The 72,089-nt window shown below is 38.5% G+C and overlaps 2 protein-coding genes across 2 annotated transcripts in view; both read left to right on the forward strand.

Annotated features, from left to right (window-relative positions):
* The first annotated feature begins 28,155 nt into the window (after window positions 1–28,155).
* LOC145008317 (E3 ubiquitin-protein ligase UPL3-like) lies at window positions 28,156–36,026 on the forward strand. The gene is made up of 18 exons (XM_078966936.1): window positions 28,156–29,396; window positions 29,485–29,595; window positions 29,687–29,803; window positions 29,888–30,058; window positions 30,134–30,295; window positions 30,413–30,640; window positions 30,730–30,851; window positions 30,931–32,347; window positions 32,428–32,517; window positions 32,665–34,089; window positions 34,176–34,400; window positions 34,497–34,601; window positions 34,824–34,904; window positions 34,983–35,051; window positions 35,130–35,258; window positions 35,339–35,461; window positions 35,569–35,766; window positions 35,890–36,026. Exons 1-17 carry the CDS (start codon window positions 28,494–28,496, stop codon window positions 35,632–35,634), a joined length of 5,544 nt encoding a protein of 1,847 aa, XP_078823062.1. The 5' UTR covers window positions 28,156–28,493; the 3' UTR covers window positions 35,635–35,766; window positions 35,890–36,026.
* A 29,116-nt stretch (window positions 36,027–65,142) lies between these two features.
* The window catches only part of LOC145008399 (E3 ubiquitin-protein ligase UPL3-like), a 7,833-nt gene continuing 886 nt past the window's right edge, over window positions 65,143–72,089 (forward strand). The window contains exons 1-15 of the mRNA XM_078967024.1: window positions 65,143–66,345; window positions 66,434–66,544; window positions 66,636–66,752; window positions 66,837–67,007; window positions 67,083–67,244; window positions 67,362–67,589; window positions 67,679–67,800; window positions 67,880–69,296; window positions 69,377–69,466; window positions 69,614–71,038; window positions 71,125–71,349; window positions 71,446–71,550; window positions 71,773–71,853; window positions 71,932–72,000; window positions 72,079–72,089. The exon at window positions 72,079–72,089 is cut by the window's right edge and continues 118 nt beyond it. Of these exons, the coding sequence (XP_078823150.1) occupies window positions 65,443–66,345; window positions 66,434–66,544; window positions 66,636–66,752; window positions 66,837–67,007; window positions 67,083–67,244; window positions 67,362–67,589; window positions 67,679–67,800; window positions 67,880–69,296; window positions 69,377–69,466; window positions 69,614–71,038; window positions 71,125–71,349; window positions 71,446–71,550; window positions 71,773–71,853; window positions 71,932–72,000; window positions 72,079–72,089 (5,237 nt within the window). The 5' untranslated portion in view covers window positions 65,143–65,442. The remainder of the gene's footprint in view (window positions 66,346–66,433; window positions 66,545–66,635; window positions 66,753–66,836; window positions 67,008–67,082; window positions 67,245–67,361; window positions 67,590–67,678; window positions 67,801–67,879; window positions 69,297–69,376; window positions 69,467–69,613; window positions 71,039–71,124; window positions 71,350–71,445; window positions 71,551–71,772; window positions 71,854–71,931; window positions 72,001–72,078) is intronic.

Genomic DNA, 72,089 nt, shown 5'->3' on the forward strand with positions numbered 1-72,089 from the left:
TCTTTAAGGAGTTTGAGAGGATTCTTGGGAGTTTACTGATGAGAAAGTGGAAAGTGGGATGAGGGAGGAAAAAAGATTCACGTATCTGAAGGGGAAGGATAAGGAATGACTTGACATTTGCATGGAAATCTGGTGGGTAGGGCTTATTTCCTAAGGGTAATGTGTGTTTAACCGGGATTTGCATGGGAAAATGGAGGATTTGAGCATCGCATCACAAGGTTAAACCCCTTTATCTTCTTTGGATCCTCTTAAAATATTGGGTTTTTATTTCATATAAATATATTTAAAATATTAAATTTTGGCATAAAATAGGAGTTTCAGGGGTTTAGGGCATGAAAATTACGAGTTTGGTGTGATTTTCAGCATCAAAATGCCTTAAAATGGTGAAAAAGTCCGAAAATGATGAAAATCCAATGTGGAATGATGCTCCTGCGAGAGTCTGGAGGCTCTCTTCAAGGTTCTGGAGTCAGATGTGAGGTTCCGAAGCTGCCTGCTCCCTTCCGGAGCATCTCTCTCGGATGCAAAGTTGCCAGCAGGTCCGGACGGAGGCTTCCGAAGTAGGTGTAGGCGTTTCCGGAGCAGCCCTATGCGAGATTTTCCGGAGTCATGCGAGAAGGTCCGAAGCTAGGGGAAATTCTGAACTAGGGATTCCTCTTTGTTCCTTAGAAGGTATTCCGGACCAAGAGGGTTGCGGACTAAGAGGTTCAGGACCAAGAGGGTTCTAAACCAAGAGGAGTCCGGACCAAGAGGGTTCAGGACTAAGAGGAGTCCGGACCAAGAGGGTTCCGGACTAAGAGGAGTCCGGACCAAGAGGGTCCTTTTGGGTTCTCTCCTTCGATTTTGGGCTGTTTTCGACTAAGGAAGACATTTAGGGAGATTTGGGAGAGATTTCACATACTGGGAGAGATTTGGGAGAGATTCCATATTCTTGGAGAGATTTGGGAGAGATTCGATATTCTTGGAGAGATTTCAGAAAAGACTTCATTTTCTTGGAGAGATTTGAGAAAAGACTTCATTTTTTTTGAGAGATTTGGGAGAGGCTTTGTCGGGAGCCTTTATTAGTGTTTTTCTTCGTAGTGCAAGGTCCTTAGACTTAGATACATTCTATTTTGAGTGTTATACACCCCCGAAGGGCACTCAATAGTGCTTTAAAGAGCTGTTATTTCCCTAAATCAAATTAGGGTTTTAAATTTTGAACTTTTGAGATTTTCGAGTGTTACTTTTCGTTAGGAATTATAGTTGAACATTAGGAAACATAAAGAATATCCTAACATATAAGCACTAGTTGAGTTGACCAGATGGTCCGTTGACCTTGACTTGACTTTGACTTTGACCAGAAGTTTGCCGGTTGTCACATAAACCCTTATTTCAGTTCTTATATGATAGATATAAGGTTTATAGCTTTGGATATTCAAGTGCATGTTCATTAGACAAACTAGATACAAAAGCTATTAGGGTTTGCATGTACACCATAAGAATGAAGTATTGCTCGAAACCCATCAGTAGGAAGGTCTTAATGGATTAAGACCATGTGTTAAAAACTTTATGGACATCCAAAGTGATAAAGTTTGAAACTTTATGGTTCAATGGCACATTTGGTCGATGGATTTGGAATTTGGGCTTAAGTGCTTAAGCCATCAAGCACTTATTAGGGTTTTAGTGAAACCCCGCGTACGCCCGATGTAATTCCTGTACGCCCAACGTACTGGGTCAACCACCTCGATGACGGTCAACATAGGATAGGCGTGCGCCCAACGTACCGGAGGAGTACGCCTCGCGTACGTCCTCATATTGGACTTTTGACTTGTGGGCTTCGGGTTGGGCTGCTGTTAGACTATTTGGACTTGGGCCTTGTTGGGCCCTGAATATTAGAAGTAGGGCCAGTTCTGATAAAGGGTCATGTGGTAAGGCTCAATTAGGAGGTTAGGCCCAATTAGGAAAATTGGGTCATTGTTGGGCTTGTGCATATGGACTTGGGTTAGTGTATTGATATTGGGCCTTAGGCCCAAATTGAGAAATGGTCAATATAGACCCTTTGGCAATATTGGAGATCCCACTTATTAATTTAGTATTCATCATTTTAGGCGATCAAGGTGGTCGGTGAAATTACGGCGGGAGACTCCCAATTCAGTTATGCATTACTTGCTAGGTGAGTTATCCTCACTATATCAAAATGATCTAAGGCACCAAGGTCGACCCTTTATGGATTGTATTCAGATTATTATATGATATGCCTACTGATTTACATCCTGGTAGTTAGGATGTTATGTTAGTGACCTGTTATGTCGGTGTCCTAGTTATAGGATCATTGTTATGCTTGTGATCTGTTAGATCGGTTTGACTGTTATATGCATGCTCTTGTTTGTATATTATTCATGTACACATGATTGTTTGTTTGGGGGTTGGGTTGAGGCGGTCATGCTTCGTGCTATAGGCCAACATACTCAGGGTGGTTCGGATAGGCTGTAGGCCCTAAGGAGACGGTCCAGTCAGGCCAAAGGTCCAGCAAGCAGTCTGGATATGTTGTAGGCCCTGCGAAATGGTCCAGTCATATCGAAGGCTCGGGAGCGGTCCAGATAGGTTGTAGGCCCTGAGGTGGCGGTCCAGTCATGCTGAAGGCTCATTATACACGCTGTTTGTTATATTTTGATGGGTGGTATATGTTAGTATTTTGGTGGTAACTCACTAAGCCTTTGAGCTTACATTTATTGATTTTTGTTTCGGGTACTTCAGGTGACCATGGCAAGGTGAAGGCGTGATGTACACATCCTTACATTTTATGATTTGGGATTTCTAGGAACTCTGATATGAAATCATTTTGAAATCAATCTGTTAACTATGTTGATGTTTGAATAATTTTATTTACCTGAATTAGTTTTGAAAATTTTAAATTTTTAGTAAAATTTTGGGTTGTGACAAGTTGGTATTAGAGCTTTGGTTTGAGTGAATTGGAGGAACACTCATGTGAATCCAATCTCAAATCAAGGAAAAGATTCTCAAAATGATTTTCAAAATAAATAAAGGGGATGTGATGTGTACGTCAGCCAAAGCCAGCAAGTAGACCCTAAAGTACCATACAGTTATTTGATTATGTGATATGTTATAACATAATGCTAGTAATAGGCTAGAGATCTTCAGGAGATTGCATGATATAATTGTCTGATTATGTGATACCTGTTAGCCTAGGGTTTCCTTTATATGATATTGATATCATTACTGTTGTTATATTTTGTTGGGTGGTATATGGTAGTATCTTGGGGTAACTCACTAAGCCTTTGAGCTTACATGTACTGATTTTTGTTTTGGGTACTTCAGGTGACCATGGCAAGGCGAAGGCATGACGTACACATCCTTACATTTTATGATTTGGGATTTCTGGGAACTCTGATATGAAATCATTTTGAAAACAATTTGTTAGCTATGTTGATGTTTGAATAATTTTATTTACCTGAATTAGTTTTAAAAAGTTTAAATTTTTAGTAAAAGTTTGGGTTGTTACAAGTTGGTGTTAGAGCTTTGGCTTGAGTGAATTGGAGGAACACTCATGTAAATCCAGTCTCAAATCAAGGAAAAGATTTTCAAAATGAATTTCAAATGAATTTCAAAATAAATAAAGGGGATGTGATGTGTACATCAGCCAGAGCCAACAAGTAGACCCTAAAATACCATACAGTTATTTGATTATGTGATATGTTAGAACATAATGCTAGTAATAGGCTAAAGATCTTCAGGAAATTACATGATATAATAGTCTGATTATGTGATACCTGTTAGCTTAGGATTTCCTTTATATGAGATTTACATCATTATTGTAGTTGATTAGTGTATGCATCACGGTTATACATAACTAAGATCTTATAGCCTGAGAATGTTTGATTTGGTCTTACGTTATGTTCTTGTTTGATTGGGGGCTTAGGGTAGGATCGGATATTCGAAAGTCTATAGGGTCCAACGTTATGTATGGCTAGCATACACTAGTGTTGCAGGGTTGGTGGAAGTTTCATGGGTGAGTTGTGTGAGGCCGGTAGGCCAGTTATGAAACAATTAGCCCTTCACTAGAAGCGAGGGGTTGAGTGGACACCATGCATGTGTATACTAGGGCATTATGATGATACTTAAGATAAATATGGGTAGGTGTGGAAGTTAGTATGGGCCCGTACTACTAAAAGCACATGACCCATACACATGTCAAGGAAGTCATAATCCCTAGGGTTAATTGGGAGTTGGTTTCCAGTTATTATGCAGATTATCTGATATCTTTCTTGGTATATTTTCAGTATGGTGGTTACGAGACGCTTTGGGGATGGATCTGGATCGGGATCGGGGTCAGGAGTCGGTGGTCAGGAATGATCGGTACCGCCCGAGGTCGTCGGTCAGATGGGGACAGATGAGTTGGATGCCGAGATTTGCAAGATCATGCATGATGAGGTTGCTACTCTATTCAGGGCGCAGTTACCAAAAATGTTTAGGTCTATTAAGACCGCCATGGTTGAGTACTTTGACGAGCGTTACGCAGCCCTAGATGAGACGGCTGCCGCTGCAGCGACATCGGTTGTAACGGTGGCAGGGGGAGGAGTTGCACGAACATTTTAGTACCGGGACTTCGAAAACATGAAGCCCTCTACTTTCGATAGGGTTAAGGATCCGATCGTCGCTACAATATGGTTGTCTGATGTGGAGGGATTTTCTTTACGTGTTCATGCCGTGCTGATCAGAGGGTGAGGTGTGCTTTGAACCTGTTACGGTATGGGGCGAAGGATTGGTGGAGATTGGTTACCGGATCATACATTGAGGAGCATCAAGTTGCAATTTGTTGGGATCAGTTCAGAGACATGTTCAATACCCGTTATGTTCCACGGGTGGAGAGGGAGAGACTAGCACAAGAGTTCTTAGATCTGTGTCAGGGCATGGAGTCGGTGACAGAGATCACCAGGTTATTTACTGAGAGGGGGATGTTTTGCCTGAAGTTTGCTTCTGAGCACGCTCAGATGACTTGATATTTGAGCATGCTCAAGACTGATATAAGACAGTTTGTTGCGACACAGAGATGTGATACCTTGTTGGAGCTTCAGGAGGTCACGAGGCGGCATGAGTTGGAGATTGAGTTATAGTTACGAGAGTTGAGACATGCCCCAGGGCAGGCACAACCGGCGCCGAAGCGGTTCAAGGCTGCTGACTCCAGGTTGGGAGGGCAGCGTGCCCGTACTTGTGGGAAGTGTGGGAAGGTTCATACCGGAGCATGTCGATTGAGTACTGGATGCCACAAATGTGGCAAGGAGGGGCACTACACGCGAGAGTGTCACCAACCCGTTCCTACCCCGGATATAAGGATTTGTTTTCACTGTCATCAGGTTGGTCATGTGAAGACCAACTTTCCGCAGTTGCTGTCAGTCCGGTGCAGGCTCCAACACCGGCTACATTGAGGATCACTGATGGGAGGCAGGGTGGAGCAGAGCCCCTGAAGGCTCGTGTGACATCCCCAAAATCACGGCCAGAAAAGACCGATTTTGTTTATGCTTTGTTTAAAAATCAGAGTAGCATTTTAAATAAAAGTGTTGCGGAATTTGTCCCAAAACAAAATATGATAAAGATTTATCAAAAGCATTTCCATAGAAACGTATTTCATTAAAAGACTTGGGATGTCATGTTCGTACAGATCAAAAGCATAAATAGTACAATATAAGCTTTACTACATTATTTCATATCTACAGGCCTATATCCGTAATCCCTCGTCCAAACATCATATCTATGCTCAAGCGCCACTACCTGTAATACATAAAACTGAGTGGGTCAGGCTTGGGAGCCTGGTGAGCACATAGGGTTTTCAACCCACAATAAATAAGTTTATTAATTCCATCAATTAACAATAACCCGATTACCCGTTCCCGTTATCCTCACATTACGTCCCTAAACACCTATCATAAGGGACCTATCCTAAGGAACATCATCGGGATGGACACTACTGCTAAGGGAGTTCCTCAGCAATAAATGTCCTAAAGGAAACCATGTGGGGGATGGAGTACACCGGTGAACACGTCATTCACAACACCTACAGGTTGCGAGCCTGCCAGCGTTCCACTAGACTGTCTAGAAGAATCCGTGGTCGTCATCTATACTCCGCTAGATGACTGGATCAACAACAACAACAACATTGAGGCCTCTCATCATTTTATCACACATCATCTTATTACATCTACCCATGTTTTACCCCAACATTTTTGTAGATATAAAATACATATACAATTTAAATCATTTAAAGCTCGTATAAAAACATTCATCCAACATAGATAACAAGTATACAGATAATATGCACACATAGCACGTAATATATAAAATACTTCATATCTATGTGTAAGATGAAAGTAACTATGCACTCACCTGAAAAGGTGGTGATTCCGAAATCAGACAGCGCTTCGCTTCTTAAAATATTTTCCTTCGACGAAACCTAGTATTATTACCACTAGAGTTTAGTCTATTATTCGCTAAGACTAATTAATAGTCTAGCTATTATTACTATTATATAAGCGTTAAAAAAATACTTATATAACCCATAATAATAGCCCAAGTATTTATTATAAGTTCCTAATAACGTTACTATAATTAAATAAAAGCTATATTAAAATTAGTGTAGGCGTAGCTCACTTACAATGGGTTTTATAGAAAACCAGGATTTGCTTGGAGCAGCGTTACCGAGCCGAAAAGCTCTTCTTCTCGGAACCGTGAGCACTCCGGGGCTTCCGCCTCGTGCTAGGGAGGTTCCATAGGCTTTTCGGGGGATTTCGGGGATAGAGAGAGAGAGAGAGAGAGAGAGAGAGAGTAAAGAGAAGAAAGAATGAGAAATGTGTGAAGAAAATAAGGGTGGGAGAGGTGGTATTTATAGGGTGAAATGTGGCTGAACTTGGTGTCACATGTCACCATCTGGTGGCAGGCCTTGGGGAGAAAGCAATGGCCAAGATTGTGCCACATCACCCATTTTCGCACAACACACTTCCGACTTCTAAAATCCGTAACTTTCACATACGACCTCCGTTTTTGATGTTCTTTATATCCACGCGTATGTAATAATAAGATCTACAACTTTCTTTTTGACTCCGTTGGCTAATTCTCGACCGATCTTAAATTTAACAGTACAAGGAGACTATACTGTTAAACGTCCGCGTAAAATTCATAACTTCTACATACGGACTTTGTTTTTGTCTGTCTTTTTGCCGTTGATTTCCTACTAATGAGATCTTCAACTCTCATTTAGGCTGCGTAAGCTAAAAACCGCTCGAACTAAAATTCGAGTTTCGGACCGTGCACTGCTAAGCCGAATCTTAGAAAAATCATAACTTCCTCATACGAAGTCAAATTTGGGCGTTCTTTTTATGGATGTTCTCGTTTTAACATATACTACAACTTTGGTTTAGATCACTAAGGCTAAAAATCCCTTCATCGTAAATTCACTATTTACATCTCCCGGTGTCGTGCCGGTTTTGCCGTAAAACTTCGGCGAGCCATAACTTCTTCGTTATAAATCGGATTTTGGCATTCTCTATATCCCCGGAATCCTTGTTTTGACCACTACAACTTTATATAAAGATATCGGGCTTATCCCATACTTTAATTTTGACGCTTATTTTTATTCTTTATTAATTATATATTTATAATTAAATAATAAGCACATAAATACACACAATTCACATAATACTCAAATATTTCATCTTTATTACTTTAAAAAGAGTTACAAGAGTTGACCTAGACTATTACATTGACTAATATGCTTAGCCCTGAAACCCGGGCGTTACAATTCTCTTCCCCTTAGGATGATTCCGTCCTGGAATCATGCATCAGCAAACATATGTGGATAGCGACTCATCATGTCATCCTCTGTTTCCCAAGTGAGATTTGGCCCATTCGAATGTTTCCATCGGACTAGCACTAAGTCGACCATATTGCATCGTAACTTTTTCATCTTACGGTCAACAATTACCTCGGGCTCTTCGATCAACCTTTTATTCTCATGCATCCTTACTTCTGAGATTGGAATTATGTCAGGAACATCTCCCGTGAATTTCCTCAAATAACACACATGGAAGGTGTTATGAATACCATTGAGTTCTTCGGGTAATTCGAGCTTGTAAGCTTGGTTCCCTATCTTCTGAAGAACTTTAAACGGTCCAATAAACCTTGGACTCAACTTTCCTCGTTTCCGAATCTTATAAGTCCCTTCCACGGTGAGACTTTAAGCAAAACGGAATCCCTAACTTCAAAAGTCATTGTGTTGGATTAGTGTCTAAGTCCATAACTATTTTAGTATGTACTTGACCCGATGGTGCATGGTCCTTTTGGGTTGCCTTCACCAAAGCAACTTGATTGGAGAAATAAATAGAGAGAGAGATTATTATGATTTATTAATATGTTATAAGAATAATATATTAAAGGAGAAATCATATTTGTTTAATTAATATTGGTCAATAATTAATTAGGAATTAATTTTGTGATCTAGTGTAATTAATTAAACTATAGGGGCTGAATTGTAATTATGTGATAGTTACAAAATATGGTAATGGTTATCCTAAATATGGGTTGAACGAATTCAGGGAGATAAGGATCCTTGAAATCGTCCAAAGGATAAAGGATAAGGGATTTCTAAGACTTATCTTATGGGTTGCTTTGTGGATAAGCAACTAGATAAGGATAATGACTGAAACCCTATCTCTACACCTATATAAAGACCCTAAGGCCTTAGAATTCGTGTACTTGTTCCCAAGGAGTCCTAAGGACGAATCCTAACCTCTCTCCTCTCTCTTTATACCTTCTCCATTTGCTCTTGGTGTTTGTAAGCCATTAGAGGAGTGACACTTGTGACTCTAAGCATTCCAAAGTCAATTCAAGGTGGAATTGGGATTGTTATTGCTATATAACAATCAAGGTATGTTCTTAAACCTTATTATATGTTAATATCGATTTCCATATGCTAGTATTAGGGTTTATAGTCTTGGATTCAAAGCATGTACAATAAAGAAACCTAGATCCAAGCATTAGGGTTTGTATGAGCACATAGGATGTCTTATGACCAAAACCCATCAGTGGTATCAGAGCCATTGGTTTGGTTTCAATTGTATGAACTTGATATATTAGGGTTTATTGCCAATAAACCCTAGAAGGTTAGGGTCTCTTTGAGATTAGGGTTTGCAAACCCTAATTTGCAAGAGTTTGAATAAGATCTTCAAATCCTTTCCTTAAACCCTTAAATTTCGAAATATAAGGTTTGTATAATCCCTTGATTTTCGAAATTTGCCTCCTCCCCAAGATAAGATCCTAATTTTTAGGGATTTGGATTATCCCATGTCTTGTAATTATCCTTTAATTGTTATATATGGTAATTCAAGATCTTGCATTATCCATCCATATTTTCAAAATCTATATAGATTTTTAAGGGATTAGGATAACTTAAATGTATAAATGGTAATTATCCTCATTATTTAGATAATCCATTATGATTTAATAATTAAATTAATAGTCTAATTCAAGATAATTATTAAATCAATAGTTTTAATATTTAAAATTTTAATTTAAATGTCATAAATTCGAAATTTTAAGATAGATTAAAACTAAATTGTTTTGAAATGTTTCAAAACTTGCCCTCAAGTTTTGGAATTTAAAAGTTGATTAAAAAGGTTTAATTAGGAGTGTTAAATTCTAAAACCCTAGTATTGTTTTGAAAAGTTCAAATCACACCCTTTTGGTTTTATTAATTAATTAAGGTGTATAATTATAAGAGATTTAATAAATCCATAAAAGTTTTGGTTTGCAATTTAATTGAATTAAAGGTATAATTATTAAATTTGACCACATAGTATTTTAAAAGTATGAAATGCACCCTATACTATATATATAACATTAAAAGTCTAACATTATATATATATATATATATATATATATATATATATATATATATATATGTATGAGTAAAAGTCAGTCTTACCGTTAGTAGGCCTCATTCACGAAGCTGGTCTATAAGGGGTGTTTAAGGAAATTGCCTATAAAATGGCGATTGAATGGGTATCCACTCTTACCCACCGCACTCTTGACTAGTGGAGGGTCGTTAGCCGAACGGGTAGGATAGGACGAAACCTTCCATTATAAGTATAATGAAATACAAAGTAACTAAATGTTTTTCTAATTCCCAATCTTAGTTACTTAGTCAAAAGTGAATTGATGCAATTCCATGAAATTACACTTTGTGCCATTGCGAAGACGTTAGTGGAGCGTGTGTGGTTCACCAGCACACTAAATGGTTCTAAGCAAAGGTTTCAAAGGGTGACTCAATGTTTGTCATAGTTCGGTGGAGCGTGTGTAGTTTACCGGCACGTCGAATGGGTGATTGTAACATGTGAGGGCACCATGTAAGTTTGCATGGTTATTCACACCCGCTTTGTGATCCTCGGCATCCCAGTCACAAACAAGAGGGGCATATCGAGATTTAAACATGCCATTGAAAGTTCAATTAATCTTAAAGGATCTAGGAGTTTTCATAGATTTAAAACTTAAATTTCTTTTTCGTTTTTCATGGTGGAAATTAGTGAATCGTCATTCGCTTACCTTCAAATATTCTGCAACTAGATTACCACATCCCTTTTCTAGGTTGTAGCGTATTGTGTTGGGTCCTAGCCTTAGTATCTCGTTTGGGTGATTTACTAAGGACTCAATCGATCAACTAACTTGAATTTGTTTTCTCCCGTTTTGTAGATGTCAAAGTTCGACAATCATGGTCTTCCCAAATCCCGTGGAACAAGCATTCCACATGAAGATGATATTCCACGATTCGATCGAGGAACAAGAAATCATGCTTCACTTCCTCCTCCTCCTCCAATTGTTCTCCCTAACCCACAAGATCAAAGAATTGAAAGGTTCAATATCACTAAGGCCCTATTGGAATTGAAACATGAAGATGGTAAATCCGTGTGTGCCCACATTCTAGGAATGAAATCACACATCGATAGGTTGATTATGTTGGGGTGTCATTCCCGAATGAGTTGGCTGTAAATTGGGTTTTGCAGTCACTTCCTTAATCATATAATGAGTTCAAAAGAAAGTATTATATGATGGATCATGACGACAATCTCATTGACGTAACCTACATGCTCAGTGCTGCTAAATCAGAAATGATTTGGCGAAGCAATGGAGCGTATTTGTTGGGAGAGTCAACCGAACATGCTTCCGAGGACGTTCTAGGAGAACCGACCTGCGTTTGCTGCCAAGAGAAAGGGCATTGGATAGAAGTCTGCCCCAAGAACCTGAAAATTCCAAAGATGGGAGAGTCAAAGAGTATGACTGCACTCCAGGTAAAATCCACTATCTAACTTCGTTAAGTTCCTATTCATTGATTCAAATACATGATGTGATAAGATTGCATTTGAATGTTTTGCAAGATCGGTGAAAAGAAAGGAAGCTTGATAAGAGAGCAAGATGAATCTAATCACAAGAGATGGATCTCGATCGCATGGACTTGAAGATTGGATTTTGAGCTTAGATAGTTATGATAGAGTTGTTAGAAATTTTCCTCTTACGTAGTTTTCAATAGATTTTGCATTGTAAGGACAAATGTTTTTCCGCTGCTTTTATAAATAAGATAAATTTTGTTTGACTTATTTATTTATTTGTTTACTTCCTTGCAATGAAATCGTTATGAAAATTGATGTTTGCATATTTCTACAACGAATGGATATGATTCTTAGTTATGTTATTTATGGAAATGTCGAGAATTTACCAAATAGGGAGAGTTTCTCATCGCCCAAAGTTTCAATTGGACTGAAATTTGGAATCACGCAACTTGGTTGCATGGTGAATGAGAAATTTCATATTTGGAAATTAGACAAATTCGTTGACAAAGTGTCAAGTGAAGGACTAGGAGATCGAGTACACAAAGTTGTGTGTTGATCAAGTTCACCATAACAGTAACAAAGATATTTGTCATGATGTATTAATGGCTTAGTAAATATGATTACACTTACAAGATTAAGTGTAATTCTGAATTGATTAAAGGGTTTAGATCAATAGTAGAACGAACAAGAAGAATCAAGTAGGCAGAAAGATAAAAGTTTCTCCATTCTAAGAAGAAGGGAGAGTAGCTTTTATGCTTTATAATGGGTCTTAATGATTAAGAACCATGTCTCAATTGATCCTCTAAGTAAGTCTTAGTACAATTGTATGTTTAAGAAGAGGAATCAAGGATTGAAGAAATGGTTAAATCAAGAAGTCTATCATACTTCGTTCCAATAACAAGTCTTAAACTTAAGATTGTGGCAATGAGTGAAAAGTATTAAAGGTTTATAACATTCATAAAATGTGGAAAGTTGTGATGTCTTGAATAAGACAAAGACCAACTTGGACCAATTTATTAAGTGTTTTGATAAAAGCTACACTAACTCTTGAATATTTGGTTGTCAACAAGTGTTTATTGACAAGAGAATCTTATATGTCAAGGAGTCAGTGGGAGTCTTAATGGTCTTGAAAAGTTTCAAGAACAAATCAAATAAACCTTATCGATCATCACCAGCACACGAGTTGAGTTTTACAACCTATCGTGTTGACGATATTTTGATTATGTGTTGTTCCAATTGAGTTAATTATGCATGTGAGTCCTATGAGTACTCATTTTGAACGCATAAAAGGCAAAGCACCTTGATCAATGAAAGGTACATTGATAGGAAAAGGGTGAGATGCTTAACTACTTGGAAGACGTGGTGGGCAGTTGTGCTACCATAAGGCAAGAAATCAAGATTAAAAAAGGCTCGGTCCATATGAGTTTGAATTTGTCGTAAACTTTGGTTTTAACAAATTCACATGCATAGGAACAAATACACCATTTAAATCTAAGTGTCATAATATTTCCTCCTTCGTGAAAATGATTGTGAGAAAATGCTTTCACTAAGAAAGATTTTAAGAAGATAGTGATTGTAAAATTGCATTCTCGAATTCGATCATGGTTACGGTATCCCTTTCCATAATTTGAGTTGTGAGGTTTGGCAATTAGTCTTAATTGTTGAGACACACATATGAACTATCTAAAGGCAAAGGTGTATAAGTTCAAGAAGCCTTGATAAAAGATTATCAAAGCACTAAGTATTAGAAACATGGACTTAAGAAATTCAATAGGTATTGTCTTTCTGAAAGTTAAGATGTTTATGAATACATGTCGAAGCTAGTGGGAGCATAAGTGTTATGTTTTATAGTAATCATCATGATAGTGGGAGCATAAAAGTTATGATTGTATGATTATTATGGAAAGTATTGCAAGTTGGCAATATTAATTATAGAAAAACAAGAGTTATACCTTGCAAAGTCGTAAGAGTTGTAAAGTTGTTTTGCTATAATTAAGGGAGAGAATATTATGCTTCATTTCAAATCTAAAGGATTAGGTTGTGGAATGTTAATAAATTTAGTCAAAGGTACATTGTGTGTTCTTAAAATTTCGATTATGATTACGGCATTCCTCTTCACAATTCGAATTTTGAGAACATAGCAAATAAAACATTATGCGTCGTGTCCCATACGCTTCGGGTATAGGATCGATTGCAAATGCTTTAATGCTTGACCATTCTAAAATTTTCCAAATGTCTAGCGCATTTAGAGGGAAAAAGGGACTAGAATTGGTTTTGACTAAAATAATTAAACAACTATCAAAGGACAATCCAAAGTTCGACGAGGATTGGTCGCTTGTGAGTAGTTGGAAGTATAGTATTGGAAAATATGGAAATGTTTCCATATTGGATGGACTATATCGACATCATTACAAATAGAAAATATTTTATTAAGAATGAGTTGTCATGAGGAAAATATGGAAGTGTGTTCATATTAGGAAGTAAATATTGAAAATCTATGTCTAGATTAGAAACTTTTACGCAAAAGGATGTTCAAAGCAATGTACTTTGAGTGAGAGACATCATATCTAAGGAATTGTCTAGTAACAATCTACGTTAGAGGACTTTGTAATATCATTGGCAATAGTCTTTGAGACTTTGATGCAGTGACATTACAAAAGGATCGTTGCATAAAGTGTTAGAATCTAATATATTCTATAAGTAACAAGAATTTGATAATTTGATCTATTTCACAAAGTAAAAACCATAGGTAAACATTGTGTGCATGCTAGGTGCATGGGATAAGTGTAATAATTCAAGTAAGAAGTTGATTACCCGAAACGAAAAATAATGAGTAATCGATATGGTGATAAATAAAAGGAGTTTTATTTATACTTAAAGGTTTGAGGCCATATGGGATTAGTATTATTCTTGTGTTTCACATTTGCATGTTTTGACTTCCAGAATAATTGAGTTTATTAAGAATAATCGAATTATTCGAACGGGCCACAGTCATTCATATGTTGGAAGTAGATATGAATGAAGACTGTCGTGAATTGGTGTGTGGATTGTCTAGAAGAGTATTAGACATAAGCAAATGTTTGCTGCAACATTCATGAGTGCTTATGAATATGATTTGAGCATTGGATTAAACCCACGCTCACTTGGATCACATCATGAATTGTATTACGAGTGATTGGTGAGACGATAATATCTTATATTCTTGAAACTGAGATGTGTGAGTTGTATCTTGCGAATCGGTTGCACATTGATAATATGTAAACGCACTAGTAACTTGGTGTTATAAAACATATTGTTGTGTGTAATTCGGTGAATGAGTGCAAGCAAGAATTGTATCAAAGTTTATGCGTTCCTTTTATCCAAAGAAGGATAAAAGCGATATCTTTGGGCCCCTCGATGGTTTAGTGATGACAAACGTAAATGCTCGGCCGGGCTAGGGCTAATTTGATTTGTTCAATTAGTTTGTCGTCATAAATCAGAAATTGAGAAGTAGTACAAAGAGAATGATTTGAAATCATATCTCATACGATATCTAGAATGGAGGAATATATGATCCCTTATCTAAGGACACGCGTATCTGATAGGATCAGAGTTGACAGCGGCTTTGGAAAGCTACGATTGCAGATTAGGATTTGAAGTCATACGCAGAATAGTTATTAGACTTATCCAAGTGGGAGACTGTTGGATTAGTGTCTAAGTCCATAACTATTTTGGTATGTACTTGACCCGATGGTGCATGGTCCTTTTGGGTTGCCTTCACCAAAGCAACTTGATTGGAGAGATAAGTAAAGAGAGAGAGAGGTTATTGTGATTTATTAATATATTATAAGAATAATATATTAAAGGAGAAATCATATTTGCTTAATTAATATTGGTCAATAATTAATTTGGAATTAATTTTGTGATCAAGTGTAATTAATTAAACTAGAGGGGTTGAATTGATTATGTGATAGTTACAAAATATGGTAATGGTTATCCTAAATATGGGTTGAACGAATTCAAGGAGATAAGGATCCTTGAAATCGTCCAAAGGATAGAGGATAAGGGTTTTCAAGGCTTATCTTATGGTTGCTTTGTGGATAAGCAACTAGATAAGGATAATGACTGAAACCCTATCTCTACACCTATATAAAGACCCTAAGGCCTTAGAATTCGTGTACTTGTTCCCAAGAAGTCCTAAGGATGAATTCTAACCTCTCTCCTCTCTATTTATACCTTCTCCACTTGCTTATGGTGTTTGTAAGCCATTAGAGGAGTGACACTTGTGACTCTAAGCATTCCAAAGTCAATACAAGGAGATTTGGGATTGTTATTGCTACATAACAATCAAGGTAACATCTTAAACCTAATTATATGTTAATATCGATTTCTATATGCTAGAATTAGGGTTTATAGTCTTGGATTCAAAGCATGTACAATAGAGAAACCTAGATCCAAGCATTAGGATTTGTATGAGCACATAGGATGTCTTATGACCAAAACCCATCAGTCTAACAGCTCCTGCAGCTGTGTAGATAACTCCTGCATCTCAGGAGGAGCCAACCGATACGGTGCCTTGGCTATCGGAGCCGCACCACGAACCACCGGAACCTCGCTCACTGTCGCCTTACCCGCCTCCCGGGTATCCATCACATACGCGACGTATCCTGCGCATCCCTGCTGAAGATAGCGCCTAGCCCTCGCTGCTGAACATACAGTGGGTCCGCAATGTGGTCTCTCGCCATGAATCACTAGCTCTCCCCCACCTGGGGTCCTGACTCGCACTAGCTGCTGTGCACAATCTATCACCGCCCCGTTAGGGCTCAACCAATCCATGCCTATAATCACCTTGTTCCCACGCAACGAAATGGGAACCAAGTCTACCAAGTAGCGCTCCTCAAACAAACGCAATACGCAATCTCGAAATACCATCGATGCTCGCATCGATCGATCATCAGAAATCTCTACCTCCAAAGGGCAATCTAACTTGCTCGAAGACTCATGAAACTTCTTGCTAAGCGCAATGGAAACAAATGATCGGGATGCATACGAGTCGAACAACAACCGAATTGGGATGACGTTCACATAGAACGGTCCCGTCACCACATTGGGTGCGGCGCGTGCCTCCTCGGAAGTCAGCTGAAATGCTCGGCTCCTCACCACTGGAGTCTCTGCCTTGCCCTGCCGGCCATCCGTGATCTGCAGGGTCGCTGGAGCTGGTGCCTTCACTGGCGCTGAAACTGTCAACTGGGGGCAATTGGCCTTCTTGTGGCCCCTCTGGTTGCAGTGGAAACACAACAACTCTGACGTCTGAATAACTGCTGCTGGAGCAGTGCAATCCCTGCTAAAGTGCCCAGACTTGCCGCACTTGTAGCAGCCTGATGATCCCAACCTGCACGCCCCCTCATGCATCTTGCCGCATTTCCTGCAGCGTCCCCGTCCCTGTTGGCCTTTCGGCCCCGCATCTGATTCCTTGGGATTCTCCCCCGAAGCCTCTCCTGACTGACCCTCTTCCGCCTTCTGTTTCCGGATGTGTTCCAAATCTATCTCCCTCTCCCTCGCCCTGGCAATCATGGAGTCCGGGGTGGGGCAAGCTGAAAAACTGACGTGCTCCCGGATATCAGCCCAGAGCATGTCATGGTAGCGGGTCCTCCTCATGCCCTCATCGCCCGCATACTGGGGCACCAACAGTGCCCTTTCCCAGAACTTGGCGGTGATCTCCACCACAGTCTCCGTCGTCTGTCTCATGTCTAGGAACTCCCTGGCCAGCTGCTGAAGCTCGACAGCCAGCGCAAACTCCTCCCTGAACCTGGTCACAAAGTCCGACCAGGTCATAGCCTCGATAGCGGGGGCTCCCAACGAGTCACCCACTGACTCCCACCAATCACGAGCTCGGTCCCGTAAACACCCTGCTGCATATCTCACCTTCGACCCCTCGGGGCAGAAGCTCTTCAACTGTGCAGACTCGATGTCTGCAATCCACCGCCTGGCAGCAATGGGGTCTTTCGCCCCGTGAAAATCCGGCGCACCACTGCCCCTGAAGTCCTTGAAGGACAGTGTGCGAGATCCTGATTGGTTGGATGCCATATCACTCCTGAATGCCCGAAGGCGATCCTCCATCAAATCAATGATCCCTTCCTTGATCGACCCAAAGATGATGGGGTCGACTCAAGGATGCCTCTGGTAATCTCTGATGCGATGAACTCGCGTAGTCCCTCATCCACTGGCTCGGAACCCGATCCCGAACCTGACCCCTCTCCTGAACCGCCATCTCTCGACCTTGAACGTGATGGGTTTTGGTCATAAGACATCCTATGTGCTCATACAAACCCTAAATCTTGGATCTAGGTTTCTATATTGTACATGCTTTGAATCCATGACTATAAACCCTAATTCTAGCATATGGAAATCGATATTAACATATAATTAGGTTTAAGATATTACCTTGATTGTTATGTAGCAATAACAATCCTAATTCCTCCTTGAATTGACTTTGGAAGGCTTAGAGTCACAAGTGTCACTCCTCTAATGGTTCACAAACACCATAAGCAAGATGATGAAGAGGAGAGAGGTTGGAAGCCACCAAAAACATGTAGAAACCCTAACAAGAAGCTTAGCCACGTTTTTAGCCTTAAGGGGTCTTTATATAGTTGGGCTATTAGGGTTATCTAACAAGGAAACCCTAAATTAGATGCTTAAGCCTTTAGCAATCCATGGACCCTTCTAATTAAGGCCTTGGACGATTTCATATGGGCTTCCCCATAGAATTCTTCGACCTCATCATATAAGGCAATCCATGCCCCAAATTGTAACTATCTTATAATTACAATTTCAGTCCCTTAAATTTAATTAATCTCTTTTAGTCACAAAACTAATTACCAATTAATTATTGACTAATATTAATTAAACAATATGATTTCTCCTTTAATATATTATTCTCATAATATATTAATAAATCATATTTATTCCTTTATCTCCATAATTCATCCTATCAAGTTGCTTTGGTGAATGCAACCCAAAAGGACCATGCACCATCGGGTCAAGTACATACCAAAATAGCTATGGACTTAGACACTAATCCAACAGAACGTAGTACCATCATTCTGCAACACATAAATAATAATTGTTAGTGATACTAATACCCTTTGAGGGATCACATCTACCACAAGTTCCCTGGTCTCATCTTGGCCACCCTTGGTTCGGGTACGGATCCTCTGCTTTCAGTAGTACGGGCCCATACTACCTTCCACATCTATCTGTACCTTCTTCAAGGATTGCCTCGACTCTACCAGATCCCTTTCACTATTGCTGATCACAGCCATACTCATCCTAGGCTTGCCCTAGGAAAATTTATGATTCTACTTCATCCAGTCCTCAACTGCTGCAGTCCTCCTTGTAATGCCAATTAGCCATTACCTGAATACCATCACATGTGATGAGACTCAGATAATCCTTCAAGTAACAGACTCGTCCCTACAACCTTTGGACTCAGACAAGAGCTGCGCAATAGGATCAAATCTAACACTCTAAGATTATTCAACCCTGATCACATGTGACGTGACGTATTCACCTAATGGCTAACTCCTATTATTCAGAGTCCCACGAAGCACAGAGCAAGCAACATACAGACAAAAGGGAACAACCTCAAACAGCTCATAGAGAGATACTGAACTAGCATATAGTGCTAAACTCATACTATCAGACATAACCTAAACAGGCTACCCTACTGCTGTCTATTCGATACTAGCATGCAATTCTCATACAACTGAAGCACATAAAGCAGGCACGTAAGGCATCACTCCTAGATCCTTAGTCCTATTCTAGCATGTTGTTCTACAGAAACTAATAAACATAGCATAAACTTGTATGGGTACTTTGGGGAATACTTACTTGAGCTTGGCCGGTCGCGCACATCACACACTTCGTTCTTTTTTCAAAACCCGTTTCTTAGTTTCTTAAAACATTTTCTTTTTAGAAAATCTTTTTGTAACGACCCGTCTCTGGTATGTTGCTTTTTAGTATTTATTTTTGAAGTTTGCAGAGGAACTCGGAGAGTCTATTTCCTGACTCGTCGAGTAGGGTCGCGTTGTTGATCAGCTTATAGATCGGCGACTCGGCGAGTCCACATTCGGGACTCGGCGAGTCGGCCTGCCAGGTTGAAACCCTAAATCTTTGGGTTTGCACCCTATTTAAACCACCTTATCAGCCCCAAACTCGCCTCCTTTACCTCAGAGAGCTGTGAGAAACCCTAAACCCATCCCTTGTTTGATTGAAGTGTCTTTGTGTGGATTCTTGAAGGTTTGAAGAAGAAGAAGAAGCAAGGAACAAAGAGAAGAAGTGTAGAGCAAAGATCCAAGGTCAGAATCAGAGTTCTATGAGGTATTTCTCAGAATCCTCCTGGTTTATGCTTAAAATCTCCATTAGAACATTTCTAGGGTTAGTTTGATGTATTTTTCCAACCTTATAGTTGAATGGATGCCTTAATAGGTCGAGATATCCTTAGATTTGTTCATTTGGGAGTGGTAGAGCCCAGATCTATTGCCTTTTTGAAGTTGCTTTGTATGAGAACCCTAGATCGAGCCTTTATCATGCTTTTTGAACCTTATTATCTTCTTAGATGCTTATGTACACGTAAAGATAGAATCTTTACGTGTTAATCGAACTAAGGAAGCCCATATCTATAAGTTTTAGGCGCTGGATTCAAGCAGAATCGAGTTTAGAGTAGCTGCATGGATGCGACTCGGCGAGTCAAGCCGCGAGTCCCGATTTTTCCCCTTTTTAGTGATGTCGAGTGGGAACCTGTGAGTAGTAGAGTGGACTCAGTGAGTTGGAGGGCAGACTCAGTGATGGAGGGACTCGATGAGTTGTTCATACAACTCGGCGAGTCCAAGGCAATCTTCTTATGATTCAAGAACAACTCGTCGAGTTGTTCATACGACTCAGCAAGTCAGATGCAGATGACCTGAGTGTTGATATAGAGCGGGAACTCATCGAGTGTATGCCACACTCGACGAGTAGCATCGAGCAGGGTTGAGAAATGATAGTAGGGACTCGGCGAGTTGGCAGCCCAACTCGGCGAGTCAAGTCAACTGTAAAGTTGACTTTAACCAGGAGAGTTGACTTTAGCCAGGGGTAAAAGAGTTATTTACCCCAATGCAATAATTAGTAATTTGATTGAGTGTATTTGTGGAATTGTAGCCGGGGAGATACCGAAGCAGCAACAGATAGTTCCCGGAGCCACATACTCAGCAGCCAGATCACGAGGTGAGTTTCCTTTCAGTAGGAACGGGTCTAAGGCCACAATGCCGACCCATTTAGCTAGCAGTAGTTTTCGGACTTTGGTCCGATGCAGATTCTAGTATGTTTGATGCCTTCGTGGCTCAGACAGGATTTTGTGTTATGTGTTCCGGGTTACATCCCGATGTAGTACGCTATCTATATGCTCATGTTAGTTGATATGCTTATGTGATGCTATGTTCAGTATGTTCCGGACTTTTGTCCGATGCAGTCAGTTCCGGACTTAGGTCCGATGCAGTTAGTTCCGGACTTTGGTCCGATGCAGGAGGCAAGGCCTCAGTAGTTCTGGATTTCGATCCGATGCAGAGGGCAAGGCCCTGGTTAGTTCCGGACTTTGGTCTGATGCAGTTTCCGGACTTCGGTCCGATGCAGTGGGCAAGGCCCAGTATGTGTTTATATGTATTATAAGGTATGTGGTAGTTTGGGGGAGCTCACTAAGCTTCGTGCTTACAGTTTCAGTTTTGGTTTCAGGTACTTCTGCAAGCAAAGGGAAGAGCTCGGGTTGATGGCATCGCACACACCACAGCTTCAGTTGTCCTGGGAGTTGTTTTGGTTTTCATAGATGTGATTGATCTAGTCTTGATACAGTTTACTCATAACACTTTACTTTTGTTTGTGAGATATTGACGTATGAGTTACCTTATGATTTTATCATGGTGTTTTAGTAATTATTCAACAAAAATTTTGGGGTCGTATTTTGGGATGTTTCACTTTTAATCCCTCAATTTGAGTTCAGGCACCCCCGAAGGTGTGTCTGAATCCCTCAAACCAGGGCTCTGATACCAACTTGTAAAGACCCAAATTTCACGTCCAAAAATTTCGTTATAAAACATTACGTAAAAAGCATTAATAGTTAAAACATTGTTTGATTAAACCATTTCACATCGAAAAGCAAATTGAAAACCAAACAACCAAAATGTCAGAGTGTCAATCCCAGAATAAGCTAATAACTGCGGAAACAAGAGTGTGTGTGACATATTGCTACCGTGCTGGCTCCTTCCCCTTGGCTGAAGAGGTACCTGAAACAACAACTGAAAAACGTAAGCACAAAGCTTAGTGAGTTCCCCCACCGTACCACATACCACAATAATCACATAACACACATATATTGTCAGGCATATCTGGGTGCCTGACCTACCCCTTCGATCCTCTCGACCGGGTATTGCCAATCATATCTGGGTGCTGGCCTCCCCTTCGGTCCTCTTGACCGGATACTGCCTAGCATATCTGAGTGCTGGCCTCCCCTTCGGTCCTCTCGACCGGATACTGGAGACTATCTCTCCCCTACTACTACCACATAGCACATATCACAATATAAGAATCCAACTAGCATGACTGGGTATAACTACCCCTTCGGCCCTATCGACCGGATATCTTGGGGACTATCTCCCCTACCACTACTAACATATAGCATCATATCATATTAGCACATAAACATAGCACAGGTAGTAGTAACACCTAGATGAATATCACAGAGACAAACATCTACATACAACTCCTACTGGTGGGCCGGTATTGTGGCCGTAGACCTATCGCTACTGGAAGGTAACTTACCTCGAAAAGGCTGCTGGTCTGTGTGGGAATTGACTGTCTACTGCTGCTGCTGCTGCTCCGGATGTCCCCCGGCTATAATTCCCACAAAACGATCAACCAAACACCGCTATATGTTCTTAGGGTAAAATGACCCTTTTACCCCTTACCAAGTCAAGTCCAGGTCAAAGTCAACTTCCAGTTGACTGGACTCACCGAGTCCATCCCTCACTGATCCGGTCCCGCTCACCAGGTCTCTCTCCCCACTCACTGAGTCACCCTTGACTCGCTACCCGGGACTATGGGGCCGAATCGAGTCCCAACTCGCCGAGTTCCTCGAGCAGATCCCCTGCTCGCTTTCAATCCACACCAGAACACCCCATACGAGGGTTTCGGGTTTTGGGACTACGTTACACAGTTAATTCCGCACACAGGTACAAAGGGTTGAGCCTTCGATGCTTAAACCCCTCATGTTCTGTGGATGTTCATATGACTCGCCGAGTTTGAAGAACTACTCGGCGAGCTCCAGGCAATCTTCATAGGACTCGCCGAGTTGTTCATCCAACTCGCTGAGTCGACGACCATCTTCATAGAACTCGTCGAGTTCCACTTTGGGACTCGCCGAGTCCTTTGACCCATTTCCTGAGTAGGCCAGATTTGGGACATGCAACACTTCAAAACCACAGATCCAAGGTCCTAGGGCTCATTTACCACGTAAAGCTGCAAACTTTACGTGCATGCATGGCCCTATGAGCTCAAACATGCAATTCCAAGCTCTTTAAGAGGTCCTATACTCGATGGGGAGCTCAATCACCTCAACCACAAAGACTTTATGCTACTAGGATGTCCAAAAGGTCCAAATTTGAAGTCCTTGCAGAACATTAACCATAGACACATAGAGATTTAGGTTCTTAGGGCTTAAAACCTCTTTTTAGGGACAAAAGGGTACTCAATGAACTAAAGATCAAGGTAGGAACTTTTCTACCTGAATAGAAGCCCTTCACAGAGTAGATTCCGGATCTTCTTCCCTTCTTGCACTCTTCAACCTTCTCCTTCTTCTCCCAAGCTCCAAACCACCTTCAAAATGCTAAAAATCACCCACAATGACACAAAGGGGGCTAGGGTTTCGTTCTACAGATCTATGGGAGTGCTAGGGGAAATGGAGGCTGGGTTAGATCGTTTAAATAGGGTGCAAACACCCGGGTTAGGGTTTAAGTCCAGACAGGGTCTACTCGCCGAGTAGACCGAGTAGATCCCGCGTCTAGTCCCGCTTCTACTCGGCGAGTCAATCCTTCAAGTCGCCGAGTCCAAGGTTAATCATGCAATATAAGGAGATTTAATAACCAAGAATACATACCAGGAACCATGTGCTACATTTATTATCTATCATATGGTCTTATAATGTGTACATCGTATTAGACCGATTCAAATAGATATGGAGAACACTTGGTCAAACTTTGACCCATTCAAAATCTTATCATCATCTTATTTGACTTTTTCATTATTATTGACAGATTCAGTATTTAGCGATTAAATTGGATATGAGCAACACTTGGTCAAAGTTTGACCCATTCAAAATCTTATCATCATCATCTTATTTGACTTTTTCATAAATGTTGACCGGCTAAAATCTAGTATTTACCGATTAAATTGGATATGAGGAACACTTGGTCAAACTTTGACCCATTAAAAATCTTATCATCATCATCTTATTTGACTTTTTCATAAATGTTGACCGGATAAGATTTAGTATTTACCGATTCAATTGGATATGATGAACACTTGGTCAAACTTTGACCCATTCAAAATCTTATCATCATCATCTTATTTGAATTTTTCATATTTAACCCATTCAATTTGAAGATAAGCTCAGAAGACTTATTCAAAATCTGTCTTTGACCATATAAGATTTATTATTCTTCGATGCATAAATTTATTGTATATGATGCTTAAAAGCTTGTACCTCTTAAAATTTAGCAAAATCTAGTAAATGCTTTTTAAGGTATAAAGATGTATGGTTAGGTTATTGTGTTTTTGATAAGTATTGTGTGCATGTATGGTTGATTGTGGTCCAATCATTTTAGTTATTTTAAGTAAATGATTAATAAATATTACTAAATTAAAGATAACACAAAAAAACCATATAAATTCATTTTAAGGGTATTATAGTCAATTAAAAAAAACTATAAAAAGGAAAGTTCGAGATTTAGGGAATAATTAATGCTCTTGACTAAAAAAGTTTGATTTTTTAAATTAATTCAATTTCAAACGTAATTTGTAAGCATAAACCGATTTTATTTTATCAGAATGTTATTTAGTTAGAATGATGTTTTGTGATTATGTCAGAATGGTATTCTATTAGAATATTATTAAAGGATCATTTTTTTGAACTCCTATTTTACTAATAACAACATTTTTATATGCATTCATTGACATCCGAACCTAAATACACATTAATACATATTCTTACATTATAGTCTATATCTTTAAAAATGGGTTCAAAAAATGAAGGTGTGTTTCGAGGAGGACCAAAAGGATGTTCCGTTTCCATTCCCAAAATTGTTAAAAAACAAGAATCAGAGCGGGGTAAGTCTAAAAAAGCATTTCACCGGCACTCAGACCTTCCCCCTTACTCAAAGAGCCGAAACAGCCTCTATTCTTTCAACAACAGTTAGGCCTTTTTCTAATCCTATAACCCTTCTCCCAAGAGTTTTAGAAAAGGCTACCGACTTGGCCTACTTTGACTACGCTGCATCAATGATCATCTTTGCACTGTCCAATTCGGACATAGATTCAATAACAACCTTATATATTTTAATATAATTAGAAATATTCTAAGAGAATGTCATAAAAATGAATAAAATTATTATAAAATTGCATTCTTAAATATAAAATTATTGAACAAATGCCTTTGATCTTCTTCAATGGTCCAAATAATCGAATTGAATCCAACTATTCTTACGAAAATGTGATGTATTATGGTAAAATTTAATTTTCGAAACATACTTGTTTTTGAACTCCATTCCAAGTCTTTCTCTTGTATAACATGTATTTGATTCCTTATTGAAGACATTCTGAAAGAATAACATACATTACTCGTTATTATTAATAGTTAAGCAAATATACCTGTCAACAAACATTTTTAAAGAGATTCAGACATAATGCATTTATACAAATAAATTCTGATAGAGTACACAACAGAATTCACTCAAATAATATTATTTTCTTCTATATGACAAAAAGATACATCAAATAATGTTTTTTTTTTTTTTTTTTTTTTACTTTTCCTATCTTGTAATGTTTTTTTTACTTTTCCTATCTTGACAAATAAGGAGATTGAAATCGAATTTTGTCAGAATAATAGGCATCAAATTGATGAGTGTTACTAACCTCATTCTAAAACAATATTGTGTTTTCTCATTCTATAAGAATTTTCAGGTTTAAAATAACATTCATTATAAATTATATTGGTAGAATACCAAACTTTCCATGAGTTCTTTTTAAGAAAAAGGCCTAAACATGTCCTAAGTGAAGAAACCTAATAGGAAAACAAGAAAAAAAATCATTATTTATAACCAAATACATTATGAAGATCCCAATTCATAACTATACACAACAACTTGCTATTAAATTAGATAATTTCTTCATTGAAGCTTCGTCGGATCAAACTCTTTTACAAACAATCATACTTTAACACAATAAACAATTAACAACTAAGATTTATAACATATTTCATAAAAAAATTGGTAAACAATAAACTAATGATTAAAAATGAAAAACAATCAACAATATAAAAGCAATAAATAAACCATTAGTGGAGGTAATAAGTATTTGATAATAATGTAAAAAGAAGAAATATTTTACCCTATGTATGAGTTTTCATCACAAACATTTTATGAAAACTTAATTCATGCATACAAAGTCACTAAACACAACAGTCGTCCTTAATTCAATAAAAGAGAGTCGCTCGACAAATATTTATCCTTATAAAATAAATAGGAACACGAATACATACCTTCAATACTTTGGTGTTTAATTCATCAATATTTTATTGTTTTATTTATAAAATAAACCAACTATAATGGAGATCACAATGTGGTGGTATAGAAATTAGCCATACTAGGGTTATAGAAACGTTTCCATGAGAGGAATCACGAAGGTTGCCGAAAACGTTTCCGTCAGAAGAGAGTGGTCGGGTTGAAGACGACGGTGGCCAACAACAGAGATGTGGAGGAAGACAATTTAAGATGGAGATGGACGATGAAGAAGTGGCTGTAGCATCGATGGCTGACGATGAAATGGTAGAGTAAGGTTTTAAAAGATAAATAAAAATTGATCCCTTAAATAAATAGATAATTTTGGATATTAATTAATACATATATGTAATATTACTAATTTACCCTTATTAATTTAATTAATGATTTCTTTTTTCCTAAAATTTGATTGGTCAATTTATGCACACAATAGTTATTGGAAACATTTGAACCTATCTCTCTCTCTCTCTCTATATATATATATATATATATATCACTTCAATTGAGAAAATAAAAAATGTTGAGAATGTGGGAATCATTCTCAGCCAATCATTTAACTAACATGTAAACCTTAAAACATGCAAATCATTTATTCATTAAGGGTATGTATGTAAATTAGCCACTTTTTAGATCTTCTTCTTTCTTGTTCATATTTAGTTTCCAATTTTCTCAGATATTGAATATCAATCCTATTATTCTTTCTTCCTTTTTCAATCAAAATTTGCTATACTCTATCTCGTTTGAATCGAATGTATCATAATTCCTTATTAAGATTATTTCTTTATATAATTTGTTAGCAATTACACGTATTCGTTCAATTTGAGTCATTTTATGCATTTATCGTGGAGTTTCACATCTGTATTGCAATTATTTCATCAAATATTTGTTGTGAAGTGTGAGATTTGAATTGCCATTGCATCATCTGATCGAAGCTGATTAAATTTTCAAGCATATAGTTTTTACGCTCTGAAGTGAGACATATTCAAAACAGAACACGTTTTCATATGATCTCTATTGCAGTTGCATCATCTGATAGGACCTGATTTAATTTTCAAGCAAATCGTTTGACGCTCTGTAGTGAGACAAATTCGAAATTGATCAAGTTTTCATATTTACAATTTATTGTCGTTCAGTCTTTGTTTTATTTTATCATGATTTTCATCGATATTAAGATTGTTTTTGTTGCTTATTACAGTTCAATTGGTTTATTATGTCAAATTCGAGTGTTATTTATGGTGATTTATATTCTTCGATGTGTGAGAGTGGAGAAAAAGATGTTACGAACTCATTTATTGAAGGTATCACTAATTGAATTTTTATGTTGTTTTTAATTTTTGTGAGTATCATGTATTTACATATGAATCTATAAATCTGAATAAATTATTGTTTTATTCATATATGAATAAATGTGTGATAATTAGAATTTCGAATTTATTATTATTTTCATTTTATTCATATATTAATAAATGTTGTTTTCATTTTATATTTTTCGAATCATACGAATTTCATGTATTCATATATGATTGTTGTATTCATGCATTAATAAACATTATTTCTTGGTTTATTCATATGTGAATAAAGAATGCCTTTGTGTTTATTATTGATTATAATAAAGTGTAACTAGATTGATTTAGATTTTATAATTTTTTATCAGGTGAATTTTCGAGTTTAGTAGATGATTATAGTAATGTAATTGAAGAATACGTATATAAGTCAGATTTACCTGTTCAGTTTATTCCATTTAAATGTTTAATCTTCAAATCATTAAAATTGGCATAAAAATGTATTCTATGTATGGTGATTTTGATGTGAGATTGAGTATCCGGACAAGGTTTGATAACAATATTATAATATTATAAAGAAGAAACATGTAATTGATGCCCTAAAACATAAACATAAAAGATAAAACATTTTAACATATGAACATAAAACATGTACAAATGTACTGTTTCAAGGAAAGGGGCAATATACATAAATTAGGGTTTTCCTTTATGGATTGATTATACCTTCCTCATCATAAAATTGATGTCGGTACACTCCTAAATTCATCATACGCATGCGTCTCTTTGCAATCAATCGGTTTACACCAAGTAAAGAAACAATAATTCCCGTGATTAATTTTTCTAGGGTTTGTCAGATTTGGTGCAAATTGGACCTTTTTCGCAGGGTAAATTGAAGTATTGTTTGTAAGATTCTTCGACTACGAGGACGATGATGATAAGGATTTATTATTTCATCGATCGTCGTTGATCGTTGATTCCGAAAGGTGGGTTTGGGGTTTTGTATGGAAACTCGTAGCCGGAAGAGGGCGGAGGCCACCTCATCAGCCCCTTCTTCTTCATCGTCCGGCGGTCCTGCCACTCGTTCCAACAAACGCACTCGTCTCTCTTCCACTACATCCCCCGCCGCCGCTGCTACACCTTCCAACGTCGTTGCGCAATCCGTTTGTACTCGCTCACGCGCTTCTAACATGGATACTAACATTAATGAACCGTCAGGCTCTGGGTCAGCCCGCGGCCGTCGTAGTGGAAAGAACATAAATAATCCGAATGCGGGACTGGATAAGGATAATTTGGATAAAGGCAAAGAGAAAGAGAATGAAATTAGGGTTAGGGATAGAGATAGAGATAACAACAGAGACAACATTTTAGGATTTAATAAAGACCGCGGGGGAGTTGATGATGAAGATGACGACGACGATGACAATGACAATGACAGTGATGGTGGCGGCGTGGGGATTTTACATCAGAATTTGACTTCTGCTAGTAGTGCACTTCAAGGCTTATTGAGGAAACTGGGTGCAGGGTTAGATGATCTGCTTCCGTCATCAGCAATGGCATCCGCTTCATCATCTCACCAGAGTGGACGACTAAAGAAAATTCTTTCAGGCTTGCGTGCTGATGGGGAAGAAGGAAAGCAAGTTGAGGCTCTGACACAGTTATGTGACATGCTTTCTATTGGCACTGAGGATTCTCTAAGCACTTTCTCCGTGGATTCTTTTGTGCCTGTTCTTGTTGGGTTGCTTAACCATGAAAGCAATCCCGATATCATGTTGCTTGCAGCTAGGGCACTCACACATCTATGTGATGTGCTACCTTCTTCATGCCCAGCAGTTGTGCATTATGGTGCTGTTTCTTGCTTTGTTGCTAGATTGCTTACAATCGAGTACATGGACTTGGCTGAACAGGTGTGCAATCTTACTTCCTAAATGTTTATATCACTTCACTTGTGGATTTAAACTAATCCTGTGTTCAATGGAATTGTTTTCACAACAGTCCTTGCAAGCTCTTAAGAAGATCTCCCAGGAGCATCCAACTGCATGCTTGAGGGCAGGTGCACTAATGGCAGTACTGTCGTATCTTGACTTCTTCTCTACAGGAGTCCAGGTATGTTGCTTAATCATGATATAGTTTTAAGTTTTAAGCATATATATATATAATATTATCCCTTTTTCCATAATCTCATTTTATCTTTCAGCGAGTAGCACTTTCTACTGCTGCAAATATCTGCAAGAAACTTCCATCTGATGCAGCTGATTTTGTCATGGAAGCCGTTCCTCTATTGACAAACCTTCTTCAGTATCATGATGCAAAGGTGAGTTGTTTGATTCCAAGAATAAAAAATTTATTAACTTTTTTATGTTTCTGATTGTTTTTTGAAACAATACTCTCTTTGTAGGTTTTGGAGCATGCATCCGTTTGTTTGACTCGAATTGTAGAAGCATTTGCAGCATCTCCTGATAAACTAGATGAGCTATGCAACCATGGATTAGTTACACAAGCTGCCTCCCTCATTTCAACCAGTAGTTCTGGAGGTGGACAGGCATCTCTCAGTCCATCTACATATACGGTATATTGATGACTTTATTTTGGAAAAAGCACATAGCTTTTGGAGGTTGCATTACCTAACAAAAAGATTTTTCAGGGATTAATTCGATTGTTATCCGCATGTGCAAGTGGGTCTCCTTTAGGATCAAAAACATTGCTGCTTCTTGGGATTAGTGGCATTCTTAAAGATATATTATCAGGCTCTGGTCATGCTGCAAGCATGTATGTATCCCCTGCTTTGAGTAGGCCACCAGAACAGGTAATGCTTATTTATACTTCTTGTTCTCCTTCTCCATGCTTACAGATTTTCCCTGACTCCTTATAATTTTAATAATCGAAAAAATTTATAACCAATCTGTTTGATGTCTTCATGCAGATATTTGAGATTGTGAATTTGACAAATGAGCTTCTTCCTCCATTGCCTCAAGGAACCATATCTCTTCCTTCTAGCTCTACCTTATTTGTCAAAGGGTCTCTTATAAGAAAGTCACCTGGAAAGCAAGAAGAAACAAGTGGTGGTGCACCAGAAAAAGAGAAGTTATTGACTGATCAACCTGGCCTTTTGCTGCAATTTGGAATGGACCTTCTTCCTGTTCTCATTCAGGTTAGTTTTAATGGAAACTCTTAATTACAACTCATTTTAGCAACCTACTTTAAAGTTTAAAATGAACTTTTTTTTTTTTGGTCTTGTAGATATATGGGTCAAGTGTGAATACACCTGTGCGTCATAAATGTCTATCAGTTATTGGGAAACTGATGTACTTCAGCACATCAGATATGATCCAATCTCTACTTGGTGTTACAAATATATCAAGGTATATAAGTTTTCATTCCTTTCTCGTTGAATTCCATCATACCAAACAGACCCCTGATGTTATATGCTATCGTGACTAGTTTCCTAGCAGGAGTTTTGGCATGGAAAGATCCACAAGCTCTATTGCCATCACTTCAAATTGCAGAAATCCTAATGGAAAAGCTTCCGGAAACTTTCTCCAAACTTTTTGTGAGAGAAGGTGTAGTTCATGCTATAGACACACTCATTTTATCTGGTCCATCCACCAATCCTCTTTCCCAATCATCATCAAATAATAATACCGATTCTACCCCCGGATCATCACGTTCAAGACGCTATCGCCGCCGCCTTGGACCACCCAATGTGGACCCCGAAGATCCCAAAACCGAGGGCTCACCTCCAAGTTCCCTAGAGGCTCCCACACTCAATTCCAATCTCCGGGTGTCAGTAAGTACAAGTGCAAAAGCTTTCAAAGATAAATTCTTCCCTTCAATCCCTGGAGCTCCTGAAGCTGGGATTACAGATGATCTTCTACATTTAAAGAATCTTTGCTCAAAGTTGGTTGCTTTATCTGACGACCATAAGTCAAAGTCAAAAGGGAAGTCAAAAGCTTCCACATCACCCCGGTTTCTTGATTTTTCACCCACTAAGGAAGATAATTTGTTAAGAGTGGTAACCTTTATGCTCTCAGAGTTAACCAAAAGAGACAGTGTTTCTACATTTGAGTTCATAGGAAGTGGTGTTGTGGATGCTTTACTTAACTACTTAACTTGTGGAAGCTTCTCAAAAGAAAGGGTGTCAGTGTCAGAAGCGAATCTCCCAAAGTTACGTCAACTAGCTATCAAAAGATACAAATCTTTTATATCAATCGCGTTTTCAAGTGTCTACAATGAATCGAATTTAGTTCCTATGAGTGTTTTAGTTCAAAAGCTTCAAAATGCATTGACTTCGTTAGAAAGGTTTCCTGTAGTGTTGACTCACAATTCTCGATCCTCTACAAGTGCGCGTCTGTCATCTGGTTTATCCGCTTCATCTTGTCCGTTCAAACTTCGGCTTGTAAGATCACATGGTGAAAAATCACTTCGTGATTATTCCTCAAATGTTCTTCTCATTGACCCTTTAGCAAGTTTGGCTGCTGTTGAAGACTTTCTTTGGCCTAGGGTGCAACGTAGTGAATCTAGCCATAATAAGCCTTGTACTTCTGTTGGGAACTCGGAGTCTGGAAACACGGCGGCAGGTGGCGGCAGCGGTTCGTCGCCTTCTTCTTCTACTCCTGCTTCGGGTACACGGCGTCAGTCAACAAGGTCCAGGTCAGCGATTAGTATAGGGAATTCAGGTGAAAAGGATACCCCACATGAGAAAAATGCAAGTTCTTCAAAGGGAAAGGGGAAGGCTGTGTTGAAGGCAAGTCAAGATGAGGGGAGAGGAGGACCACATACAAGAAATGCTTCTAGAAGAAGGGCTGCTTCTGATAAAGACACTTTGATGAAGTCTGTGGATGATGAATCTTCTTCTGAGGTATGCTCTTCATGTGCTAAATAAAGTGCTCTTTAATTTTTTTATTGTTTTTGATTACTTTACTTATGTGTGTACTGTAGGATGAGGATGTAGATATATCACCTGTTGATATTGATGATGCATTGGTGATTGAAGATGATGAAATATCAGAAGATGACGATGATGATGATGTATGTTACCCTTATTTCTGTTCACTTGTTTATTATATCATTCATTTGTTTACTACAGACATACAACGAAGACTCATTGATAACTTTTTATAATCTTTCACAAATACAACTTTTTACATACGATTCTCCTTCTTCCCATTTTCACAGGTGCTAAGGGACGATTCACTTCCAGCTTGCATGCCAGATGTCCACGATGTCAAACTAACCGACAACACCACCCTCGCGGGTCCCACAACCAGCGACAGCCACACAAACCCCGCACGCGGTTCCACGAGCCGATCAACCCCAGCTCGCGGCTCAGACTCAACCGACTTCCGTGGTCCGACTTCATTCAGCTCAAGGGGATCAATGTCATTCGCAGCAGCCGCCATGGCCGGGCTCGCGTCCGCCAACGCTAGGGCGGTTAGGGGCGGCAGCGGTGGTGGTAGAGACCACAACACCCCCCGGTTAAGCTTCTCCTCAAATGGTAAACAACTCAACCGACATTTAACAATCTATCAAGCCATTCAACAACAGCTTGTGTTAGATGAAGGCGACAATGACCAATACAACACCGATGGAAGCAAACTATGGAACGATATCTACACAATCACCTACCAAAAAGCCGATATAAACTCACAAAAAACAACAAATTCAACAAAACCGGGGTCCACATGTCAAATGTCTCTCTTAGATAGCATCCTCCAAGGCGAACTCCCTTGCGACATGGAAAAAGAAAACCCCACTTACAATATTCTGTCTCTGCTTCGCGTATTAGAAGGTTTAAATCAGCTAGCACCGCGTTTACGTATCGAAACAATAATCGATCAATTCTCGGAAGGAAAAATTTCAAGCATAAACGACATAATTACCCCTGGTGTTCGAGTTTCATCTGACGAGTTTGTGAACTCTAAATTAACCCCGAAATTATCCAGACAAGTTCAAGATGTGCTCGCTCTTTGCAGTGGTAGTCTTCCTTCATGGTGTTATCAGTTGACCAAAGCATGTCCTTTCTTGTTTCCATTTGAAACACGAAGACAGTATTTTTATTCCACTGCTTTCGGGTTGTCGCGGGCCCTACATCGGCTCCAGCAACAGGGGGCAGACGGGCACGGGTCGACCACCGAGCGGGAGTTACGGGTCAGGCGATTGTCGCGCCAGAAAGTGCGGGTTTCCCGGAATAGAATATTGGAATCTGCTGCGAAAGTAATGGAAATGTATTCGAGCCAAAAGGCTGTTTTGGAAGTGGAGTATTTTGGTGAGGTTGGGACTGGGTTGGGTCCCACTTTGGAGTTTTATACGCTTTTGAGTCATGATTTGCAAAGAACGGGGTTGAAGATGTGGAGATGTAATAACTCGGGTGACGGGAGTATGGCAATGGAAGTTGAAGTTGAAGAGAAGAAAGATGATTTGGGCGATATTGTAATTTCACCTCTTGGGTTGTTCCCACGCCCTTGGGTTGAATCTTCTTGTGATGGTAAAGTGATTGAGCATTTCTGGCTTTTTGGTTGTGTAATGGCGAAAGCTCTTCAAGATGGGAGGCTTTTGGACATGCCTCTTTCTACTGCTTTCTACAAGCTTGTTCTTGGACAAGTAAGTTGATTGTTAATGAACTATTGACTCCACTTTTTTTCTGTTCTGAATTGACTTATGCGCCTTTTCTTAATTTTTCATTGTAGGAGCTTGATTTACATGATGTTTCTTCTTTTGATGCTGAACTTGGGAAGACATTGCAAGAATTGCAAGCGATTGTTTGTCGGAAAAAATACCTGGAGTCAACACCTAGGCATGATTGCAATGCAATACTTGACTTAAATTTCCGAGGTGCTCCTGTTGAAGATCTTTGTTTGGACTTCACACTTCCTGGATTTCCTGATTACATTTTGAGACCTGGCAATGAAGATGTATTTACTCATCCTTTTACCTTTCAATTTTTTTTTTTTTTAATAAGGCTGCTGTGTATATTCATAATTCATATGATTCTTTTTTGGGAATGACAGGTCAGCATAGACAATTTGGAAGAGTACATTTCCCTTGTAGTTGCTGCTACTGTCAAGACAGGTATCACAAGACAAATGGAAGCATTCAGAGCTGGTTTCAATCAGGTCATATTTCTTTTTTATATTTTTAACTTCATGTTGATGTTGCTTCTTTAAAAAAAATGATGATTTTTCATATGCTCTCTTTTCTTACATATTGGTAACAATACGTTACAGTTATATTGTTATAGATATGTCTTTCACATAACCTGTTTTCCTGAGACATATCTTTTCATAATTTTGATTTAAATAATTTCAACTAATGTGTATTTTTTGCTCATTCACCAGGTCTTTGACATTACGGCTTTGCAAATATTCACCCCAAATGAATTAGATCATTTACTTTGTGGCCAACGAGAGTTGTGGGAGGTAAATATGTTAAATATTTTTTATCCAGTTGTTGTAATTAAATATTTTTTTTGCTTCATTTTTCTTACAAAACCGCAGGCTGACAAACTTGTGGACCACATAAAATTCGATCACGGATATACTTCCAAGAGCCCTGCAATAGTCAACGTAAGTCAAAATTCCATATAATTCACATTATCATTAAAAAAAAAAACTTACTATTGTTTTTTTTTCACAACTGTTTAGTTGCTTGAGATAATGGGAGAGTTCACTCCCGAACAGCAAAGGGCATTTTGTCAATTTGTCACTGGTGCACCTCGGCTTCCTCCCGGTGGTTTTGCAATTTTGAATCCTAAGTTGACCATTGTGAGAAAGGTATTGTTGACTTTCTGTATAATAATTAATTAATAATTTTAAAATAAATGGTTATAAAATGTTGTTTGTGTGTTGCTCAGCACTCTTCAACAAGCAGTAATGTGACATCGAGTGCGGGTGGCGCGTCGGAATCTGCAGATGATGACTTGCCAAGTGTCATGACATGTGCTAATTACTTGAAGCTTCCTGCTTATTCCACCAAGGTATAATAAAAATAAACAATTAAATGAAAGTAGGTTGGTTGTATTTAAATGAGGGCAATTTTGTAATTTTGTAATTTTGGGTAGCAACTAACAAGTGATTACTACAGGAAATTATGTACAAGCAACTGGTGTATGCTATCAGTGAAGGACAAGGATCGTTTGATTTGTCATGAACAAGAAGCTTTTCATTTCAAACTATTAACCGAATTTTGTACATTTTGTCTGGAAAGCTTTTGGAATTTGGAATCATTTCTTAACTGCAATAAAAGTTTCTCCAGGCGCCCTCCCGGACTCTCAATCTCAAGGTCAGTAAACTTTTCATCTGAAAAAAAAAAAAACATATCAACATCGCATCGCAAAAGGCCGGTTACATTGATTTAAGGAAAAATCGTTATTTATTTTTAATCATGTTTGTTTCTTTTTTACAGTTATATGTGGATGTGGTGATTTGATCCGATGGTTTGTTTGGTTTCTACAGAATTTGTTTTGTAAATAGCAACTAGCAAAACATCGTATTATTTGTCTCTCTTATAAGTCTTATATCTCTAATCGCTACTTCTGTTTACATGGTTCCTTACGCCATATTAAGTTTTACCTTTTGCCATACTTTTGGAAAAAAAAAAAAAAAAAAAAAGTACTCAGGATCTGTTTCAGTTAAAATAAAAAGGCTATGATCAACATTGTTAACTTTTCTTTCTTTTTTCCATGTTCCTGTTTACCAAAATGGAACAAAATGAATTATATCCATATAATCCATTGTAACAAATCTTCATGTATACTGCATAATAATAATAATAAAAGCATACTAGACTCTTGAAGTATATGCATTCCAAATGATGCTTTTCAAATATACATTCACAGATAAATCTTTGCTAGAAAACAAGTTCAATCATTTGCGACATGTAGTACCCTAAAATGGGAAAATGTGTTTGTGTTTCTGTACTAGCCCTTAGGTTAACCTCAAAGCTTACTCTCAACTTGTCCTTTTTTTAAGTTCCAAATATGTGCATAAGACCAAATATACTCATTCAACATCTTATCTTCATTCCAATTCATTCTTTTAGCTTTGTACCTCTTTTGAAACTCTGGTATGTATCTTGTTTCAATTCGTTAGGGTAAATGGTTTATCAAGCTTTCAATCGTACCACTTGTTCACTATATGTCCCATAACGCTAATGATAACACTTTATCACTGATTTATCAATCTTTACCATCCATCATTCCTTCTTAATGACACATTAAGTTTTGTGACTAACTTCTCATTTCATTAGCGTCATAATGCCACTTCTCATTTCTTAGCACAAATCTTCAAATTTGACTTCTTAAAGTCAAAGGTTAAACTAGTAATTTATCATTCACATACGTGTTCTTGCATCAAATCAAAACTAACGATACATAACTCATTCAAACTCAATTTAGTGGCTCTTGACTTGACCATTGTAAAGTTATATCATCGAACCATCATTTATGTAATTGTTGCAAGAAATCATGACATTATTGCTCATTCTTTCATAATATGTACATGGTTTCTTCATGCAACACAATTACTCACATTTGAGTTTGTCCCATAAACCTCAATTCATCACAACTAAGAAAAGAGTGTTGAATGTTATCATGTTAATCCTTGTCAAGCTTTATAAACTCACCTTACAAGCTTCAAATACACACACTTATCTCATTAAGAATGCACATACTTCCCTGGAAATTTTCTGGAAGGCTAGTCGACAGGTCTACCACGATCCATTTGCACTTCTACATGGTCAACAACACCTAGTGTAGATTGTTTCGTTTTTCGGTTCACGTGGATCACATCTAGACTAATGGAAGCAAGTCAACAAACAATGACACAAAATGTACATCACCATGGAAAAATATAGGTCCTTATATTTCCAGATAAACTAGTTACATTAAGACCCACATAAATATGCACATGTTTAGGTAAAAGGCTCTCCTGAATACTTGCATCCAAATATGATATTTAGAGAATACTTTCATATTAAACATCTCATTAGTTCCATTATTTTCCAATTCCATGACATTCTTTATCTCTTCATAACGTTGAATCATCATCCAAAATATGTACACTTGTCTTCTAACCGAAATGTGAGGACGTTATAGTTACCATTCTCTAATGAGATCAATAATCTCAATTCTATTATGTGTTTATTCATTAGGGAGATAACACTTATTTATCGAAGTTACTATACTCATGTGTAACTATTAATATATATGAGCTTATTTGGTCTATGTGCATTGATGAATTCTATACTACATCACATGAAGTTTACCTCAAAGTAGAATAACTATAAATCCCAAATGGTTGTGACCATAATTATATATTTGCTATATAGTGATCTAAAGTAAGTATCAAACTACAACTAGATCCATATATTGAACTCTAACAACCCATATACAAAATAAGTGTGAACATAACTAAATAAACTCTTCAATGGTATTAGCTAAGGCATGGTATTTAGTTTCAATGTTGGATTTAGTTGATAATTAATGTTTCTTATTACTTCAAGACATAAGAGATTATCCACATAAAATGCAACAACGAAGATATATTAAGTCTCATCTAGTAGCTCGAAAGGGTTTGAGATGATGTATATGAGACATAAAGATCATGAAGCATAGTTACATTGTTACCTTGTGATACCCTATGATGCAAAAAATCCGATGCAACTATAAGAGCAAAAGACAATGATAAATTCAGTAACTATGTGTATATAATAAACATGACCCATACGAGTAACTTTAAGATATACTTGAGAGCCCACCAAATGATGAAATAAAGTAGGATCCCGAAGTGTGGCTCATCAACAAGAGCCAAATAGGGATTATTCTATAAAGGCATGGAAGTACCCTTATTGTGGTGATGTAGATAAGTAACGACATGTCTTACTAAGATTTATAGCCTAATCCTTATTACAATGTGTATTCCATGTAAGGTTTTGATTATGGATTTCTTGATATTGAGCACTTTAGGAATTAGAGATGTAAGAGAATTGATGAGTTTTAACATTGTCGATTCATTAGATTCTAAATATTTGGTTCTAGTATCATTGACATTGATCATATCGTATTGATGTTGATTAATATGAACTTAATGGTTTTATTAATTTTTTTTACGGTTATAACATTTTCGATGAATATTATTGGTTTTGGGAGATTCTGTTTATTTAATGTTGTTTATTCCCTCTCTATATGGGATTTTATTGCGATCTATCCTCAAATTTAAAGGGTATTTCACAAAAAATCAAAATCAACCAAGTTGTATCTTATAAGACATTCTATTTGTAACATATACATATGTAAGTTATTTACCTAATTAATTATTTGAGGTCTTTTCGACATTTGTTGCATTCTAATAAGCCTTGTTGTTAGACATGTATCTTTGAACTTTTTTTTTCTTTTGCTCTTATACTGCGAAATTAAGCAAATTTCTTCTTCATGCTTTCATAACTTTGGCATTATAAAGCCGATGTACAATTGTTTTTTAGGGCCAAGACACCTTTCAATATGGTTCAATTTTAGTGGAAACCAAATTAAACTGAACCATAAGCATCTCTTAGCTCGAAGAGATAAGATTGGAAGGATAGTTGTTTATGTGCTACAAATTGCCATCTTTGCCATTTTTTTGAAAATGACAACTTACAAAACCATTAAATGAGAGATTCATGCATGCACATGGGAAATGGTACTAGTACCATCATGTGAACTACAATATTATGTTTTATATTTACTATTATTTTTTATTGTCCTTAAAACGATAACAATTTGTTATATAAACAGATCGAAAGATAAATAATTATTGATCACAAGTTAGATGAATATACTAGTATACCAATCACATGTTTAATATAAGAAATGGAAGCATCATAACATCAACATATAAACACACACACTGAGTCACACACACACATTATATATATATATATATATATATATATATATATATATATATATATATATATATATATATATATATATATATATATGGGAAAAGTGAATATACCCTTAAGGGTATATAAGTTTAGGTACTCAAACTCACTATACTACATCATTTTGTATCATATAATACATTCTAATTGTCCAATGTTCTTATAATTTAACTTCAAAGTTGATTTACTTCTAGGATTTTAATAAATTACACATTGATTTTACTCTTACATAATTTTTATTTTCAACTACAATATATATATATATATATATATATATATATATATATCTTTACTATCTTATAAAAGAAATCTAACTATTTCTAAAAATAGATTGATTATAATAATAATATTTTTTTAAGACGTCCAAATGATGAAGCTGATAGTACAAGTAATCATTAATAAAATAATATTAAATTTTAACCATATTTTGAATTCAAATATTTATCATCAAATCTCCTTATATTTCTCAACAATTTGATATGGTTTCCTCAAATCTTGGATTCATTCAAATTTTGAACCCTTTTAGATATCCTTAAATTTAGCATGTTGATTCAAATATCCCTCCAATCGCATATACCTCTTTGCTCCCTCCTCTACTATAAAGTCCACCGTCCAGGAACAAAAAATGACTTCATTTCCCAAATAACATCATAGTTTGATTATTTTGTCTTCGACGTGTACTTTCTTTTGTAACATAACATTTTTGTAGAGAAAACATATCACTGAAAGAATTTACACGCCCCGCCGCTTTGCGCGGGTGCACTGCTAGTATATATATATATATATATATATATATATATATATATATATATATATATATATATATATATATATATATATATGCTAGTAGGTGTTCGGCAAAAGATATGATGTATGAGAAAGAGAATAATGAAATTTCCAAAATATTAAAAGTAAATCATGTTAGGAGTTGAAGTTTAAGAACATTATAACAAATATATCATACAAAATGACGTGTTATGGTGTGTTTGGGTATCTAAGCTTATATACCCTAAGGATATATTCACTTTTCCATATATATATATATATATATATATATATATATATATATATATATATATATATATATATATATATCCACACACACACACACACAACCATATATGTATTTATATACCTGCATTTATGTGTATTACATACATAAGTTTATGTGTATATATATTTTATATAGTATAAAAAAACAAAAAAAAACACCTATTTATTTAAGAACAAGAGCAATCACATAAAAAGTCACCTCAAAGAATATCTATTTTGAGTTATGCCAAAATTCTTTCTCTAAATCAAAATTCCTTTGTCACTCATGTTTTACTTGTATATACCATGTTTATTGTAATGACCCAAATTTCACGTCCAAAAATTTCGTTATAAAACATTACATAAAAAGCATTAATAGTTAAAACATTGTTTGATTAAACCATTTCACATCGAAAAGCAAATTGAAAACTAAACAACCAAAATGTCAGAGTGTCAATCCCAGAATAAGCTAATAACTGCGGAAACAAGAGTGTATGTGACATGCTGCTACCGTGTCGGCTCCTTCCCCTTGGCTGAAGAGGTACCTGAAACAACAACTGAAAAACGTAAGCACAAAGCTTAGTGAGTTCCCCCACCGTACCACATACAACAATAATCACATAACACACATATATTGTCAGGCATATCTGGGTGCCCGACCTACCCCTTCGATCCTCTCGATCGGGTATTGCCAAGCATATCTGGGTGCTGGCCTCCCCTTTCGGTCCTCTTGACCGGATACTGGAGACTATCTCTCCCCCCGATTACTACCACATAGCACATATCACAATATAAGAATCCAACTAGCATGACTGGGTATAACTACCCCTTCGGCCCTATCGACCGGATATCTTGGGGACTATCTCCCCTACCACTACTAACACATAGTATCATATCATATTAGCACATAAACATAGCACAGGTAGTAGTAACCCCTAGATGAATATCACAGAGACAAACATCTACATACAACTCCTACTGGTGGGCCGGCATTGTGGCCGTAGACCCACCGTTACTGGAAGGTAACTCACCTCGAAAAGGCTGCTGGTATGTGTGGGAATTGACTGTCTACTGCTGCTGCTGCTGCTCCGGACGTCCCCTGGCTATAATTCCCACAAAATGATCAGTCAAACACCGCTAGATGTTCTTATGGTAAAATGACCCTTTTACCCCTTACCAAGTCAAGTCCAGGTCAAAGTCAACTTCCAGTTAACTGGACTCGCCGAGTCCGCGAGCAACTCGCCGAGTCCATCCCCCACTGATCCGGTCCCTCTCCCCACTCACTGAGTCACCCTTGACTCGCTACCCGGGCTTATGGGGCCGACTCGAGTCCCAACTCACCGAGTTCCTCGGGCAGATCCCCTGCTCGCTTTCAATCCACACCAGAACACCCCATACGAGGGTTTTGGGTTTCGGGACTACGTTACACAGTTAATTCCGCACATAGGTACGAAGGGTTGAGCCTTCGATGCTTAAACCCCTCGTGTTCTGTGGATGTTCATATGACTCGCCGAGTTTGAAGAACTACTCGGCGAGCTCCATGCAATCTTCATCGGACTCGCCGAGTTGTTCATCCAACTCGCCGAGTCGACGACCATCTTCATAGAACTCGCCGAGTTCCACTTTGGGACTCGCCGGGTCCTTCGACCCATTTCCTGAGTAGGCCAGATCTGGGACATGCAACACTTCAAAACCACAGATCCAAGGTCCTAGGGCTCATTTACCACGTAAAGTTGCAAACTTTACGTGCATGCATGGCCCTATGAGCTCAAACATGCAATTCCAAGCTCTTTAAGAGGTCCTATACTCGATGGGGACCTCAATCACCTAAACCACAGAGACTTTATGCTACTAAGATGTCCAAAAGGTCCAAATCCGAAGTCCTTGCAGAACATTAACCATAGACACATAGAGATTTAGGTTCTTAGGGCTTAAAACCTCTTTTTAGGGACAAAAAGGGGACTCGATGAACTAAAGATCAAGGTAGAAACTTTTCTACCTGAATAGAAGCCCTTCACAGAGTAGATTCCGGATTTTCTTCCCTTCTTGCACTCTTCAACCTTCTCATTCTTTTCCCAAGCTCCAAACCACCTTCAAAATGCTAAAAATCACCCATAAGGACACAAAGGGGGATAGGGTTTCGTTCTACAGATCTATGGGAGTGCTAGGGGAAATGGAGGTTGGGTTAGATCGTTTAAATAGGGTGCAAACACCCGGGGTTAGGGTTTAAGTCCAGACAGGGTCTAGTCGTCGAGTCCCTCGGACCTACTCGCCGAGTAGATCCCGCGTCTAGTCTCGCTTCTACTCGGCGAGTCAGTCCTTCAACTCGCCGAGTCCAAGGTTAATCATGCAATATAAGGAGATTTAATAACCAAGAATACATAGCAGGAACCAGGTGCTACAATTATTATATATCTTATGGTCTTATATTTACTTTTAAAATCCTTAATTATATTTTATATCATACAAAACCCCATAAAATAAAATATTAAATGATAAAAACGATTTCAACCTTAAAATTTAATACATTTTCATATGCGCAAGTTACGACTAATGAATTTTTATAATATTTGTTTTCTTTCGGTTTTCCTTGACTTCATCTTAAACTTATGCTAAAATAAGCTAATTCACCATCACTTCATATGAACTAATTAATCTATAATCCCAATAACCAGTATAAAAATTAACATTGAAAAAGAAAAAAAAAAAGTACAAACAAGTGTGATTTTGTCTATATAAATAATGTGGTATCATAAAATTGACATACAATGTTTTATTTGTGAGAATGTCTTAATAGTTTTGGGTGACAATTATCCAGAAAACTATTGATGTAAAGTATTACGTCGTTGATTATTCATTGAGTGTCACTTTATATTTCAAATAATTCCTCATCATACAAGATGTTGGTTTAATGGTCAATTACAAGATCTGATTATTTACTAATAGTGACTTTCAGGTATAATCATACAATAAACTTTTTTTAAGAGTTTTTAATTTTCAGTTTTCAAAATAAAAAATTTACAAATTAAAAAAAATTGTTTGAAAATACAAGCCTGGTATTTTATTTTTTAAATAGAATTAGTTTTTAAAAACTTTTAACTTTTATGTTTTTTTATTTATAAATATAAAAAACTTACAACTTTTTTATTGAATATTTTTGTATAAATAAAAATTGTAACTTCAAGTTTCAAACTTTTATCTACAAGTTATAACTTTCGATTACCAATTATTTTACCAAACATACCCTTTTTTTAAAAATTGTTTTTTAGAGTCATGTCCGTTTGTTAAAAGGCTTAAGGCCACACAAACGATGTATTATGAATTAAGTAAGATACATACATGAGGATAGCTAGAGCATCACAAGATTATTTCATGTTTGCAATCATGAAAGTTTGTTTTTTTCAAGCAAATTGGATCAAATGGATTTATTCAAACATATTGAGGATATTATTTTAATTACATTTAAAACATTAAGATATATTATAAGATTCAAATAAGCAGCAGACAAAGAATTTAACAATTCAATCTAACTTAACCAATTGAGTTTAGACCACCTAAAAACTACAGGTGTCGACATGTATATATATTCAATATGTTTGTTATATTCTTCATTCTAACATCGTAATAAATGTAATATCAGTAGCTATATCTTTTTATGTATTTTAAATATGTTTATTAATTATTATTTTATTGTTTTTTAACATTATTTGATATTTATTTATTTGATTATAATATGAGTCATAAACATAATTACATATTGCATGATGTTTATCATACATTTCTTATCTATTCAAAGGCTAGTTTTAGATAATATATCAAATCACAAAAAACAATTATCAGTATTTAATTTAATTATGTTTTTGTTTATAGAGATAATTGGTTAATTTAATTAATTTAATTATTTAATTTAATTATATATATATATATATATATATATATATATATATATATATATATATTCTTATCTATAGCAATTATTTCTCTAAACAAAAACATATATATATATATATATATATATATATATATATATATATATATATATATATATATATATATATAGTTTCAGTTCACGTTATTCATAAGTGAATAAAAATAAATTAGATTTTTATTAAAATACATTCAGTATTCACTTATGAATAAAAATATGTTTTTTTTTTACAGTTTAAGTATCATTTATATATGAATATAACACATAATAAAATTTTCTTACCTAAAATAAATTGTTTACATCATATTTCGTCACATGTTATATTCATATATAAATAAAACATATATCAACTATCGTCATATGTTATATTCATATATATGAATAAAACATTTATCAGATTTATGTTACAGTTCATTTGTTATTCATATATGAATAAGTAGTATATTAATAAAATCCGAAATGTTTGAAAATTCGAACTCATTATTCATATATGATTACCAAATGAACCGTAACAAAATTCTGATAAATGCATTATTCTTATATGAATATAACTTGTGAGAAGAGATAATACATATTTCATTCATATATGAATGATAGTTAAACTGTAAAAAAAATGTAACGACCCAATTTTCCCATCCAAAAATTTTGTTTTTAAAACATTACTTATAGAAAACATTAATGATTAAAACATTGCTTAATTAAACCATTTCACATCGAAGACCGAATTGAAATCCATAATAGTTAAACAACCCAAAATATCAGAGTATCAATCCTTGGTAAACTCATAAATGCGGAAACAAGGAGTGTGTGTGTGATGAGCCGCTACCGCGCCTACTCCTTTCCCTTAGCTGAGGAAGTACCTGAAACAATAACTGAAAATGTAAGCACAAAGCTTAGTGAGTTCCACCAACCTACCACATACCATACAACACATAAACATACATATTGTCAGGCTATTATGGGGTGCCTAACTACCCGGTACGACCATTCTGGGGTGCCGACTACCCGTGCGGCCATTCTGGGGTGCCGTCCTACCCGTGTCAAGCCATTCTGGGGTGCTGACTACCCTTCGGTCCTGACAACCGATCCTCTGGGACTATTTCACCCCTACTGCTACTAACACATATCATACATAACATATTATCAAACATATATGGGGTGTCTGAAATACCCTTCTGTCCTAACAACCGAACTCGGGGACTGATCCCCTCCTACTACCTCTATTGCATATAACATAACAAGCCAGCATGCAAACACATAATCATATACTGTCAGGCATTTCTGGGGTGTCTGAACGACCCTTCGGTCCTAACAACCGATCTCTATCTCTATCTCATAAAACCTATCATGCTATCATATAACATATCAGGTACTAGCAAACCTAGATGATATCACAAAGACAATCATCTAACATATGACTCCTACTGGTGGGCCGACATTGTGGCCGTAGACCCACCGCTACTGGAAGGTAACTCACCTCAAAGTAGCTGTTGATCTGATCGGGAACTGACTATCTACTGCTGTTGCTGCTGCTCCGGAAATCCTCCGACTGTAATTCCCACCAAACGATCAGTTAACACCGCTAGATTTTCTTGGGGTAAAATGACCATTTTACCCCTTACCAAGTCAAGTCCAGGTCAAAGTCAACTTCCAGTTGACTGGACTTGCCAAGTCCGCGAGCGACTCGCCGAGTCCATCCCTCACTGGTCCGGTCCCACTCACCAGGTCCCTCTTCTCACTCACCGAGTCACCCTTGACTCGCTGCCTGGGACTATGGGGCCGAATCGAGTCCCAACTCGCCGAGTTCCTTGAGCAGATCCCCTGCTCGCTTCCAATCCACACCAGAACACCCCATACGAGGGTTTGGGGTTTTGGGGACTACGTATACAGTTAGTTTCGTGCACAGGTACGAAGGGTTGAGCCTTCGATACTTAAACCCCTTGTGCTCTATGGATGTTCATATTACTCGCCGAGTTCGAAGAACTACTCGGTGAGCTCCATGCAATCTTCAAAGGACTCGCCGAGTTGTTCATCCAACTCGCCGAGTCGACGACCATCTTCATAGAACTCGCTGAGTTCCACTTTGGGACTCGCCGAGTCCTTTGATCCATTTCCTGAGTAGGCCAGATCTGGGACATGCAACACTTCAAAACCACATATCCATGGTCCTAGGGCTCATTTACCACGTAAAGTTGTAAACTTTACGTGCATGCATGGCCCTATGAGCTCAAACATGCACTTCCAAGCTATACAAGAGGTTCTATACTCAATGTGGACTTCCACTACCTCAACCACAGAGACTTTATGCTACTATGAAGTCCAAAAGGTCCAAATCCGAAGTCCTTGCAGAGCATTAGCCATAAACACATAGATATTTAGGTTCTTAGGGCTTAAAACCTCTTTTTAGGGACAAAAAGGGGACTAACGAGCTAAAGATCAAGTTAGGGTCTTTTCTACCTGAATAGAATCCCTTCACAGAGTAGATTCCGGATCCTCTTCTCTTCTTGCACTCTTCAACCTTTCCTTCTTCTCCCAAGCTCCAAACCACCTTCAAAATGCTAAAAATCACCCACAAGGACACAAAGGGGGATAGGGTTTCGTTCTACAGATCTCTGGGAGTGCTAGGGGAAACGGAGGTTGGGTTAGATCGTTTAAATAGGGTGCAAACACCCGGGTTAGGGTTTAAGTCCAGACAGGGTCTACTCGTCGAGTCCCTCGGACCTACTCGCCGAGTAGACCGAGTAGATCCCGCGTCTAGTCCCGCTTCTACTCGGCGAGTTAGTCCTTCAACTCGCCGAGTCCAAGGCTAATCATGCAATATAAAGAGATTTAATAACCAAGAATACATACCAGGAACCAGGTGCTATAAATCTCCCCCACTTAGTTTAGACTTCATCCTCGAAGTCTGCTGCTCGATCCTGAAACAGCTCGGGATAATGCTCCATCATCTCGTCCACCGGCTCCCAAGTCCATTCCGAACCCTTGCGGTGCTGCCATTGCACCTTCACTAGCTCCACCCTCTTGTTCCTCAAATCCTTTGACTTCCTATCGAGGATTGCGACTGGACGCTCAATGTAGTTCAGGCTATCATCAACCTGAATATCCTCTAAAGGCACTACTGTTGAATCGTCCACTAGGCACTTCCGCAGCTGAGAAACATGGAAAGTGTTGTGTATCTAGCTGAGCTCGACTGGAAGATCCAGTCTATACACCACCTTGCCCACCCGGGCCACAACTCGGAACGGTCCAATGAATCTTGGACCTAACTTGCCTTGCTTCCTGAACCGAATGACGCCCTTCCAAGGCGACACCTTCAGGAGAACCATATCCCCGACCTGAAATTCTAAGTCGGATCGACGTTTGCCGGCATAACTTTTCTGCCGACTCTGAGCAGTCTGAACCCTGCTCCAAACCTACTGGATCCTTTCGGTCGTCTTGAGCACCACTTCGGTGCTCCCCATGACTCTCTAGCCTACCTCACCCCAGCATATCGGGGTCCTGAACCTCCGACCGTACAACATCTCAAATGGGGGACGGTCAATACTCGCGTGGTAGCTGTTGTTATAAGAAAACTCGACCAAGGGAAGATAGGTATCCCAGCTACCACCGAAATCCAACACGCATGCCCGCAACATATCCTCCAAAGTCTGGATGGTCCGCTCGCTCTGACCATCCGTCTGCGGGTGAAAGGCGGTGCTAAAATGCAAACGAGTGCCCAACTCGTCATGGAATCTCTTCCAAAACCGGGAAGTAAAACGCACATCCCTGTCCGAGATAACCGACACTAGCACCCCATGCCATGCCACGATCTCCCTGATATAGATGTCGGCCAATTTCTCGGCCGATACGCTCTCCTGAATCGGGATAAAGTGAGCACTCTTGGTCAGTCGATCCATGATGACCCATATCGAATCCACCCCACGCGCGTTCCTAGGAAGCTTCGTGATAAAATCCATCGTGATATCTTCCCATTTCCACAACGGGATGTCTAACGGCTGCATCTTGCCATGCGGTCTCTGATGTTCGGTCTTGACCTTCCTGCAGGTCAAGCACCGCTCAACGTACCATGCCACGTCCCACTTCATGCAGGGCCACTAATAATCTGGACAAAGATCCCTATACATCTTCGTCGCCCCGGGATGAATAGAGAACCGGGACTTGTGCGCCTCCTCCATCAAGATCTGGCGCACGCCTCCATGATACGGTACCCACACCCTACGGTGTAGTGTCAATAGTCCTTGGCTATCATAGTCGAAGGAGGAAACCTGCCCCACCACACGCTCGCTCTTCCGATGTTCCTCCTTGATAGCCTCCTGTTAGGCCTCCCGAATCTGCTCCAACAGGGGAGTCACTACTGTCATCCTCATACAAATATCCCTGATCGGCGCCGCCTTGCGGCTAAGTGCATCGGCCACCACGTTGGCCTTCCCTAGGTGATAAAGGATCTCGCAATCATAATCCTTCACCACGTCCAACCACCGGTGCTGCCTCATGTTCAGATTCGGCTGATCCATGAGGTACCTCAAACTCTTGTGGTCCGTGTAGGTGGTACATCGAACCCCATAGAGGTAATGTTGCCAAATCTTGAGGGCGAAAACCACCGCCCCCAACTCCAAATCATGCGTCGGGTAGTTCGCCATGTGAGGCTTGAGCTGCCTCGAAGCGTAGGCAATGACATGCCCCCTCTGCATTAGCACCGTGCCCAATCCTGAGATGGACGCGTCACAGTAAACCACAAAATCATCTACGCCCTCTGGCAGGGCTAAGATTGGCGCCTCGCACAATCTCCGTCTCAGCGTCTCAAACGCAGCCTGCTGCTCGGGTCCCCACCGAAAGACTACGACTTTCTTCGTCAGCCGCATCAGGGGTACGACTATCTTGGAGAAGTCCTGAATAAATCTCCGATAGTAGCCTGCCAATCCTAGGAAACTCCGAATCTCTGATGGAGACTTCGGAACCTCCCATCTCATCACGGCCTCGACCTTGGCCGGATCGACCAGAATCCCGTTCTGGTTGACAAGGTGTCCGAGGAATTGCACCTCGCGCAACCAAAACTCACACTTGGAGAACTTGGCATACAAGCACTCCCTCCTCAGGGTCTCCAACACCTCTCGCAGATGCTCCTCATGCTCTTCCTGTGTCTTGGAATAAACCAAGATGTCATCGATAAAGACTATCACAGAACGATCCAGCATCGGTCTACATACGCGGTTCATGAGGTCCATGAACGCGGCAGGAGCATTGGTGAGCCCAAACGGCATCACCACGAACTCATAATGATCGTAGCGCGTCCGAAACGCGGTCTTCTGCGTATCCTCCTCCCTGACCCTCATCTGATGATAACCTGAACGCAAATCAATCTTGGAAAACCAAGATGCTCCCTGAAGCTGGTCAAAGAGGTCGTCAATCCTCGGGAGTGGGTAAGGGTTCTTCAATGTTACCTTGTTCAGCTCCCGGTAATCTATACACATCCGATGCGACCCGTCCTTCTTTTTCACAAACAGAATCAAGGCTCCCCATGGTGAACTGCTGGGACAAATAAATCCCTTGTCTAGCAGCTCCTACATCTGCGTTGACAACTCCTGCATCTCGGGAGGAGCCAACCGATACGGTGCCTTGGCTATCGGAGCCGCACCACGAATGAGGTCAATCCTGAACTCCACCTGCCGTTCCGGAGGTATGCCAGGAAGCTCCTCCGGGAAAACATCTGCAAAATCTCAAACCACCGGAACCTCGCTCACTGTCACCTTACCCGCCTCCCGGGTATCCATCACATACGCGACATAACCTGCGCATCCCTGCTGAAGATAACGCCTAGCCCTCGCTGCTGAACATACAGTGGGTTCGCATTGTGGCCTCTCGCCATGAATCACTAACTCTCCCCCACCTGGGGTCCTGACTCGCACCAGCTGCTACGCGCAATCTATCACGGCCCCATTAGGGCTCAGCCAATCCATGCCTATAATCACCTTGTTCCCACGCAAAGGAATGGGAACCAAATCTACCAAGTAGCGCTCCTAAAACAAACGCAGCACACAATCTCGAAATACCATCGATGCTCGCACCGACCGATCATCAGCAATCTCTACCTCCAAAGGGTAATCTAACTCGCCCGATGACTCATAAAACTTCTTACTAAGCGCAAGGGAAACAAATGATCGGGACGCACCCGAGTCGAACAACACCTGAACTGGAATGTCGTTCACATGGAACGATCCTAATGCATACATATACATACAGAGCACATATCAATAACATATCATCATAAAAATAAAATAGAGGGAAAGAATCATACCCGTCACCACATCGGGTGCGGCGCGTGCCTCCTCAGTAGTCAGCTGAAATGCCCGAATCCTCACCACTGGAGCCTCTGCCTTGCCCTGTCGGCCATCCATGATCCGCAGGGTCGCTGGAGCTGGCGCCTTCACCGATGCTGAAACTGTCAACTGGGGGCAATTGGCCTTCTGTGTGGCCCCTCTGGTTGCAGTGAAAACACAGCAACTCGGATGTCTGAATAACTACTGCCGGAGCAGTGCAATCCCTGCTGAAGTGCCCAGACTTGGCGCACTTGTAGCAGCCCGATGATCCCAACCTGCACGCCCCCTCGTGCGGCCTGCCGCATTTCCTGCAGCGGCTCGGTCCTGACTGGCCTTTCGGCCTCCCATCTGATCCTTTGGGCTTCTTCCCCGAAGCCCCTCCTGTTTGAACCTCCTCTGATTTCCGTTTCCGGATGTGCTCTAAATCTATCTCCCTCTCCCTCGCCCTGGCAATCATGGAGTCCAGGGTGGGGCAAGCTGAAAAACTGACGTGCTCCCGGATATCAGCCCAGAGCATGTCATGGTAATGGGTCCTCCTCATGTCCTCATCGCCCTCATACTGGGGCACCAGCAATGCCCTCTCCCGAAACTTGGAGGTGATCTCCGCCACAGTCTCCGTCGTCTATCTCATGTCTAGGAACTCCCTGTCCAGCTGCTGAAGCTCGGCAGCCGGTGCAAACTCCGCCCTGAATCTGGTCACAAAGTCCGACCAGGTCATAGCCTCGATAGCGGGGGCTCCCAACGAGTCACCCACTGACTCCCACCAATCACGAGCCCGGTCCCGTAAACACCTTGCTGCATACCTCACCTTCGACCCCTCGGGGCAGAAGCTCGTCAACTGTGCAGACTCGATGTCTGCAATCCACCGCCTGGCAGCAATGGGGTCTTTCTCCCAGTGAAAGTCTGGCGCACCACTGCCCCTGAAGTCCTTGAAGGACAGTGTGCGAGATCCTGACTGGCTAGATGCCATAACACTCCTGAATGCCCAAAGGCGATCCTCCATCAACTCAATTATCCCCTCCTTGATCGACCCAAAGATGATGGGGGTCGACTCAAGGATGCCTCTGGTAATCTCTGACGCGATGAACTCGCATAGTCCCTCATCTACTGGCTCAGAACCTAATCCCGAATCTGACCCCTCTCCAGAACCGCCATCTCTCGACCTTGAACGTAGCACCACCATTCTGCAATACATAAATAATAACTGTTAGTGATACTAATACCTCTTGAGGGATCACATTTACCACAAGTTCCCTGGTCTCATCTTGGCCTCCCTTGGTTCGGGTACGGATCCTCTGCTTTCAGTAGTACGGGCCCATACTACCTTCCACATCTATCCGTACCTTCTTCAAGGACTGCCTCGACTCCACCAGATCCCTTTCACTACCACTGATCACTGCTATACTCATCCTAGGCTTGCCCTAGGGAAATCTCTGATTCTACTCCATCCAGTCCTCAGCTGCTGCAGGCCTCCTCGTAATGCCAATCAGCCATTACCCGAATACCATCACATGTGACGAGGCTCAGATAATCCTTCGAGTACCCGACTCGTCCCTACCACGGTTGGACTCAAACAAGAGCTGCGCAGTAGGATCAAATCCGACACTCTAAGATTATTCAACCCTGATCACATGTGACGTAGCGTACTCGCCTAATGGCTAACTCCCACTATTCAGAGTCCCACATGGCACGAAGCAAGCAGCATTCAGACAAGGGTAACAATCTCAATCAACTCTATCTGCTTACAGGAACTGTACTAGCATAAAATGCTAAGCTCATATTACCAGGCATAACCTAATCAGGCTATCCTACTTGCTGTCCACTCAGTACTAGCATGCAATTTTCATACAACTGAAACACATAAAGCAGGCACATAAGGCATCACTCCTAGATCCTTGGTCCTATTCTAGCATGTTGTTCTACAAAAGCTGATAAACATAACATAACTTGTATGGGTACTTTGGGGAATACTTACTTGAGCACGGCCGGTCGCGCACGTCACACACTTCGTTCTTTTTCAAAACCCGTTTCTTAGTTTCTGAAAACATTTTCCTTTTTGAAAACCTTTTAATCCCTCGATTTGAGTTCAGGCACCCCCGAAGGTGTGTCCGAATCCCTCAAACCAGGGCTCTGATACCAACTTGTAACGACCCAATTTTCCCGTCCAAAAATTTTGTTTTTAAAACATTACTTATAGAAAACATTAATGATTAAAACATTGCTTAATTAAACCATTTCACATCGAAGACCGAATTGAAATCCATAATAGTTAAACAACCCAAAATATCAGAGTATCAATCCTAGGTAAACTCATAAATGCGGAAACAAGGAGTGTGTGTGTGATGAGCCGCTACCGCGCCTACTCCTTTCCCTTAGCTGAGGAAGTACCTGAAACAATAACTGAAAATGTAAGCACAAAGCTTAGTGAGTTCCACCAACCTACCACATACCATACAACACATAAACATACATACTGCCAGACTATTCTGGGGTGCCTAACTACCCGGTACGACCATTCTGGGGTGCCGACTACCCGTGCGGCCATTCTGGGGTGCCGTCCTACCCGTGTCAAGCCATTCTGGGGTGCTGACTACCCTTCGGTCCTGACAAACGATCCTTGAGGACTATTTCACCCCTACTGCTACTAACACATATCATACATAACATATTATCAAACATATCTGGGGTGTCTGAAATACCCTTCTGTCCTAACAACCGAACTCGGGGACTGATCCCCTCCTACTACCTCTATTGCATATAACATAACAAGCCAGCATGCAAACACATAATCATATACTGTCAGGCATTTATGGGGTGTCTGAACGACCCTTCGGTCCTAACAACCGATCTCTATCTCTATCTCATAAAACCTATCACGCTAGCATATAACATATCAGGTACTAGCAAACCTAGATGATATCACAAAGACAATCATCTAACATATGACTCCTACTGGTGGGCCGACATTGTGGCCGTAGACCCACCGCTACTGGAAGGTAACTCACCTCAAAGTAACTGTTGATCTGATCGGGAACTGACTGTCTACTGCTGTTGCTGCTGCTCCGGAAATCCTCCGACTGTAATTCCCACCAAACAATAAGTTAACACCGCTAGATTTTCTTGGGGTAAAATGACCATTTTACCCCTTACCAAGTCAAGTCCAGGTCAAAGTCAACTTCCAGTTGACTGGACTTGCCAAGTCCGCGAGCGACTCGCCGAGTCCATCCCTCACTGGTCCGGTCCCACTCACCAGGTCCCTCTTCTCACTCACCGAGTCACCCTTGACTCGCTGCCTGGGACTATGGGGCCGAATCGAGTCCCAACTCGCCAAGTTCCTCGAGCAGATCCCCTGCTCGCTTCCAATCCACACCAGAACACCCCATACGAGGGTTTGGGGTTTTGGGGACTACGTATACAGTTAATTTCGTGCACAGGTACGAAGGGTTGAGCCTTCGATGCTTAAACCCCTTGTGCTCTATGGATGTTCATATTACTCGCCGAGTTCGAAGAACTACTCGGTGAGCTCCAGGCAATCTTCAAAGGACTCGCCGAGTTGTTCATCCAACTCGCCGAGTCGACGACCATCTTCATAGAACTCGCTGAGTTCCACTTTGGGACTCGCCGAGTCCTTTGATCCATTTCCTGAGTAGTCCAGATCTGGGACATGCAACACTTCAAAACCACAAATCCATGGTCCTAGGGCTCATTTACCACGTAAAGTTGTAAACTTTATGTGCATGCATGGCCCTATGAGCTCAAACATGCACTTCCAAGCTATACAAGAGGTCCCATACTCAATGGGGACTTCCACTACCTCAACCACAAAGACTTTATGCTACTATGAAGTCCAAAAGGTCCAAATCCGAAGTCCTTGCAGAACATTAGCCATAAACACATAGAGATTTAGGTTCTTAGGGCTTAAAACCTCTTTTTAGGGACAAAAAGGGGACTAACGAGCTCCAAACCACCTTCAAAATGCTAAAAATCACCCACAAGACCACCAAGGAGGCTAGGGTTTCGTTCTTCAGGTCTCTGGGAGTGCTAGGGGAAGTGGAGGCTGGGTTAGATCGATTAAATAGGGTGAAAACACCCAGGTTAGGGTTTAAGTCCAGACAGGGTCTACTCGCCGAGTCCCTCGGACCTAGTCGCCCAGTAGACCGAGTAGATCTCGCGTCTAGTCCCGCTTCTACTCGGCGAGTTAGTCCTTCAACTCGCCGAGTCCAAGGCTAATCATGCAATATAAAGAGATTTAATAACCAAGAATACATACGAGTGCTACAAAAAATTAAGCATACTTTTTATTCATAAGTAATTAACGAATGTATTGTAACAAAATCTGATACATTTTTATTCATTAATGAATAACGAAAGCTGAAACTATAGAAAAAATATTTTATCTTAAAACTATATCGATATGAATATATATTTGTATAGAATAAAAAATTATGAATTTTGATATATTTAAAATAGTGTTTCCATAAAAATAGCTACTTAAAAATTAAAAAAAGAAAAAACTATGTTTCCTTTCGGCCGGTACAATGGAGGGTTTTGCGGCAAAATAAATGATTGACTCAGAATAATTTTCATTTTCAACATTTTATTAATTTCTCAATTGAACTTACCTCTCTTTCTCTCTCTCTCTCTCTCTCTATATATATATATATATATATATATACACACACACACACACACTAGCCGTTTACCCGCGCAAAGCGATGGGTGCGGATCAACAAAATGACATAAAAAATTTGTTAAACAAAATGATGAGCAGATAGACGTAAGACATTTTTGGGCTTATTCGATTTTAATAGAAAGAAAAACAAAGGATGAGGTAGCGAGCATGAGAGAGATCCAAGGTTTTGCGGTCAATGGCAAGACATTCATGATAGACGAATGTTAGATCAATGCGCTTCTTCCAGTTTATATGAAATGTTTTATAACGTGTACATCGTATTAGACCGATTCAAATAGATATGAAGAACACTTGGTCAAACTTTGACCCATTCAAAATCTTATCATCATCTTATTTGACTTTTTCATTATTATTGACAGATTCAGTATTTAGCGATTCAATTGGATATGAGCAACACTTGGTCAAAGTTTGACCCATTCAAAATCTTATCATCATCATCTTATTTGACTTTTTCATGAATGTTGACCGGATAAAATTTAGTATTTACCGATTAAATTGGATATGAGGAACACTTGGTCAAACTTTGACCCATTCAAAATCTTATCATCATCATCTTATTTGACTTTTTCATAAATGTTGACCGGATAAGATTTAGTATTTACCGATTCAATTGGATATGAGGAACACTTGGTCAAACTTTGACCCATTCAAAATCTTATCATCATCATCTTATTTGACTTTTTTCATATTTAACCCATTCAATTTGAAGATAAGCTCAGAAGACCTATTCAAAATCTGTCTTTGACCAGATAACATTTATTATTCTCTGATGCATAAAATTATTGTATATGATGCTTAAAAGCTTGTACCTCTTAAAATTCAGCAAAATCTAGTAAATGCTTTTTAAGGTATAAAGATGTATGGTTAGGTTATTGTGTTTTTGATAAGTATTGTGTGCATGTATGGTTGATTGTGGTCCAATCATTTTAGTTATTGTAAGTAAGTGATTAATAAATATTACTAAATTAAAGATAACACAAAAAAACCATATAAATTCATTTTAAGGGTATTATAGTCAATTAAAAAAAACTATAAAAAGGAAAGTTCGAGATTTAGGGAATAATTAATGCTCCTGACTAAAAAAGTTTGATTTTTTAAATTAATTCAATTTCAAACGTAATTTGTAAGCATAAACCGATTTTATTTTATCAGAATGTTATTTAGTTAGAATGATGTTTTGTGATAATTTCAGAATGATATTCTATTAGAATATTATTAAAGGGTCATTTTTTTGAACCCCTATTTAACTAATAACAACATTTTTATATGTATTCATTGACATCCGAACTTAAATACATATTAATACATATTCTTACATTATAGTCTATATCTTTAAAAATGGGTTCAAAAAAGGAAGGTGTTTTTCGAGGAGGACCAAAAGGATGTTCCGTTTCCATTCCCAAAATTGTTAAAAAACAAGAATCAGAGCGGGGTAAGTCTAAAAAAGCATTTCACCGGCACTCAGCCCTTCCCCCTTACTCCAAGAGCCGAAACAGCCTCTATTCATTCAACAGCAGTTAGGCCTTTTTCTAATCCTACAACCCTTCTCCCAAGAGTTTTAGAAAAGGCTACCGACTTGGCCTACTTTGACTACGCTGCATCAATGATCATCTTTGCACTGTCCAATTCGGACATAGATTCAATAACAACCTTATATATTTTAATATAATTAGAAATATTCTAAGAGAATGTCATAAAAATGAATAAAATTATTATAAAATTGCAATCTTAAATATAAAATTATTGAACAAATGCCTTTGATCTTCTTCAATGGTCCAAATAATCGAATTGAATCCAACTATTCTTACGAAAATGTGATGTATTATGGTAAGAATGTAATTTTCGAAATATACTTGTTTTTGAACTCCATTCCAAGTCTTTCTCTTGTATAACATATATTTGATTCCTTATTGAAGACATTATGAAAGAATAACATACATTACTCGTTATTATTACTAGTTAAGCAAATATACCTGTCAACAAACATTCTTAAAGAGATTCAGACATAATGCATTTATACAAATAAATTCTGATAGAGTACACAACATAATTCACTCAAATAATATTATTTTCTTCTATATGACGAAAAAATACATCAAAGAATGTTTTTTTTTTTTTTTACTTTTCCTATCTTGTAATGTTTTTTTACTTTTCCTATCTTGACAAATAAGGAGATTGAAATCAAATTTTGTCAGAATAATAGGCATCAAATTGATGAGTGTTACTAACCTCATTCTAAAACAATATTGTGTTTTCTTATTCTATAAGAATTTTCAGGTTTAAAATAACATTCATTGTAAACTATATTGGTAGAATACCAAACTTTCCATGAGTTCTTTTTAAGAAAAAGGCCTAAACATGTCCTAAATGAAGAAACCTAGTAGGAAAACAAGAAAAAAAAATCATTATTTATAACCAAATACATCATAAACATGACTTATTATGGATATCCCAATTCATAACTATACACAACAACTTGCTATTAAATTAGATAATTTCTTCATTGAAGCTTCATCGGATCAAACTCTTTTACAAACAATCCTACTTTAACACAATAAACAATTAACAACTAAGATTTATAACCTATTTCATAAAAAAATTGGTAAACAATAAACTAATGATTAAAAATGAAAAACAATCAACAATATAAAAGCAATAAATAAACCATTAGTGGAGGTAATAAGTATTTGATAGTCATGTAAAAAGAAGAAATATTTTACCCTATGTATGAGTTTTCATCACAAACATTTTATGAAAACTTAATTCATGCATACAAAGTCACTAAACACAACAGTCGTCCTTAATTCAATAAAGGAGAGTCGCTCGACAAATATTTATCCTTATAAAATAAACAGGAACACGAATACATACCTTCAATACTTTGGTGTTCAATTCATCAATATTTTATTCTTTTATTTATAAAATAAACCAACTATAATGGAGATCACAATGTGGTGGTATAGAAATCAGCCAAACTAGGGTTATAGAAACGTTTCCATCAGAGGAATCACGAAGGTTGCCGAAAACGTTTCCGTCAGAAGAGAGTGGTCGGCTTGAAGACGACGGTGGCCAACAACAGAGATGTGGAGGAAGACAATTTAAGACGGAGATGGACGATGAAGAAGTGGTTGTAGCATCGATGGCTGACGATGAAATGGTAGAGTAAGGTTTTAATAGATAAATAAAAATTTATCCCTTAAATAAATGGATAATTTTGGATATTAATTAATACATATATGTAATATTACTAATTTACCCTTATTAATTTAATTAATGATTTCTTTTTTCTTAAATTTTGATTGTTCAATTCATGCACACAATAGTTATTGGAAACATTTGAATCTCTCTCTCTCTCTCTCTCTCTCTCTATATATATATATATATATATATATATATATATATATATATATATCACTTCAATTGAAAAAATAAAAAATGTTGAGAATGTGGGAATCAATGTCAGTCAATCATTTAACTAACATGTAAACCTTAAAACATGCAAATCATTTATTCATTAAGGGTATGTATGTAAATTAGCCACTTTTTAGATCTTCTTTTTTCTTGTTCATATTTAGTTTCCAATTTTCTCAGATATTGAATATCAATCCTATTATTCTTTCTTCCTTTTCAATCAAAATTCGCTATACTTTATCTCGTTTGACTCGGATGTATCATAATTCATTATTAAGATTCTTTCTTTATATAATTTGTTAGCAATTCAACGTATTCGTTCAATTTGAGTCATTTTATGCATTTATCGTGGAGTTTCACATCTGTATTGCAATTATTTCATCAAATATTTGTTGTGAAGTGTGAGATTTGTATTGCCATTGCATCATCTGATCGAAGCTGGTTAAATTTTCAAGCATATAGTTTTTACGCTCTGAAGTGAGACATATTCAAAACAGAACACGTTTTCATATGATCTCTATTGTAGTTTCATCATCTAATAGGACCTGATTTAATTTTCAAGCAAACCGTTTGACGCTCTGTAGTGAGACAAATTCGAAATTGATCAGGTTTTCATATTTACAATTTATTGTCGTTCAGTTTTTGTTTTATTTTATCATGATTTTCATCGATATTAATATTGTTTTTGTTGCTTATTACAGTTCAATTGGTTTATTATGTCAAATTCGAGTGTTATTTATGGTGATTTATATTCTTCGATGTGTGAGAGTGGAGAAGAAGATGTTACGAACTCATTTATTGAAGGTATCACTAATTGAATTTTTATGTTGTTTTTAATTTTTGTGAGTATCATGTATTTACATATGAATCTGTAAATCTGAATAAATTATTGTCTTATTCATATATGAATAAATGTGTGATAATTAGAATTTTGAATTTATTATTATTTTCATTTTATTCATATATGAATAAATGTTGTTTTTATTTTATATTTTTTGAATAATACGAATTTAATGTATTCATATATGATTGTTTTATTCATGCATTAATAAACATTGTTTTTTGGTTTATTCATATGTGAATAAAGAGTGCATTTGTGTTTATTATTGGTTATAATAAAGTGTCACTAGATTGATTTAGATTTTATAATTTTTTATTAGGTGAATCTTCGAGTTTAGTAGATGATTATAGTAATGTAATTGGAGAATACGTCTATAAGTCAGATGTACCTGTTCAATTTATTCCATTTAAATGTTTAATCTTCGAATCATTAAAATTGGTCATAAAAATGTATTCTATGTATGCTAAAATTGGTGGTTTTGATGTGAGATTGAGCATACAGACAAGGTTTGATAACAATATTATAATAGGATAAATGTCACTCTGACCCAACCATCTTTCTAGTTATGGTTTAAATGGTCCCTATTGTTTTTTTTTTCGCACTTGAGAGGAACCAAGACTTAGAAAATAGTTTTTAAAGCCATTTTGTTCAAAGTGGAAGGGTTGAGCCGGTTAACATTATCCTAGTCATCATATGAGGTACACACATCATCGAAATTAATCCACCTAAGCTGCCATGTAACCTGCTCGTTTACTGAGCTTGCCCTACAAGACATATTATATAAGAACCCTCACTTTCTTCTTCCCCTTTTTGTCGTATTTTTTGTCTGCAAAATCTTATGGCGTTTTATATGAAGATCGATCTTCACTTTGCTGGTTTTTTTACAAGGTACCCCGAAATTAGTTATACGGATGGAGCAGAACAAAGGTTCGAAGATGTTGATTTTGCTGGAATGGACAGGAACGAGTTTGTTAACTTCGTACAAAGATTTGCAAATGAAATGTGTGTAAATGTTTTTTATTGCATGCCTGGAAAAGATTTTCCTGATGGATTGAGGATCTTGGCTACTGAAATAGATTACCAGGACTTCATCGAAGCTGGGTATGTTGCTGGTTGTGTCGTGGATGTATACATGGATCATCTAGGTGTGAATGTCTAACAGTGGATTATTGAATAGCAAGTTGATGAGAGCGTTGTGGAAGACAATCATTATGATGGATATGTGTGCAGAATGGCCCAGATGAATTGCAAGGTAATGTACACGATGACCTTGAACACGTAGATGGCAATCCAATGAATAAGACCATTAACGATGAGTTTTTGAGCAAGCTATGCCCAAAAGTCCAGTCATCTCCAAATAGTCCACCTCATGAGGATCCATATCTTCAAATGGAAGAAAATGAGGTAAATTTTGAAGAGGTTACTACATACAATGAAAATGTGCATTGGAAAAAACAAAAACCTGTGTTAGGAATGCGATTTCATAGTCCAAAACAGTTAAAGCTTATGTTATGTAATTATGCTGTTGCTAATGGGTATCAGTTGTGCTACAAAAAAAATGACAGTAGAAGACTATTAGTTAAATGTTGTTCTGGGCAGTGTAAGTTTAGGCTATGGGCTTCATGGATGAGTGAAGAAAAGTCTTTCCAGATTAAGTCCCTTATAGATGAGCATAATTGTGCTAGAAACTTTAAACTTGGATCAATTGTTAGCTATGCTTGGATTGGTAGCCATTTTACAACTGAGTTCTTACAAAAACAGAAAATGAGTGTTAGGATGCTTAGGGAAGAGGTGAAACAGGCTTTTGGTATAGATGTAAGTATGGGTCAATGTAGGAGAGCAAAAAAGCATGCTATCGAGCTAATTGAAGGCACATTGATTGAGCACTATTCAAAGCTTTTGTCATATGGTGAGGAGATAAGGAGATCAAACCCAGGATCAACTGTGAAAATTGATGTCACTACTATGCCTGATGGGAAAAATTATTTTAGTAAGTTTTATGTATGTTTTGAAGGACTAAAGCAAGGGTGGAGGGGCAGTTGTAGAAGAGTAATTAACCTGGATGGCTGTTTCCTTAAGGGGCTATGTACTGGAGAGTTAATAACTGCTGTTGGAAGGGATGCTAATAATCATATATTTCCAATTGCATGGGCAGTTGTGTGTGTTGAAAACAAAGAGAATTGGAAATGGTTTTTGGAAAATTTAAAAGATGACTTAGGAATGGACAATGCTTTTGGAATTGCATTGATGTCAGATCAACATAAGGTATGTTTCTTAGTTGTATTTTATTTATTAATGAAAGTTTCATATACTATTTTACAGTTTAAATTGTTAATGTGAAGGGGCTATTGGAAGCCGTGAAGGAGATTTTGCCTACTGTTGAACACAGACAGTGTGCAAGGCATGTTGTTGCCAACTTTAGGAAAAGATTCCCCGGAGTAATGTATGAGAAAATGTTTTGGAAGGCATGCAAGGCATCTACTGAGCCTTTACACAATGCAGCAATGAAGGAAATACAACTTCTCAATCCTTCAGCCTTTGAGTATCTAACAGAAAAGAACCCACGATCATGGTGTAGAGGATTTTTTGAGGAGGGCAAGATGTGTGATGCTGTAGAGAATGGGTTGTCGGAGAGCTTTAACAATGTTATAAGAGATGCAAGGAAGAAACCAATCATCACAATACTTGAAGAGATTAGATTGTATGTTATGGAAAGGCAGTTTCATTTGAGCATGAAAGGCAGATCATGGCCAAATTTTGAACCATGTCCATCAAGTAGATCCTTGTTGAATCAATTGAAAAAAGCTCAAAGGTAAACTTAGTTTGTGTTTGTTAACATCATAGATAATACTAAACTTACACTAACTTTTAGACAATGTTATTAGATATTAGCAGGTTTTACCAAGTGGGTTGAACCAATTTGAGACAAGAAACTTAGCAGAGTCTTATGTCGTTGACTTAGACAAGAAGACATGTTCTTGTAGAGTTTGGCAACTAAATGGGTATGGGTGTGTGCACTCAGTTGCAACTATTAGTTACCTAAACAGAGATGTCGGAAGTTATGTGGATCTCATGTTCTTTGGAGCTTTTTATAGAAATGTTTACAAGTATCTACTGAGAGGGATGAATGGCAGCAATATGTGGCCAAGTACCAATTTCATACCACCATTGCCACCTTTGAAAAGGAAAATGCCAGGCAGGCCTAAAGTTAATAGAAAGAAGGACCCAGGAGAAAAGAGTACTAGACACACCGTGTCAAAGGTTGGGAAGAAAATTCTATGTAGTGTGTGTAAACAAGTTGGTCACAACAAGGCTACATGTCCGAAAGTTGAGAAGCCCAAAAAACTCAAGGTGAAGAGAAAGAGATCAACTACTAAAGGTGGTAATGAAGAGGAAGGAAGTGGTTCAAAAACAACTGTTGGACATAAACAGAAGCAATCTCAAGGTGGTAATGAAGAGGAAGGAAGTGGTTCAAAAACAACAGTTGCACGTAAACGGAAGCAATCAGAGAGGATTATAAAGAAAAAATTGGCAAAAAGGGTTGAAGGGAAAAATGGAGAAGGAAATTCTGGTGATAATCCAATGAATATTGAATAGACATAACTGTTATTTGCTATTGTGTTAAGACTAGGTTGGTTGTTTGATGTGTGTTTGTTGTTTGATGTGTTATTTAACTTTGTTTCGTAATAGTATTAGGGTACCCATAGTATTATTATGGTATGTTTTTGTTGAATGTTTTTTTTTTTTTTTTATGTACAATAGTAACACAAACAAAACGATGACACACAATAGCAGGGCACTAATAGGAAAGGGATTACAAATCCATTACATAACCATTACGAATACATTGGTAAACATGAAAGGAAACCATATTAGAAATAACCATAACTTCATCTTAATAGGAAAGGAAACCATATTTAATACGAATGGGATTACAAACCCTTTACATACCCATTACAACTCGTAGACTAATACCACAAAAAAAAAAAAACAGCCCAACTTAGAAATAACCATAACTTCATCTTTCTAACATCAGATTGAAGCTTCTTATTTGTCAGAACCAAATTTGTAACCAAAGTTGTATCAGCAGTCGTGTTAGTACTCTCCACTTCATCTGCCCAACATATGAAGCCATCACGAGGCCCCTACAATGGAAGTTATTATTTGTTATAGATTAAGTTACCAAACCCATAAACAAATTATCAAAATCTAGGTCAACAGTTAACATGAAATTTACATTTACCTTTTTAGGGCAAGCATAAAAGAGTCGGCCAGGGTTGTATTTAGTAGTTGACGTTCGTAATATTGCTTCACATCCACACGAGCATTGAACTGATTTCATCGAACCCTTCATTTCAGTTAGGTCACTTGAACGGTAAGAAGAATATGAGAGTAAAAGAAAGCTTATTAAGCCCACATATGTGTCTGAAACATGAGTATATGTAAGGGTAAATTGTGAAAGGACGAAATTACCCTCTTTCACACTAATTAACTATAATTTCCATTAACTACTATTTTTCCATTAAATAAACCCGGTTACAAAGTTTAGTTTATACAAAATTGCTTGTGCTTAGACAAGTGTTCAATCACCTTCGCCAAAACAAACACATAAACCCTAATACACAACATTATACTACCAAAAGAAGACACATCCATACCTAATCAACACAAACACTACGAACCACCAACATAAACACCCACAAATCAGGGGTTCACGATACGAAGAAACTTCTCCACCATAAAACCAAAAGTCACAATCACAAGTCCAATCACCAATACAGTCAACGAAGTCACCTTTTTCTTCGTGCGCTCAATCCGACGATGTAATGCGAGTGACTGAACCCTGCTTAGCACCAAATCTCGACCCACTTCTTCTTTGAACCGAGCGACTTCCATTTTCTGCTCTGCAATTTCTGCTCCACAATCACAATAAATCGTATGCAAATCGCCGAAGTTGAGACGGTCTCGTGAATTTATAGATATTGACTCCGACGAAAGTGGTGGTGGGGTCGCCATCGTGACTCATGTGAATGCGAAGTATCGAGGTTATGTCAGATTCTCGGTAACCTTTAGTGGAAAAGGGTATTGAAGATTTAGGGTTTCATCGAATAAGCCATTGCTTTTATGGACTGATGGGTCCACAGTGACCCTTAGGCCCCAAGCAAGGAACCAGTCACAACTCAGTGACATGTACATGAGTTAACTCAGACTCAACTCACTTGCTGACTATACTTATTACGTGTATGGTTTACCTGTTAAAACAGGTAACTGGACCAATTTAGTTGGTAAAGTAAAACGTGGTTCCTCTCAAGTGCGAAAAAAAAAACAATAGGAACCATTTAAACCATAACTAAAAAGATGGTCGGGTCAGACATTTATCCTATTATAATATTAAAAAAAAGAAACATGTAATTGATGTCCTAAAACATGAACATAAAACATAAAACATTTTAACACATGAACATAAAACATATACAAATGTACTGTTTCAAGGAAATATACATAAATTAGGGTTTTCCTTTATGGATTGATTATACCTTCCTCATCATAAAATTGAAGTCGGTACACTCCTAAATTCATCATACGCATGCGTCTCTTTGCAATCAATCGGTTTACACCAAGTAAAGAAACAATAATTCCCGTGATTGATTTTTCTAGGGTTTGTCAGATTTGGTGCAAATTGGACCTTTTTCGCAGGGTAAATTGAAGTATTGTTTGTAAGATTCTTCGACTACGAGGACGATGATGATAAGGATTTATTATTTCATCGATCGTCGTTGATCGTTGATTCCGAAAGGTGGGTTTGGGGTTTTGTATGGAAACTCGTAGCCGGAAGAGGGCGGAGACCACCTCATCAGCCCCTTCTTCTTCATCGTCCGGCGGTCCTGCCACTCGTTCCAACAAACGCACTCGTCTCTCTTCCACTACATCCCCCGCCGCCGCTGCTACACCTTCCAACGTCGTTGCGCAATCCGTTTGTACTCGCTCACGCGCTTCTAACATGGATACTAACATTAATGAACCGTCAGGCTCTGGGTCAGCCCGCGGCCGTCGTAGTGGAAAGAACATAAATAATCCGAATGCGGGACTGGATAAGGATAATTTGGATAAAGGCAAAGAGAAAGAGAATGAAATTAGGGTTAGGGATAGAGATAGAGATAACAACAGAGACAACATTTTAGGATTTAATAAAGACCGCGGGGGAGTTGATGATGAAGATGACGACGACGATGACAATGACAATGACAGTGATGGTGGCGGCGTGGGGATTTTACATCAGAATTTGACTTCTGCTAGTAGTGCACTTCAAGGCTTATTGAGGAAACTGGGTGCAGGGTTAGATGATCTGCTTCCGTCATCAGCAATGGCATCCGCTTCATCATCTCACCAGAGTGGACGACTAAAGAAAATTCTTTCAGGCTTGCGTGCTGATGGGGAAGAAGGAAAGCAAGTTGAGGCTCTGACACAGTTATGTGACATGCTTTCTATTGGCACTGAGGATTCTCTAAGCACTTTCTCCGTGGATTCTTTTGTGCCTGTTCTTGTTGGGTTGCTTAACCATGAAAGCAATCCCGATATCATGTTGCTTGCAGCTAGGGCACTCACACATCTATGTGATGTGCTACCTTCTTCATGCCCAGCAGTTGTGCATTATGGTGCTGTTTCTTGCTTTGTTGCTAGATTGCTTACAATCGAGTACATGGACTTGGCTGAACAGGTGTGCAATCTTACTTCCTAAATGTTTATATCACTTCACTTGTGGATTTAAACTAATCCTGTGTTCAATGGAATTGTTTTCACAACAGTCCTTGCAAGCTCTTAAGAAGATCTCCCAGGAGCATCCAACTGCATGCTTGAGGGCAGGTGCACTAATGGCAGTACTGTCGTATCTTGACTTCTTCTCTACAGGAGTCCAGGTATGTTGCTTAATCATGATATAGTTTTAAGTTTTAAGCATATATATATATAATATTATCCCTTTTTCCATAATCTCATTTTATCTTTCAGCGAGTAGCACTTTCTACTGCTGCAAATATCTGCAAGAAACTTCCATCTGATGCAGCTGATTTTGTCATGGAAGCCGTTCCTCTATTGACAAACCTTCTTCAGTATCATGATGCAAAGGTGAGTTGTTTGATTCCAAGAATAAAAAATTTATTAACTTTTTTATGTTTCTGATTGTTTTTTGAAACAATACTCTCTTTGTAGGTTTTGGAGCATGCATCCGTTTGTTTGACTCGAATTGTAGAAGCATTTGCAGCATCTCCTGATAAACTAGATGAGCTATGCAACCATGGATTAGTTACACAAGCTGCCTCCCTCATTTCAACCAGTAGTTCTGGAGGTGGACAGGCATCTCTCAGTCCATCTACATATACGGTATATTGATGACTTTATTTTGGAAAAAGCACATAGCTTTTGGAGGTTGCATTACCTAACAAAAAGATTTTTCAGGGATTAATTCGATTGTTATCCGCATGTGCAAGTGGGTCTCCTTTAGGATCAAAAACATTGCTGCTTCTTGGGATTAGTGGCATTCTTAAAGATATATTATCAGGCTCTGGTCATGCTGCAAGCATGTATGTATCCCCTGCTTTGAGTAGGCCACCAGAACAGGTAATGCTTATTTATACTTCTTGTTCTCCTTCTCCATGCTTACAGATTTTCCCTGACTCCTTATAATTTTAATAATCGAAAAAATTTATAACCAATCTGTTTGATGTCTTCATGCAGATATTTGAGATTGTGAATTTGACAAATGAGCTTCTTCCTCCATTGCCTCAAGGAACCATATCTCTTCCTTCTAGCTCTACCTTATTTGTCAAAGGGTCTCTTATAAGAAAGTCACCTGGAAAGCAAGAAGAAACAAGTGGTGGTGCACCAGAAAAAGAGAAGTTATTGACTGATCAACCTGGCCTTTTGCTGCAATTTGGAATGGACCTTCTTCCTGTTCTCATTCAGGTTAGTTTTAATGGAAACTCTTAATTACAACTCATTTTAGCAACCTACTTTAAAGTTTAAAATGAACTTTTTTTTTTTTGGTCTTGTAGATATATGGGTCAAGTGTGAATACACCTGTGCGTCATAAATGTCTATCAGTTATTGGGAAACTGATGTACTTCAGCACATCAGATATGATCCAATCTCTACTTGGTGTTACAAATATATCAAGGTATATAAGTTTTCATTCCTTTCTCGTTGAATTCCATCATACCAAACAGACCCCTGATGTTATATGCTATCGTGACTAGTTTCCTAGCAGGAGTTTTGGCATGGAAAGATCCACAAGCTCTATTGCCATCACTTCAAATTGCAGAAATCCTAATGGAAAAGCTTCCGGAAACTTTCTCCAAACTTTTTGTGAGAGAAGGTGTAGTTCATGCTATAGACACACTCATTTTATCTGGTCCATCCACCAATCCTCTTTCCCAATCATCATCAAATAATAATACCGATTCTACCCCCGGATCATCACGTTCAAGACGCTATCGCCGCCGCCTTGGACCACCCAATGTGGACCCCGAAGATCCCAAAACCGAGGGCTCACCTCCAAGTTCCCTAGAGGCTCCCACACTCAATTCCAATCTCCGGGTGTCAGTAAGTACAAGTGCAAAAGCTTTCAAAGATAAATTCTTCCCTTCAATCCCTGGAGCTCCTGAAGCTGGGATTACAGATGATCTTCTACATTTAAAGAATCTTTGCTCAAAGTTGGTTGCTTTATCTGACGACCATAAGTCAAAGTCAAAAGGGAAGTCAAAAGCTTCCACATCACCCCGGTTTCTTGATTTTTCACCCACTAAGGAAGATAATTTGTTAAGAGTGGTAACCTTTATGCTCTCAGAGTTAACCAAAAGAGACAGTGTTTCTACATTTGAGTTCATAGGAAGTGGTGTTGTGGATGCTTTACTTAACTACTTAACTTGTGGAAGCTTCTCAAAAGAAAGGGTGTCAGTGTCAGAAGCGAATCTCCCAAAGTTACGTCAACTAGCTATCAAAAGATACAAATCTTTTATATCAATCGCGTTTTCAAGTGTCTACAATGAATCGAATTTAGTTCCTATGAGTGTTTTAGTTCAAAAGCTTCAAAATGCATTGACTTCGTTAGAAAGGTTTCCTGTAGTGTTGACTCACAATTCTCGATCCTCTACAAGTGCGCGTCTGTCATCTGGTTTATCCGCTTCATCTTGTCCGTTCAAACTTCGGCTTGTAAGATCACATGGTGAAAAATCACTTCGTGATTATTCCTCAAATGTTCTTCTCATTGACCCTTTAGCAAGTTTGGCTGCTGTTGAAGACTTTCTTTGGCCTAGGGTGCAACGTAGTGAATCTAGCCATAATAAGCCTTGTACTTCTGTTGGGAACTCGGAGTCTGGAAACACGGCGGCAGGTGGCGGCAGCGGTTCGTCGCCTTCTTCTTCTACTCCTGCTTCGGGTACACGGCGTCAGTCAACAAGGTCCAGGTCAGCGATTAGTATAGGGAATTCAGGTGAAAAGGATACCCCACATGAGAAAAATGCAAGTTCTTCAAAGGGAAAGGGGAAGGCTGTGTTGAAGGCAAGTCAAGATGAGGGGAGAGGAGGACCACATACAAGAAATGCTTCTAGAAGAAGGGCTGCTTCTGATAAAGACACTTTGATGAAGTCTGTGGATGATGAATCTTCTTCTGAGGTATGCTCTTCATGTGCTAAATAAAGTGCTCTTTAATTTTTTTATTGTTTTTGATTACTTTACTTATGTGTGTACTGTAGGATGAGGATGTAGATATATCACCTGTTGATATTGATGATGCATTGGTGATTGAAGATGATGAAATATCAGAAGATGACGATGATGATGATGTATGTTACCCTTATTTCTGTTCACTTGTTTATTATATCATTCATTTGTTTACTACAGACATACAACGAAGACTCATTGATAACTTTTTATAATCTTTCACAAATACAACTTTTTACATACGATTCTCCTTCTTCCCATTTTCACAGGTGCTAAGGGACGATTCACTTCCAGCTTGCATGCCAGATGTCCACGATGTCAAACTAACCGACAACACCACCCTCGCGGGTCCCACAACCAGCGACAGCCACACAAACCCCGCACGCGGTTCCACGAGCCGATCAACCCCAGCTCGCGGCTCAGACTCAACCGACTTCCGTGGTCCGACTTCATTCAGCTCAAGGGGATCAATGTCATTCGCAGCAGCCGCCATGGCCGGGCTCGCGTCCGCCAACGCTAGGGCGGTTAGGGGCGGCAGCGGTGGTGGTAGAGACCACAACACCCCCCGGTTAAGCTTCTCCTCAAATGGTAAACAACTCAACCGACATTTAACAATCTATCAAGCCATTCAACAACAGCTTGTGTTAGATGAAGGCGACAATGACCAATACAACACCGATGGAAGCAAACTATGGAACGATATCTACACAATCACCTACCAAAAAGCCGATATAAACTCACAAAAAACAACAAATTCAACAAAACCGGGGTCCACATGTCAAATGTCTCTCTTAGATAGCATCCTCCAAGGCGAACTCCCTTGCGACATGGAAAAAGAAAACCCCACTTACAATATTCTGTCTCTGCTTCGCGTATTAGAAGGTTTAAATCAGCTAGCACCGCGTTTACGTATCGAAACAATAATCGATCAATTCTCGGAAGGAAAAATTTCAAGCATAAACGACATAATTACCCCTGGTGTTCGAGTTTCATCTGACGAGTTTGTGAACTCTAAATTAACCCCGAAATTATCCAGACAAGTTCAAGATGTGCTCGCTCTTTGCAGTGGTAGTCTTCCTTCATGGTGTTATCAGTTGACCAAAGCATGTCCTTTCTTGTTTCCATTTGAAACACGAAGACAGTATTTTTATTCCACTGCTTTCGGGTTGTCGCGGGCCCTACATCGGCTCCAGCAACAGGGGGCAGACGGGCACGGGTCGACCACCGAGCGGGAGTTACGGGTCAGGCGATTGTCGCGCCAGAAAGTGCGGGTTTCCCGGAATAGAATATTGGAATCTGCTGCGAAAGTAATGGAAATGTATTCGAGCCAAAAGGCTGTTTTGGAAGTGGAGTATTTTGGTGAGGTTGGGACTGGGTTGGGTCCCACTTTGGAGTTTTATACGCTTTTGAGTCATGATTTGCAAAGAACGGGGTTGAAGATGTGGAGATGTAATAACTCGGGTGACGGGAGTATGGCAATGGAAGTTGAAGTTGAAGAGAAGAAAGATGATTTGGGCGATATTGTAATTTCACCTCTTGGGTTGTTCCCACGCCCTTGGGTTGAATCTTCTTGTGATGGTAAAGTGATTGAGCATTTCTGGCTTTTTGGTTGTGTAATGGCGAAAGCTCTTCAAGATGGGAGGCTTTTGGACATGCCTCTTTCTACTGCTTTCTACAAGCTTGTTCTTGGACAAGTAAGTTGATTGTTAATGAACTATTGACTCCACTTTTTTTCTGTTCTGAATTGACTTATGCGCCTTTTCTTAATTTTTCATTGTAGGAGCTTGATTTACATGATGTTTCTTCTTTTGATGCTGAACTTGGGAAGACATTGCAAGAATTGCAAGCGATTGTTTGTCGGAAAAAATACCTGGAGTCAACACCTAGGCATGATTGCAATGCAATACTTGACTTAAATTTCCGAGGTGCTCCTGTTGAAGATCTTTGTTTGGACTTCACACTTCCTGGATTTCCTGATTACATTTTGAGACCTGGCAATGAAGATGTATTTACTCATCCTTTTACCTTTCAATTTTTTTTTTTTTTAATAAGGCTGCTGTGTATATTCATAATTCATATGATTCTTTTTTGGGAATGACAGGTCAGCATAGACAATTTGGAAGAGTACATTTCCCTTGTAGTTGCTGCTACTGTCAAGACAGGTATCACAAGACAAATGGAAGCATTCAGAGCTGGTTTCAATCAGGTCATATTTCTTTTTTATATTTTTAACTTCATGTTGATGTTGCTTCTTTAAAAAAAATGATGATTTTTCATATGCTCTCTTTTCTTACATATTGGTAACAATACGTTACAGTTATATTGTTATAGATATGTCTTTCACATAACCTGTTTTCCTGAGACATATCTTTTCATAATTTTGATTTAAATAATTTCAACTAATGTGTATTTTTTGCTCATTCACCAGGTCTTTGACATTACGGCTTTGCAAATATTCACCCCAAATGAATTAGATCATTTACTTTGTGGCCAACGAGAGTTGTGGGAGGTAAATATGTTAAATATTTTTTATCCAGTTGTTGTAATTAAATATTTTTTTTGCTTCATTTTTCTTACAAAACCGCAGGCTGACAAACTTGTGGACCACATAAAATTCGATCACGGATATACTTCCAAGAGCCCTGCAATAGTCAACGTAAGTCAAAATTCCATATAATTCACATTATCATTAAAAAAAAAAACTTACTATTGTTTTTTTTTCACAACTGTTTAGTTGCTTGAGAT

The sequence above is a fragment of the Lactuca saligna genome, chromosome 8, assembly GCF_052625555.1.
Source record: "Lactuca saligna cultivar CGN05327 chromosome 8, ASM5262555v1, whole genome shotgun sequence".
Taxonomy (NCBI): domain Eukaryota; kingdom Viridiplantae; phylum Streptophyta; class Magnoliopsida; order Asterales; family Asteraceae; genus Lactuca; species Lactuca saligna.

Bases quoted from the DNA above. Each gene is read 5' to 3' on its own strand.
- LOC145008317 (XM_078966936.1), top strand. From the start codon at position 28,494: ATGGAAACTCGTAGCCGGAAGAGGGCGGAGGCCACCTCATCAGCCCCT. The intron at 29,397-29,484 runs GTGTGCAATCTT...TTTTCACAACAG, and splicing joins ACATGGACTTGGCTGAACAG to TCCTTGCAAGCTCTTAAGAA. The intron at 30,641-30,729 runs GTTAGTTTTAAT...TTGGTCTTGTAG, and splicing joins TTCTTCCTGTTCTCATTCAG to ATATATGGGTCAAGTGTGAA.